General features: G+C 44.4%; 1 protein-coding gene across 1 annotated transcript; it reads left to right on the top strand.

Annotated features, from left to right (window-relative positions):
• Positions 1-22,011: 22,011 nt before the first annotated feature.
• LOC107324095 (uncharacterized) lies at positions 22,012-66,201 on the top strand. The gene is made up of 76 exons (XM_032449129.2): positions 22,012-22,180; positions 22,883-23,000; positions 23,283-23,370; positions 23,623-23,811; positions 24,170-24,278; positions 25,947-26,054; positions 28,971-29,163; positions 29,476-29,612; positions 30,159-30,383; positions 30,662-30,803; positions 30,902-31,025; positions 32,114-32,305; positions 32,447-32,584; positions 32,822-33,004; positions 33,109-33,303; positions 33,753-33,901; positions 34,807-34,975; positions 35,137-35,271; positions 35,357-35,500; positions 35,590-35,791; positions 35,879-36,019; positions 36,395-36,577; positions 36,953-37,024; positions 37,320-37,446; positions 37,702-37,841; positions 38,508-38,711; positions 38,810-38,959; positions 39,278-39,457; positions 40,001-40,117; positions 40,357-40,506; positions 41,106-41,321; positions 41,807-41,911; positions 41,996-42,140; positions 42,246-42,460; positions 42,550-42,649; positions 43,314-43,480; positions 44,222-44,455; positions 44,671-44,768; positions 45,059-45,236; positions 45,673-45,900; positions 46,797-46,917; positions 47,297-47,511; positions 47,995-48,246; positions 48,340-48,531; positions 50,040-50,189; positions 50,333-50,436; positions 50,914-51,131; positions 51,890-52,110; positions 52,313-52,459; positions 52,874-53,038; positions 53,219-53,370; positions 53,558-53,726; positions 53,966-54,074; positions 54,184-54,329; positions 54,689-54,814; positions 55,150-55,329; positions 55,491-55,715; positions 56,079-56,205; positions 56,293-56,492; positions 57,213-57,425; positions 57,544-57,689; positions 58,211-58,338; positions 58,695-58,824; positions 59,145-59,277; positions 59,744-59,896; positions 60,298-60,424; positions 60,615-60,826; positions 61,556-61,718; positions 61,843-61,925; positions 62,674-62,834; positions 63,039-63,192; positions 63,380-63,552; positions 63,800-63,897; positions 63,971-64,082; positions 64,331-64,468; positions 64,688-66,201. Exons 1-76 carry the CDS (start codon positions 22,123-22,125, stop codon positions 64,847-64,849), a joined length of 11,853 nt encoding a protein of 3,950 aa, XP_032305020.2. The 5' UTR covers positions 22,012-22,122; the 3' UTR covers positions 64,850-66,201.
• Positions 66,202-70,284: the final 4,083 nt, after the last annotated feature.

Raw genomic sequence — 70,284 nt, 5'->3', positions numbered from 1 at the left:
TTCCAGCTCTGACACCCTGCCAGGTGACTTGTAGTACTGATCCTGGTGCATGTTATGATGCATGTTAATGTGCCTAGTGTGGCAAGCACTTGTCTCCATGGGAAAAGGTGAAGGGGATGTGGATGTCCTGCTGGGAAGGTGATGCTGACAACTGATGCTGAAATGAATAAAACAACCAGCATGACTAATGTTATGCAGAAAGAATTTCTTCTAGCTTGGGCTGCAATATATATATGGAGTGGCAGTGTAGGTTAAAGTAGCCCTGTTCCATCATCTGCATTGTACAGTTGTGAATACATATGGATGTAAATCTTAAGATGGGTCAGAACTGATTCAGCTGCTGACACTGTGACACTGGACTTGCAAATGAAAACGGTGATAAGATTTATCCAGGATCCAAGTAGTCTGTGCCAGGAGGTGCTGGTTAATCTTTGTTTGCTGGCAGCTGGGGAGAATGCTACATGAGATAAGTTCAGCTTGCTGGCATGTTAGGTATTCGTGCATTGTCTTCCTTGTCTCCATGCATGAAATACTTTGTGCTGCTATCAAAGCCATTCTGAAGCAATAGATGCATTTGAGTCTTTGTGGTATCTGTTAACTTGGATGCCATTTTGCTAGGAGGACTTGTAGCTCACTGCACACTCCAGCCAATACTTGAGTTATTCTTGCTGGCTTCAAGTTTCAGTCCACTTAAAACAAGTTGCTGGTGAGGTGTTCTGTTGGGTGCTTTCTGTAAGCGTTGTATGGCCTTCAGGACTCTGTTTTGAGTTGCTTATTTTCTGGAGCAGACCTGACTTAAGCCGATATTCTTTGTTGAAGCCTTATATGTGCTCATCTAGAAGAGTTAATGAGCTCTTTCTTAGAGGATGAGGAGTGGCCTTGCAAAAGTAGGTAGTGTTGCCTGTTGAAAGGCTCTCAATGTTGCAAGATCAGAAAAGCCATTCTCCTTGTTAGCTAGGTCAAGTGGTTGCAAGCATTTTCCCACACGTAAATGAAAAACTGCAGAAGCTACACCTCCATTATAATTCACCCAAACCTGTCCTTCCTTCTGCTCAACACTTAATGGTCTGGTAAGCAGGACAGCAGCATCCTAGAAAGAAGGCAGAGTCATCCCAGCCCTCTATTCTTTATGCTCTGCTGAAGTTTCTATTAATAGATGGGATGGTGGCTCCTGTTCTCTTGCTCTCTTATTAGTGTCTTTTTAGTTTTCAGCAGAGCTGGCTGATGTGCTCGTTGGACCTTGAAGGATTTGCTCCATGACAGTTGCAAGATATGAGTACAAATGCAAGATGTGCTTTGAATTCATAGAGGAATTCTCATGGGGATGATGGTGAAAAACAGCTCAAGGTACATTGGTGTCCCTGACTCACATATCAGAGGGACAGCCTTTCTCATAGTGTTCTTACTAGGATGCAGTAGTTATCTAGTGCTTCAGGCTGAGTGGATGGTCCTGTCCTCATTCTTCCAGTGCCAATGGCAGCCTGCTGTTTGAGACCAGAGCATCAGAAATGCTGAAGCCCTGTTCCAAAAACCAAGGCTAAAGAATAAGGATGACTTGTGGTTTGTTTCCTTTTTATGGAGGGGGAAGAGTTGATGAATATAAATAGAAATTAATGCGAGCCCTTAAAAGCACTGAGCTTCATCCAAGTATCATAAAACATTATCTGAAAGTGAATTAGTAATACTGGTTTAGAGCTAGTTTAGGAGCCAGATGTAACATACTATCTCTATGGGGGAAAAATACTGATAATAGCATTAGGTGTGGAGTGAGGTTAAGGACTGGCATGTTTGTGTCAGAACACTTAAGCCCTGTGTACTACTTTCCATGTGCCCACTTCTGCTCAAAGCAGTTAAAGGATTAGAGTTGTGGTTTAGGTGAGAACTGGCATAACCTCCCTCCACTTGAAAGATTCTGTTTAGGAATCTAAGATCTAAATTGCCCGTCTCTTATTTTCATTCCTCCTCAAACGATTCACATCTTATTCCTGTCCTGATCTGTATTGACTTGTGTGTTTTAGTAGAGAAAGGGATTAAAATACATGGGGGGCTGAAAGGAGAACTGCAGCAGGGTGAGTTTGGTTTTATTTGGATTATGTGAAGAAACAGTTTAGAGACAAATGAGTCGGTTGCTGTGTGGATGGTTCTGTTAGTTCTGCTGTCAGCAGGTTGGAAGGGATTTGCTGGCCCACAGATGAGTAGATAAACAGCCTCTTACCAGACTGTTTTCTTCAGAGATGGACAACTTGTGGTTTTCCTCCTGTTTTGTGTTAAGATTTCATGTGAAAAGCATGGGATGTATAAACAAGTACATCTCTTGCAGAGTAAGAGGATTATAGATGAAGGAGATGCTTAGAAATCATCTTAACCCCTTTAGAGGATATCAAGTAAAAGCAGTCTCAGATTCAGCTTTGTTTTTGTACTTCTTTACCTGCCTTAGGTAGAGAGCTTTATAGACCTGGGATTTCTTGGATGCTGAGGCTCTTGAAGCTTTGTTTTGGACAATTGGTTACTGGTCAGCAAAGTTCATGTATTGAAGAGCTCTGTAGGTCTGTAGACTCTTAATGTGTTTTCTGTGGCTTAACTTAAGTGTAAGTTTTCCTTCTGCTCTGATTTGAGTTCTGAGTTAACCTCAGTAAAAATTACTTGGGGGGGGAAGGAAGCCAAACCTGACACTTATTTAGTTCTCATTCCCTCTAAATCTATGGGAAGCTGTGGATTAATAGTTCAGACTACTGGCAGAGGTTTATCTCAGTATCTCTTTTGAGAAATAATAGGGCAGGAAAAATATGGCCATCCAGAAAGTACTGAAGTATTAACTCCACCTGTGATGTGTCTGCTTAGGTTGTTTCCTTTCTTCCTTTTGGCTTAAGATAGAAATCAATGCATGTGTTGCCAGCACTGCCTAGCCTTCAGGTATGGCACAAATTAAGGAATACTTCTGCAGAGGCGGATGGAGAACAGAGTGCTTTATAAATGTTTTAAACTGTATTTTGAGCTATCCAAATGATCATTACAATGCATTATTCAGTCAGGAAGAAGTGCTTCGCAAGATGGGTGAAATACATCTTCATTGTAAGTGCATCTGTTGTTCCCTTGCAAATGATTAGCTGTTGCTGAGTTGTAAATTTTGCTCTTTTGTCTATGGCTAAGATGATTTTTTTCCTAATTAAGGACTGACAATAAGAAGATAGCTGCACCTAATATAGGTCTCTTAGTCACTTGTGTTTACTGGGTCATAAATGCAGCTGACAGCTTAAAACAGCACTGTTTTGTTATGGCAGAGCCTGCAGTCCTACACGTGTGCTTGAGTATCATCCATTTGTAGGCTGAGATGATGGGGAATGGCATCTGTTGGTGGGCATTTGGCATTGGGATTGGACAGAGGGAGCACGAGAGAGTCTGGGGGAGTAAAACTTTCAACTCTGAGGGTGAAATATACTTTAGGTTTGAGCATATATTGTGTAACAGGCATGAAGTGGGGTGGCTGTTGGAGTCTTAGTGCTTGTTTGGTGGCTCATGTGGTTATTCATATATACATCCATCAGCATGAAGCCTATTGGAGAACTCATGTGAAGTGAGGAGTGGAAGTTGGAAGCTGTTTGTCTCTGAGATGAGACAGGGGTGCATTTATTTGGTGTATTCTGTACTGAGTAATCATTCACTGATAGCTCAATATTGAGTTAGAAGGGACTTTATTCCATGTGACCACAGGTCTACGTTGTATAGGTATCTTTTCTGCTGTCAGGCTCATTTTGCTGCTTAGGGCATCACTCAAAGCCTGTCTGTGCAGAGGAGGAAGACTGAGTTTTAAGTATCTCAGCTGGAATGACAACTAGAGTGTTTATATAGGTGTTTGTGCTGTGCAGCTACTATGAGCACTAGGAGATCTCTATAGGACTAATTTATTTCCGAGCTGGTGAAAAGGCTTTTAAAGGTAGTAGCTGTCAACAAATAAGCAGATATAACAAAATAGGCTGCTGTAGGAGGTAACTCTGTTGCTTACTCCCTAAGGCTAACCTTTAAGGAATGTGAAAATCTGTTTTGCACTCCAGGACAATAAGCAGCAAGGCCAGCTGTTGCATTTAAGAGTTGCCATTTTTGCTTATAGCTGGGCCTTTTTGTTTGCACTTGGATGTGGAACAGCTGGGAGGAAGCTTACTGTAAGCTCCTCCATATAGTTTCTATGGAAACTGTCAGCTCTCCAGTAGGTTCTCCAGTGGGTGCCTCTGAGTAATTGTTGCATTAGATACTTCTGAACCTTATCCCTGGACACCAGTAGATCTCCAAAATGGTTTCCTAGGTGATGGCATTTTCCATGCTGGGGACAGGAATAGGTGTGTTGGCAATGCTTAAGCAGTGCTTTCTATATCTTGTTGCTGATGATGAAGTGCCAGCTTAAATCTTTGAACCTGAGGTGCCTGCCTGGGATTTTGTTACAAATGGGGATGTGTTGGTCTGAAGCTGATAAATCCTAAGTAGATGAATGGGCAGTGTGGGATAAGAGAGAAGCAGTGTTGAAGGCCATGTGTCCTCTTGCTTCACAGAAGACTGGCACTTGCCTGGGGGACTTCATCAACTGTTGTGAGCATATCTTTTAATCTAGTTGAAGTGCCTGAGGGCAGCTTGAGCAGGGCAGTGTTCTTCTGGGGGAAGTACCAGAAGGTTCTGTGCTGTCACTCTGCCTGCAAGGAGATGCTGAAATGCAGCACGTGCCGCTGATCGAGAACTGAGGCTTTCCTGGTGTGATATGAACCTAGCAATAAAAATAAGGAGTGACTGTAACACGATGCTAGATTACCCAGTGTCTTGGAGCAGTCTGTGTCAGCAATGCATGCTGCAATGCTTAGCTTTGATGCCAGGATGAAATGTGGAAAGTAGCTCGAAGGAAGATGGTGCACCAGCTCCTGATAAAAGAGACGCCTGCTAAAAGCAATAGATAAAACTGATGTTCTAGGTATGTTCAGTGGTACGTTCTTAAGTTATTGCAGAGATAAGGAGCTGGAATGAGAGTTGCAGGAGATTAGAGTATCCTTTGGAGAGGGAAGAAGGAAGATATTTATAGAGGATAAGCAATTTACTTTTAGTAACAGTTTACAGAATTGAGTGGGAGTGCAAGTGTCTTAAATTCTGTGAATGCACTTTAAAATGCATAGAAAGAATCACAAAGTGCAAAAGAATCAGTTTCCATTAAAAGATATTGCTTTAATCACAGTGCAATCCTATTGAATTCCATATTGGCTTATTTTCTTGGGGTCTAGGAGCCTTCTATAACTGTGTCACCCTATAGCCTTTTAAATCCTGTAGCTGTTGTGTGGGATTTCAGTCAAGAGAGTTTTTGGTCAAGTGTTTAAATGCTGGGAGCTGGGGTTATCCAGCAGAACATGCTGAGTGCTCAGCCCAGGTCCGTTCTATTGCCTGTAAAGATCTTGCACGAGTTGCAGGCTTGATACTATTAACAGACAAGGCTTGCCCCCTGCATCCCCTGACTTCATTGTGCAGTGATGTCGATCCTTCATGGCTATAAATGAATGTGCTGCAGTGGCTATTAAACCTGGGTCAGGGAAGGGTATATTTGCTGCCTTTACATAACTTGGGTTTTTGCGTGGAGGTGAGGACTCTTTTCTCTTCCTATGGGCTCTGAGAAAGCCCAGTACTGGCAGGGCCCATTAATTTTTAATTTAGTCTTCTCCACACTGCACTGCCATTTTGTTTTATGAGGACATTATGCTGAAATGAAGGCTTGTAAAACAGAACTTTAAAGTTTGAGGAAGGTACGGTCATTATAATAATACGCATGCCAAGCTGGAAATGAGTGGGTATTTACAGCGTGTTTAATATTAATTATATTTTATTGTGATGTCATCCCTTGCAGGGCAACTGAATGGTGAGGTGTAATGGAGACTGAATGTCCCTGGGTAGAGAACTGACTTGAGGGCATCACAAGGAGCAGGGTGAGCTTTGCAGAGGCTGGGGAGGAAACAGCTCTTGTCTTTTATTGTACATGGTTGGGTAATAGAGGTAGGGAGCTCTGGTTGCAGGAGGGCAGGATAGCTTTGCTATCTTTGCTCCAGGTGCTTCAGCTGGAGCTGTGTTTGAGCTGCTGGTGTGAGAAATGAGTCTCAGACTCTTCTCAGCAATTGGGTAGTGCTTTTGCTTTGACCTGCAGAGCACAATTAACTATAGATGAAGAGAAATATTTTTAGACCCTTAATCTATGGATTTGCAAGGTGAAGCGTGGATTGGAATTGGTGACAGCTTACAGGACTTCAGCAACCTGTGTGGAATAGTGTGAAATAATGAATAATGGAGAGAGCTGGTACAGAAATTACATCAAGCAAATCCATTCTTCTGATCCAAAGATCTCCAATTTGGGTCAGATGAAGAACAAGGTGGGTTGTTTTTTTTTTTCCCTGTGCCTCAAGACAAATCTGCAGCTAATGAGCACAGGAAACAAAGCTTTAGGGGTTGGGTTGTGTAGTTGCTGGCAAACTGTGGAGCAGTTAAGTGAAATAATCTGTGACAGGACTTGCTCTGTCCTGTGTGCTACCTGAGGGGTTAAACATAAGAGCCAGCTCCAGCCAATTTTCTCTCTTGAAAAGGTGGCAGCCAGAGGGTGATGGGGTGGGAAGGCTTCCCTTGTCTGAAAATTGAGGCATTCTAAATCCCTGAAGCTCCCATCCACCCTTAAAAAGGCAGAAAAAGATAAAGAAAAGCTGAAGCACAGGAGGAAGCTTCTAGTCAGCAGACTGCAGTGGTGGTGAATAGGATTTTCACAGCTCACTAACCTCTTGAGTGTTTAATAAATCCCAGAGATCCATTCCAAGGATAAGGTGGCCCTGGTATCTAAGCAGACAGCCATTGCCTGCTGTCATCTTGGTGATGAGTGACCCTGCACAGCAGGACCAATTACCCAGCTAACAAACTGGAGACAAGTGTCTCCTTCCCTGCTCTGCTGTCAGCTGGGCTGAAGGTGCCATGGTTGCCATGGCAGTGATGCTTCAGGTGCTGACAGTGTGAGTGCTTGTGATGAAGTGACTGAGGATTGAGTGTGTAGGCTTTTTTCTCACTTTTTTTCCCCCCCCTATTGATTTCTTTGGTTCATCACATGCCCTTTTGTTGGCAGATTGAGGAATACTCCTTGAGCAATCTGATGCTGACTCCTTGTAAGGCAAATTGGTGAATTCAAGGTGTAGTAGATCCTGAAGCCACTGGTAAATGAGTTCCTGTGCTGGATAAGATAGCTGTGTAGAGGCATATATAAAGCAAAACAAGGCCTTTTTGCAGGCTGCAGTGCTTGGGGGACAGGCTGGGATTTCCTATGAGCTTGTCTTTTCAATGTTGGCATACCATCTCCATGCAGCTGAGATGATTTTTGTTTCAGCCTTTGAGAAGTGAGACTGGCTCCCCCCTTAAGCAATCGCTACTGGTCACCAAGCTGTAGATCTTAGCAAATGAAGAGTTACAAAGCTGAGGATGCTGCCAGGAAGGGTAACTGGGGAGCCAGTCTAACCAGACAATTGATGTTCTAATCAGCCTGCTGGTGGCATAAGGCCCAGCTGATGTCTCAGAAGTGATCTTGAGCTGCTGCTTCTCCAGCTAGGAGACTCCACATGGAGCCTGAATGCTTTTCTTTCATAGGAATTGGCTGCTTGGACCTTTGGCTTGTGACCCAGTGTTTAAGTTGAGACCTTTTAGCTTGGAAAATCAAACTGTTGGACTAAAAGACATGTCTGAAGTTACTGTTTTGCATCCTTGTTATATATATATATATATGACAAGTCAATGGACTTACCTCCTGTCAATTGGTATGCCATCAGGAACCCTGAAATATGGTTCCCACTTGGTTTGGACATAACTGAGTGAAATTCCATTATGAAACAGTTGCACTTTGAAAGTGAAAGCTGTATCTGTTATGTGTACAAGGGGATAATTAGAGTGGCTAGAAACATTTGCAAATGTCAACTGGCATGGCATAAATCCATGTAAGTAGCTAGGTAGCCTGGGTTTTTCTTATTCCTAGATTAGTTTTGGTTATTAATGAGGTTGCTTACTGTCTTAAGAAATAGAACTTGTTTCGGGAAGTGGCTGCGTTTTACAGTATTGAGTTGCAAACAGTTTGCATGCAGAAAACGAGCTGGAGTCTGCATGCTGGGGGGTGTATTTTGGGGGATGGGAATAGTGAGAGGGAAGGAGGTAAATGTGTTGTTCCAGCAGAGCAGGTGAAGTTTTAACACTGCTTTTTTGCAGCTGAGATGCAGTAGAAAAAGAGGTTGGTAATGGCAAAAGATGACGTTGTAGATAAGGATATAATGTTAGTGCTGGCTTTCAGTAGCTGTTATGCAGCTGCTTTTAGTGTTGTGTTCTGCAGTGGCTGTATCTCTGGGAAGGTCCTTCTTTATTCTGGGTTCCTCATTGATTTGGACATGGAAACTGTTCGGTGAAATATTAAACAGAACTGAAGCAAGCCTGAGGTGCAGGAGTTTAAGGAAGTGCCAACAGCCCTGTAGTATTAGAACCAAAGTGATTATTAATTTCTCTTGCAGGAAAGACCATTTGTGCTCTTCAGTGATGTGGAACGTAGCTGTGTTAGGGCACACACCTTGAGAGCCAGCAGGCAAGGTAGGGATTTGCATACAGAAGGCAAAAGCCTTTACACAGTGCAGATAATGCACATTGTAAAACAGTTACAATAACATTCACTGCAGCCATGAAAACAATTTTACAGCAGATTAAACACACTTAGAAAAGGGGAGAAGATGAGAGAGAATGCGATACCGACACTAAATTAGGGTTCAGTCAGCAGCAGAAAAGAGCACAAGAGAATGAGAGCGTTCCAACTGTTCTCTGCTGCATAGTTCCCTTTTAACCAGGCAGACTATTCTGCTGTAATCTGTTTTGTTGGTCAGTATTTGAATTATATAATATCTGGGATAATGCCTGTTAGTGGAAAAATAGCAGATCTGAGATGAGCATTAACTAAAATAGAGCTTGCAAAAGTGATGACTCTCGGTTATTGCTGCATTACAAGTAACAGAAATGAAGTTACATGAGTAAGAAGTGTGTGGAATGAGCTGGACCATGCTGGTGGCTTGTTCTGGTGTGGGAATGGGGGGAGAACGTGACTCTGTCCTCATGGGGTGAAGAGCAGCTTTTTTGTATATAGCTTTGTTACAGTTCTTGGCCCTGAGATCTCAGGAGGAACTGAGAAGGGTTTACTTGTGTGTGATTTTATTTTCAGGCTTCATTATTTTGACACCTCTTGGCAATTCTCCTAAGTGCTTAAACTGCACATTACTGCAGAGAATGTTTTTGGGCAGCTACGTGCTCAAATTGGGCGAAGTTTATTTACTGTTTGACTTCTGGCTCTGACATCTTATTTCTCCAAACAATTTCCACTAAATGAATTATTTTTTCAGTTAAATTGAGCAGGTTGCCACATTGCTTTTTTCCTTTTTCGTTTGCACTTTCTTTCCTTTGGTGCCAGTCACACCATTTCCTAAGTAAAGGATGCTTTTAAGGGGTCGTGCATTGCTTGGCGCTGTGGTTAAAGGAGGAACCATAGAAGACCTAAGAAAACCTCACAGCTTTTAGCTGTTGAATGACTTATTTATTCACTGAGAGTAAGGGCTGTTATGCTTCATTCTCTTGTCTTTAAGGAGTGAGTATTTATTGATGAGGCCAGAGGAGTCTGGGTTGGAACCATGCAGTTATACCACTGTTATAGTGAGACTGAGGTTTGGCTTGCTATTCAGTGTAGGCAGGATTGTAAGCTTAGTAAGTTGTACTTTAAAGTGAATGCAATAAATCTAGCTTCAGTTCTGAGTTCTGTATGTGAGATTCAGTTAGTAAATTGATCGCTTTGGTTTAGTTGCCAATTAATTTTAAAGGCTAAGTGAAAATTACTGCGTCTCCCTCATTTCAGTGTAAGGGGGATGTGAGTAGCTGCTGTTGAAGGCTTGACTGTCTTGCATTCTCCAGTGATAACCTCCTGCACAAACTTCCTCTTACATGAGTCCTGTCCCTGTTTGCATTCACTGTACTCTCAAACACTTAGAAAGCCATTATCAGGCTCAGAAACTCCTTGAGATAAGACTGGGCCACTCAGACAAGCAGACAGATAACATCCATCTGCCTCACAATGAAATCCAGCTGACATCAATACTGACCCTGCGTCCCCTTTGGGGATATTATTGTCTGGCAGTAGCAAGGCACACTCTTTAGAATTGTAATTCTGATGAACCCTGTTTTGTGTTGTTGGCCTGAACATTCTTACATCCCAGACATGGCTGTGTTGCTTAGCAATGCATTTCTGCTGGAGCATTGTACAGACCTGAGGTCTTTTTAAAGTTTTCTAGGCCACTTTCTTGCTGCTACAATTGAAACTTGAGCAAAGAAAACAAGATGGCTATCAAGAATCTCTCCAAATCCAAATATCTGACTTTTTCCCTGAGGTTTATAGAAAGAGAACACAAAGGTAGTTAGGAAGGTTTCCAGACAGGGGATGGGAATGATAGGAATGAGTGCTTTGTGCTGTGATTTAGAGCTTGCAAGCTGAGTGGCTCTGACCCCTGAGTGCTGTTAGACATGACCCTGTGGTCTGTGAGCTGAAGGTTATCTCAAGGGTGTGTAACTGAAGTTCAGCTTCCAGGATTGCTTTGGTGTGTAATAACACCTTGCATTTTGATAGCATCAGGCTCCTGGAATGCATTGCTACTGAATGTGACCCTTGTTTTCACCTATTCTTGTGGCTCTTTGGTTTTTGTGATGTTCTTAAATGTTTCTCTCCTTTTTTTTTTTGGCTCTGATGTAATGCTACTTCCCTGCCTAGTGTTCCTTTAGGGATCTTACATTAGTCTCATGATAGAGCAAAATGAAATGCAGTGCTGAAATCAGACATGCCTGCTCTTAGGAAGCAATTTTTAGCGTCTTGCTCTCTTGGTTCTGGTGATTGTTGAACAGAAAATTGCTTGAGCCCTGTAGCTTTGTCTCATTAAGAGTTATGCAAGTTTGATGGTTTGCTCCCAGTTCTGAGTTACATTTGGTAGAGCCACAATGCAGCGTGATAGAGGCATAGGGTGGGATCCTCTTGCTGTGTTAGGAACCTGAGCCTGCTTTACCAACTTATGGTTTGTTTATATGTGTCAGTTGAGATACGCAGTTGCTAAGGGGGCATTTATGGGCTGTTGTAACCATTCGGGCTTCAGTTGGGACTCTAAAGGGATGCAGCTTTAAGATGACCTTACTTAGCAGAAAAACACTCAAACTACAGTTTGGAGCTGCTGTACTAATAGGAAGTTTGCTTCCCAACAATCAGTAACTGTCATAGAGTACCAATCTATTCAAAGAGTTAATTGGAGATGCTTAGGAGAAATTAATAATGGATGTTTAAGTGTTAGTTCCTTTTAACTTTGCAAGAATATTAAGACAAAGTAAACATCAGAGGGATTGCGGTAAAGCAGGCAAACTGGGGAAAATTAGGTATGCAAAACAGAGCTGAATAAATCTGCATGTAATTAACTGGGGGAGAGTTCCTGAAATTATCATACAGTCTGAATAGTTGGTATAAGCACTGAAATGAAGAGATGCTGTGCTGGGAAGAAAGATGGTACAGTATACGGGAGGAACTACTGTAGTCATCCTTCAAAGGATGATTGAATCAAGACAGTTCCTAAGTAAAACATAAAATATTCACTGTTAGGTGTTATAATTGAGTACATAACTTCAAGTTGTTTGACAGCTCTGATCTTCATCAACCCAGCTGAAGAGGCTTTTATTTTTCATACAGCAGCGCCAGTGGCAGCTCAGGAGCTTCCTGTGTCGTCTGTTCATATATTGCTTTCCTTCCTTTCTTCTCAAGGCACAAAGGTGTTTACTGAAATGCTCAAGGACTTGGATTTATTTCCAAGCCATCATTGTTGTGATAAACCTGCATTATTCATAAGGCAGCATTTTCCTATTTATCACTCACAAATGGCGTGCTCCTCCAACAGATGCGTGTTGCGAGATATCCAGTAATGAAGCTATCATGCTAGGAATTACTTCCAGCTCGCTATTGTTAGTCTGCATGAAATTGATCCTGTTGCAATTTTGGTATGATGAAGTTGGGTGAGGGTGCAGTCTGACCCCCCCAGAGAGCCAGCAAAGTGTTCTGTGTCACTGCTGGGAATAGCTGGGCGGCTCCAGGCTCAGCAGGCTGAATTTCAGCCTGTTTGCAACAAGCACGTTTCCACTTTTGTACATACACGTACGTACTCTATCAAGCATAGAACTGCATCTGCACAAAGCAGGTGATGTAGTAGCAATGCAGGGTGTCCTGCATGACTGTTTCAGATATTGCTGTAACCCAGATCCCTTTTAAATGTCAGTGTTGCTGGCCTGTGTAATCCATCTGTGGGCCCTTTGCTAGAGTTGGAACAAGGAAACAAAAGGCTTTTACAGTTTGGCGTGCTGTCGCTGTTTCCCTTGTGACCTTACTGTAGCACCTAATGTGTTTGAAAAGAGAGCACTGACCTGGGGCTTGTTAATTAGTGTCCCTGCTTGATCAGAGTAGCTGGCCTTCAGCTTGTCAGGTCAGGTAGGCTGTAAAATCAAGCAGTAAATGCTGCCGTCCTAATGAACTGCTTGAAATAAGTACCAATTAAAGCATTAAATAAGCTCTGCTCCTGAACCAGCCATTTTTATTGGTGGTTATTAAATTACAGATTGCAACAAAAGAAAGACATTAGCAGGGGCCATTCGTAGCATTGCTCTTGTTTGTTCTTGCCAGAGTGGACAAGAGATGATGGTTTGTTTGGGATGTGGGCTAGAGGGTAGCTCAAGAACAGCTGTGAAGCTGCACAGTTCTGGTGCTGTGTGGAGCCACGTGGAAACGGCGTTATTTCATGCTTCATTGTAAGGCTTAATATTACCAGAGTTTCTTATTTCCTCTTAGAAGGAAGCAGGCTCAGATGGAGGCTTTGCCCTGGTTTTTGAGTTCTTGGGGGTGAGAAAAAGGCTGAGAGTGGATGGTGGCACACAGATGTCTCTTAAACTGAGTTAAAGCAGTTACCTTGTGAGCTGAGCTTGCCTGGGATGATAACAAAACGCTGTCTGTTGATGTCTAGATTAACTCAGTGGGTAAGGATTAGCTGAGCATTCTGTAGTGTTGATTTTCCAGCTTAGTGTGCTGTGTTATCTCATCTTGTAGGGAGCTGGCACTGTACTGCATTCCTGTGCTATAGAGGAATAAATCCAGAGGTGAGAGCAGCTGGGGAGCCTTTATCCCCAGCCACAGAGACCTCTGCACAGGAGCCACTTCTGGCAAAGCTGTTTGGTTGTTTGTTGCTCTCACAGCAAGTTGTTAACAAATGTTGTCGTTGTCTTTAGGCTGTATTAATATAACAAAAATGTTTCTCTAAGGCCATTGGTTGTTTAGACACAGAGTTGCTTTGATTTTTGTATTGTCAGTTGCCTTAAGAGGGAGAGCTTCTGACAGCTGTAGGTGAATAACAAAAGTAAGGCCTCCTTATTATGGGCAGAGTTGAATGGTACTGGAGCAGAATGCTTAGCTCAGGCTTTTAGTACTACAGGAATCGATTATTGTAATGTTTTGTTCTCAGAATTGCCCTAATTTGCTAATGCTGTTCCAGATTCAGTGCTGTATCTGACTGCAAAGGGAAAATCACATTATTCAACTTCATTTAGTTGCCTCTTCACTGGTTGCCTGCTTATTTGTAGTTGACTTTGCTAGTTCTTGCATTCTATTCTTTGCATTCTTCCTTGACTGCCTGTTTTCTCCTATCTGTTTGTGTATTACTGTGAAAGAAAACTTTATAGTAGTTTACAAGTGATTACAGTAGTTTACATGTGACTTAATATCAAACTAGTTGATAAAACTAGTAGTTGAATAGTTGTTGCTGTGGAGATCCTTGAATAAATTATACTACTTAATTTACTGTTGTGCCCCTTAGTGTTTTTTTTCTCCTCCAACTCCTCTGTTTTTGATTTAATAACTGTCTATTGCATTAAAAAGTGCTTCCACATGTGCTACTGCAGTCAGAAAATGGAGCATCTTCTGAAGTTCTATCCCTCTTACTTAGTTTAGGAAGTTTGGAATGTAATTTTCTCCTCCCAGTGACTGATATCAACAGGGTCTTTGTGCCGATAATGCATCTCAGTGCTCAGAAGTAGACTGAAGAAAATAACCCCCCTGCTTTATAGATGAGTCTCTTGTACTTCTCATTGAATATATATCTCTCTGGGTCCTTCCCTTGCTAAGATTGCATAGGCTTTACTTTCAAACCTATTTCTGCTGTTTGTCTCAATGTAGAACTTTTTGTGCCATCAATTTGCCTGCAGTTCAATTTTGTGAAGGGTCACTCGTCCCAACCTTCTGATGATTGCAGTGTCAAGAGGAAATCAGAGTATGAAAACAAGCCATTGAGAGCAAAGATTGCCATGGCAGCCCTGGCCATCTAGCTTTGAGGTTTTGCAAACTGAGAAAGGAATGGTATTTCCATTTGTTTCAATGTCTTCTCTTAACATTTAGTCCTAATTTCACAGGTGTCTGTAGTGTTTCTAATGGCACAGCAATATATTTTTAGAGAGAAGCAAGTGCCTGCATGAATTGGCTTTTTGTCAGTTGGGTAACTCACACTCTGCCCTTATTTTTCTAATCTGCCAACAAACTGATTTTTCCCCCAGTTTCCTATCCATAAAGAGGGGAAGGGAGATGACTTCCACCATTGCCTGTAAGTCTGAAAATCAATTTCCTTCCTGCATTGCAGATACTGTGTATGGTTTTTGGCTGAGCAGTGTAATTACTTGTGCCTGCTTCCAGGATGGAAAAAGGGGGTGATGGTGATAATGGGTTTTCTAACTTAGAGGGATGTAATAACTTATTAATATCATATGCTCTGGTGCTGTGACATGAGAGTAACGTATATCATGTTAGCTATAAAGTTGTCTTCTTAATTACCTCTGTTCTTATGTAGCCTCTTCAGAGAGCGTTTCACATATATGGATTCTTATTCTTTTAAACGAGCAATGACTTCTTGCTCCCAAAGTATCACCTTGAGCTTTTGTGGATCTATCAACAGCAACTTGGAAATCAAGCTCTTGTTGTGCTTTCTTGTGTATGGTGTATAGCAAAGCTTTAAGTATATTTGGGGTAGGGTTATTTTGGGGACACAGAATTTAATTTAAAATCCAGTTTTCCTTGTGCTTTTGACAGTGAAATGTTTGAAAGCCTTTAGGAGTATCTAATACAGCTAATCCATATCTATTGCAAATGGTGAAGGCCTAAATTGGAGTTTGTTAGGACTAAATAGCAAATGAGTCCTGTTGATGAGTATCATGTTATATTGTGTGCTTGTGGTGTTGTCCTGTTGAATGAGAAGGGAACCTGAAGCTGGGGTGTGTGGTGGCAGGGTTTTGCTGGCACTGTTGCTATTGCATAGAGCAATGTATGCAAAGAACTTCAGCTGCTGCTGTATGAGCTAGCTGGTGTTATTCAGGTCAGCTAGATGAAATATCCACATTGTTGTTCTGCTTCTGAGACTTGGTCTGTATCTGCACAATGTCATGCCCCTTGCATATCTGCTAGCTTACTCTGAGCTTCTAAGGACTGTCAGAACTCTTTATGGTGTGGGGTAGACGTGTCCATCACATCCTAGGTGGTAGCCTCAGGCCTGGATTTCAGGTTCTGCTTGAGCATCAGGTGGGACCTCATACTGAGGAAGAAGGAAAGAACCCATGAGCCATCTCTCAGCCAGCTGCTCAGCTGGCAAGCTGCAGATGTCCCCTAAGAGGGCTGCTCTTGGAAATTTCATGTACAAACAATAATTAAAGCAATAACTATTCTGAATACAAATGGGTCAGAGCTGGCTTTGGAATGATATTTTTCTGCTGAACGGGGGGGATGGAGAAAGGAGAAAATGAAAATGAAAGCCATCTTTATACAGAATGTTTTGTAAATACTGTGGGTTTCTAAAGGAAACCCCTCCATCCAAAACATGGGGTGGTTTAGGTGGAATTTCAATACCCATTTCTCAAATGTAAATGATATAAAAATCCAGAGGAAAACAGGGAGTTTGGTTCTGCAGTTTTTTCTCCCTACCAGTCACTTCTGATCCAGTTAGATTTTAATCCCTGTAGGTATAAAACAAGCTTTTGCAATAGAATGTTTTCTTCCTAATGGTGAGCCAGCAATCACTCTGTCATGGTCTGCCCATCTTGTTTGGGATAAGCTAACTGACCTCAAAACCACACAGGAACTAATAAGAGGTGCTATAACGGATGGGAGATGCTCAAGGGCTTGTGTCTGACACAACTAATGACACCCCTGATAATAGGGCAGCTGTGGTTTAGCATGGGCTTCCCAAAGAGCACGTTGCCCAATGAGGGGGAAGTGTTGCAGCAGAATTAATCACTACCTGGGAAACAATTTCATGCTAGGCTAAACAGGAATTTAAACAGGGCTAGTTCACAACCCAGGCTTTGATTTTTGGGAACAGCAAGTAAGAAGAAAAGATGGTTAACTCAAGGTATGACTATGCGTCATAAATAAGGCATGTGTTGGGGGTGAGTCTGAGCTGGGTAAATATCAGTGAGACAGTTGCCTGCTAATCATAATTTCATGGAGTAGTTTGCTGTGGAAGTGTGCAACTGGAGCTGAGGGAAAGGAGAGGTAATCAGGTATCAAGAGGGAGTGAATTAGAGAGTATATTAGCACCTTGCAGATTTAGGATGCAGCACAAAGCCTGAATGTATATCCGAAATACTTAAAATCAGTTTATCTGCTTGTCTCTCAAGGGCTGTGTGGAGCACTTCAGTCTGTGACAGATGTTCTTGATAATATACTCAGTTATTTGGAGGAGCACAGATGGAAGAAACTTCTTAAAATACAGCAGTTATGTGGATCAGAAGTTCATGGATAGCACTAAAAAAGGTCTATGGCAGTGGTATAGGACACAGTGCTACAGCTGCTTCTTGTAGAGGGTTTATGGCCATGTTGTGAAGCAGGAGCTGTGTAACACCAGGCTCTTTCTGCACTTTGAGGCAGGTCCTTTACCCAAGTTGGGAGTCTCTGTATTGGGGAGGGAACTATCAGGCTGTAATAGCATGCTTTAAATGGATGAATGGTCAGATGCACATCTTGGCTGGCACAACAGAAGTTCCTCTGGGTGTTTGAGTCCCTCAGCATCCCAAAAACATTTGCTGTCCTGCCCTTGTGTCATTAATATGGGAGAATATACCTGGCAACCAGTTCCTGTATTAAATGTGCCTTCACTTAAAGCTGTGTTCCATGTTTAGATTTCCTTTTGAAACACTAGATCTTTCAGGGGGGAATAAAGAGTAGATGCACTTAACAGTGCTATCTCCTGAATGAGGCAGAACAGAAGAGATGCTATTATGTGCCATGTAGCTGTAGTTGAAAAGAATAGGTTATTTTAACAATAACTTTAGAGCTAAGGCAAGTGAAGTTTAATCTCTTCTGTTCATTATAGCCAGATGGGATATAGCGCCGGATACTGCTACATTCTCCTTAGTAATGTGGTTGAGGTTCAGAAAGGCAATAGTAAAAGCTGGTCGATGTCATTGCAAGGGAGAGGAGGGCTGATTTTTTTTCAACACTTGGAAGAAAGGAAGTCTGCACAACTGCATGGATCTTAAGATATTCAAGCACTTTTTTCTTTATAGGTAAAGTTGTGGCACCTCTATGGGAAGTAACAGCAGAAAAAGATGAAGTAGTTATTGAGGCATTTAAGCCTATAAGAAATAATGATTCTGAACTATTTCCGAGTCATTATTCTGGAGGGTACATTGGTATTGTATGTAGAACTAGCATTATTTTCCTGCTCTTAGAGAACGCTTCTGCTGCAGGGCATCTCTTCAGCTCCAACTGTAGTTGCACAATACAGGCTGTATATAACTTCCAGGGATAAATAGGCCCCCAACCATCTCTGAGTGGCAAAATAAGACTGAAAGGACCCTGAAACCAAGATCCTGTTGTTGCTTTGACTTGTTTAAAGAGGCTAATGGCAGCATTTCTGGAGATGGATATAATGAGGCATAAATACGTTTCTCCTGGTCTGAGGCAAGTAGTACAATAGGACATGAATACAGGGAGAAGTTGCTAGAGCTTCAGCTCTGCCTTGGTAACTGCTTTTGCTGTAAGGACCTTTGGTAGGAGACTAATATCTTTCCAATAGTCTGATATGGACCAGCTTATTTGCATGGTACTCCATGTTGAATCACATCCACCTGTCAATGTGTGTCCTGGAAGGCCAGGCTCTCTTCTCAACACTGAAAGAATATGTTCAATATGCAATACTTAAAACTGCTGGATTTTGTGTGTAAAGGAACTGCTGGGCATACAGGTGCATTGTGGTGGTACTGTGACCATCCTCAGCCAACTCAGTGCTGCCTGCAGGGCTGTAGCACGTTCTGTCTCTGCACTCAGGTAACTGCACTGTCTATTTAATATTTAATGTTTTTCCCTTTCAGTTGAATTCCTGGTCGAGTATCACTAGTGTGAAGTTTCTGCTCCTGGCTGAACAGACACAGTGGTTTTGTCTGTCCTGCTAGAAGCCATTCATCACTTTAATATCTGAATCTGAGGATTCCATTAGAAGCATCAGATTTTTTCCAGTACTTCACAATGAAGAGACTGCAAACTTGCCGAGTGCCTCTGATGGGTCATATGAGGTCCCTTAATATAACACTTTGCAGCCTTTGATAGATTACCAGCCTGATGGTTTTGAAAGGCTGGGTTTTTTTTCTCCTTCCAAATGTCTTTTCATTCTCTATTCTGCTGCTGGCACTCACTGCAGTACTTTTTTCCTAGGCTTTGACACTTGTGCTGTTACTTTGGCCTTGGAGACTTCTGACACAGGTCTCTCATACATCTTGGTGTATGTCTTTGACCACCTTTGCTGCTCCTAACACTGCTTTTTGTATAGAAATGCTGTGAGGTTTTGTTGATGCAGCAAGTTTTTGTTATTTACTGTTGGCCGTAATTCACTCTCTCGAAACTGTGTTTAACAGAAGCGGTTTTGATACAAGATGTGTGCACTGTTGCATGAAGTCTTAACCCTGTAGAAATCCAGAAGTGTTTTGCTACTGATTCCTCTAGAGCTGGGATTCCTCCCTTGCTTTCTGCCCCTCTGCCTTTCCTTGCTCTGCTTTTATGCTGCCCATTGGTTGCCTTCATTGGGGCCATTGGAGGTGATATGGGGAAGAAGTACTTCATCTTAATCTGAATTTGCCTGGTGATCTTCCTGTTATTTTATGTTATAACCATGTAATTTCTCTTTCTCTCTCAGAATTTTATTGCCTTGGTAAATTCACCATTTAATTTTGTTAGTTTGGTAGGGATAGAGCTTAGCGTGCAAAAGAGCATGCAAGGTAAAGCAATGGTGTGATATTATGCAGCAGGAAAACAGTCTGTGTCACTGCAGCACCTCTGAGTGCATCTTTAGGACTGTCCTCAGAAGCATTAATGCCTTGTGATGTTGTGCCCTGTGTTAGCAGGTGTTTGGGATGCAGGTATGGTGGGATGTTACAACCACCCATAAGCTGATGTGAATTATGCATGGTGTTTACAGGGATCATTAGAAGGGATTTATAGACGTTGGGTTTTTGTTTTAAGAGTGTGTGTATAAATACATGCATGCATTCATGTAAGGAAGCTGTGGCCCAGGGGGGAATATTAATATATTAATCCTCAGGCATTTTAAGTAGAACTACCTGTATAATACTAAGAAGAGAAGGTAGTGGATGTGAGGGAGCTGCACCCTGAGCTATGTGGTTTCTACTTCTTGCCTCTCCCTGCAGTTCTGAGCCCTTTGTGCCCACCCCAGAAGATGTGGTATGAAATGAGATTTGCAAATGTGGGTATTTGCATATTTTTCATTTAGAAAATGGACATTTTATGGGGTTTGATGACTGGGGGAGATTGCCTGTGTGAAATGCTAACTAACTTCACTGTAAGAGATGGCAACTTTCTGCAAGGTGAGGTGTCTTCCCTGGTACTTTGGGTGAAGAACAGGTAGGCACACACACCCTTCCTGCTCTAAGGCAGGTAGTAATGCTTCTTACACACCCAGCAGTTAATTACTATTGGCAGTGAGCTGGGCAGAACTGATTTTTGGTGCTCCAGTCAAGAAAATCGGAGCCTTTCTGCTTTGTAACCAGCCCTCTAATACTGCATGGCCGAGTGGTTCCTTTAGGATTGACCACACAGCTCAAGAAAGTTTGGAACTTGTTCAAAATGCAGTCATGTCTGCTGAAGCAATAGGAAGTTGGTGGTGGGGAGAGGATGAGTACATCAGTGCTGGGAGCTGCATTAGTTTGTATCCCAAAGGAATGGCTGTGCCAGTGCTTGCTAGTCCCGAGTGCATGCAGCTGAGAAAAGGGCACACCTGTTTATTTCCTTGTTGGAGTCTCCTTCAGGTATTTACACATTGCTTCCAACAGCTCGGGTTTATAATTCAATCTGCATCTATTTGCTTCTTGACAGAAGAAGATAAAATAATAGCACAGCTCTGTTTTCTTTCTAGCTAGGAGCAGATAGCTGCAGTTTACCCTCTGGTGGAAGCCGTGCCAGTTTTCATGGTGTTTCAGATGAATGATGCTGCTGCTCTATGAAAGTAAATCCTGGTGTCCTGGAGTGAGTCTCAGGTTGTTCTGCTGTTTGTTTCTGTAGCAGCCCAGGAAAGAAAAGCATCAAGCCAGATTTGTCTTCTTCCTAAAGCCAGAAGTGGTTGTGGCAGAGGCAGATGAAATGGGCTGATTCAAAACTGATGCAGACCCAGCAGATATCAGAATGTGAGTTGAGAGCTGGGGAGCTTTGATGTCAACGTAGGACTTTGTGCTGTACCAATGGGTGACACATGGGAGGCACTGATCCCTGTGAGCTCTGGTTCAGCAGATCAGAAGGAGCACTGACCAAACCTGAGTGCTCCATCCCCCAGGTGAGCCATCAGCCATGCAGCAGATCCATTCTTTGCCTTTTGTCTTGCAGTGGTTGTGACCTATGAGTCACCTGTGCATAAATCGAAGAATTCCAGTTAATTAGGGAAGTGGAATTGAAGCTTTTCTCTCCTTCTCTGCCTTCTATTGCATCTTCTGTCTTCTCTGAACTTTCCGAAGTACAAAGGGCAAGCAGGTCGAAAATGGGAAGAAAATTAGAAGCACTTGGCCTGGTGCCTGCCTTTACACTGTGTTGATTAGGTTTTAATTGGCAATTCTTGTCTGTAATATAAGATAATTGCAGAGATTTCCAGGAGTTGTTTGTAGAATAGGAAGAAACAGACAGATCCGAGTTCTACTGAAGGAGTTTAATTAAAGACTTTATAAAGTGCAACAGATGGTGCTTTGCTAGTTCGGAAGGCAGGCTTGAGTCCTGTTTGTGGATGTTCTGCCACCATGGTTAGGACTTCTGCTCCCTGCTGTCTAGAAATGCAGTGACATAATCCTCCATGAGATCACTTGAGTGATTCAAGGGTAACATGTGCTGTGTGTTCTGGTCTGAATTGGATGATTCTGGTCCGAAAAGGATGTTTTCTGGAGAGTAAAGCTAAATAAAAGCAGTTTCTCCCTGCAGCTTTGTATGGTAGGACTGTGCTTTCCAAAAGGAGTGGTGGGCTTCCAGGAGGTTCTAGAAGTAAGGAGAGGATATTGTGATTTACAGGGGGGATAAAGGATCCCTTTGCAGTTTTCAATCGAGCAGGTGCTGAATCTTGAATTTTTTATGTTCCTTCTAAAAGTAGGAGAACGCTTTTTAAAAACAAGGCTGCTCTGAAGTAGGATGTGCATGAAATTGCTTCGGGATACGTTCTGCTTGCTTTGCTATTGCTGTAGACCTACAAGTTCTCTTTGCTCCTCAGCACTGCCAGTGCTTTCACAAAGTTTAGTCTTGTATCATCAAAGGGTATTTCTTGGAACAGGGAAAACTTAGCTAGAAGACAGTGTACGTTACAGGGGAGAATAGAGTTTCAGGAAGAATTCACCTGGTGTTTTAACTTCCAGGAAGAACCTGACACTGCAGAACAAACAGTTTGCAAGAAGGAAATATTTCATGTAGACATTGAAGAATAACTTTGTGACCCTACGGTGTTATCTTTCTGAGCAGCCAGACAGATGTGCAAGATGAGGACAAAGAGCCTTTCAATCTCCTTGCCCACAGGATGCTCAGAAGGTATATATTATCTTGTTTAAACAAGTTTTCTCTCCTTTTTAGCACTAGCACTATGGGGTATTTTTCTGCTCTTTTACCTCTTGTGCCATCTTGCTGCTGCACGGTGTTCATTTCACTCTGGGCTCTATTAGAAAGTGATTACGTGAGTGGGATTTGGTTACATTAGACTTCAATAGAGGCAACACCAGATGTTCAAGAAATGTTTTCAGCATAACATCTGAGCATTTCTTTAGCAATTGTTTACCAGCCCCCATGGCTAATGCTTTGAGTTTGCTGATCTTATTCTGTAGCCTTAGGATCTTCCTGACAGGTGAGTGGATAACTTCCTTATTCAGACAGACTTGCTGTTGTGTTAGTGCTGACACTGTTACCTTCTGAAGGCTGTAAGGCATTAGAGATGACAGTTGTTTAGCTTGCTCTGGTTATAAACTCCTGGGTCTGGCTGCTGTTCTTTCAATACTATGAGTGTTTTTTTGGGTTTTTTGTTTTTAATTAATTCATGGGAGAAAATAGGCAGGGAAGGGGGAATGCTTTCACCGAGAAGAGCTAATTTTTTAAGAGGCAGGAAGGAATCAAATGTGACAGGGTTTTCAGTTAACAGCACAGAGATGCTCATTTGAGTGCAGAACAGCTTGCTCTGAGAAATAAATGAATGAATAAAAATAGAATAAATGAGGTATATTGTCTTCTGCTGTCTTCTAGGGACCTCTTCACTCTCACCAGAGAGCGATGTAGACTGCCAGACCCAATGTCTCATAGACTGCAGGCAGGGACATTACTACACAGCTGGCAACTGCTTGGAATGTCCAACTGGCTTTTAGTAAGTCTCCTTCCTTCCTCCTCTCTCAGTACTTCTACAGTAAGCAAGTTAAACTTTTGGGTATTTGCAGCATCCTGTTAGGTTGAAAACATTCAGAGAGCTGTCTCCTGAAAGACTAAGTATGTAGAAGCTCCCTTTGAGGTTCTGGAGTGATCTGGTTTGGGTTCATAATTCTGTATTTGAGTAGATGGGGGATGGTCATGTAGCTGCACAACACTGTACTGGCTTTTAGGAGATGGAAGTGGAAGAGATTGGTTTTAAAACTCATTGTTTTTGTTCCAGTTGCCCTGGGGGTCAAAAAGCTCCAAGGAAATGCCCATTGGGAACAGCTAATGAGCTTACAGCTCAAGTGGACATCATAGCCTGCCGGGTAAGCAGATGAGCAGGGAAGAAGGACAGACAGGTGGAAGGAGTATTTTCCACATCTCTACATTTGCTGCCACATATTTAGAATCATCTCATTTCATTTTGTGTCCATCCATTCTGTGCTTCTCTGAACTCTTCCTGGTGTTGAAGCTGGAATTTGAACACAATCCAAGATCCTTTCTACCATTTGAGCTTCACGTATTCATGAAAAGAATATGTTTCTCTGGATCTGATGCTGCTTGTGATAACACTGCAGGTCTGTCCTGAAGGCTATCTCAGCATGGAGAATGGAGCTGGATGTCGTGCGTGCCCAGATGGCTATTCATGTGATCCACGTAGTGGTGTGCAGAGGAGCTGCAGTCCTGGCCAGTATTCTCCAGAGGGAGAGTTGGAGTGCCTGGGGTGCCCAGAGAACCATGTCTGCCCAGATGGAAGGAGCAGGCAGGTACAAAAACAAGCACGTTATTTATCAAGGTCAGCTTTTCTGACAGGTGGGACCTGAATGTGAATGTATTGTCTGGATGCACGTTTCTTATCTAAAATTTGAGGTTATCAGTGCTCAGATCTTCTGCTTTCCATTAAAGCTCTTGTCTGAGGACCCAAAGGAGCTTGGAGTAAGTTTGTTGCTAGAAATTAACACTGGAGAATAGATTTGAGAGAGTGCTGGCACAGAGGAGAGGGAAGAGAAGGAGGAAGCACAAGAAAGAACGCAGCACTGGTTCATGTCCTGACTCAGGTCTCCTCTGGATGCAGTTGTGGGCATCAGAGGCCCATTGGTATGAGCTTCTGTTTCTTCCCCTTAGCCCTGTTTGGCTGGGCAGGAGCCAGATCCAAGCCACACTCATTGTGTTACTTATGCCCGTGGTTCTGTCTCTGCTGAAGATGTGCTGATATGCCAGCCCTGTCCAGCAGGTGAGTGCATCTCATGAGTATCTTCTTTAGTCATTAAGACAAAAATTGAAGGAAACTACCTGTTACCAGAAAGTTTTCTTCAACATTAAAATCTGTCATGTCCTCTATACGTTCTAGAGAGTGAATAGAAGCCTGCTGAGGATTTGGTAGCCTAAGGTTGACTTTCTGTTGGGATCTTTTCCTGTGATAAGTGTGGGGCTTTGGTACACCCTCAAGGCCCCTCCACACAAGTTCTGTTCCTTTCTTTTTTGCAGTACTTGGTAATAGGAAATATTCATTGCTGCAGGTAGTTGTGCTATTACTGATAATTCCCTGCACGTATAATCAGGTTTTAATTCACATTTTCTACCCAGCAGAACCCAAGAAATATGGGCTGACAGGGAGAGCGTGGTGTAGCTGTGATTTTGCAAAGGAATATTTAATGTCACTACAGGGATGCCGTTCACAATCTGCTGTCCTACCAAGCCATCCCCTTCCCTCTAAGCCTTGTCTTGCATGTGAAGATGAAGTGTTTAATGAGCAGCTCCAGGTGCCTCCTGCAGAGTCACTGAACCCAGTAACTTGATTCTTACATCTGTAATTAGAATCCTTTTTATTAAATAATGAAGAGTTCCTGTACTTTTGGATACCTCGCCTCCTAATAGATGGAGAAATAGAATAGCTACAGAGATTGTGCTAGGCCAGAACCTCAGTGATTTATTAGATCCAGCTATAATAAGAGATGACAAAATAGAGGAGTTTGCTGTATTTGCAGTGCCTGAGATTGTGTATGAAAGCATAGCAGTTAAGTAAACTGTTGTACATAAGCTGTACAGGGAAGCAATGACGTCTTTGTGAGTGTGTATCGTGTTATACTTAACTATTTATTGATGTCCCATAGAGGCTTGTTTAAAAATAATAACCCAGGAAATGCTGTGTCCTTTGGACTTAAGGACCCATTTGTACACCATACTTAGCAGAAGTTTGAGTAAGTGCTGTGGGCACATCCGTGCATGGATTTCAGTGACAGATTTGCTACTGCATTATTGTTTACGACACAAGATCAACCAAAGGCTGAGGTCACATTTCAGCTGAAGTGTATTGATAGCAGAACCTGGGGAGAGCAAGGGAAAATCTCTCAATAGATGATCAATGAGGTTACATGTTGAGTATCCAATGCTGTAATTCAATGCTTTGGTGTTTAAAATTAGTCCTGTGTGTTCCATTGGGCATGTTCTCCATCAGCTCTTGTAAATCAGAGTAAATGATCCAGACTACTTGCGAAGATGGTAAGGAGCTTCAATACCATCATAAGCCAGAGAGGCTTGAGGATTCTCAATGTTCTTTTGCAGAGTTTGACTGACTTTAATTATATATAATCTGTGTACTTAAGTGCTGCGTGCGTGTGAATGAAGTGTCATTGCTATGCTGATACATAGCAATATATTTCAACATAGCAGTGGCAGTTTTATTGCACAGTTAAATCCATTTTTCTTTTTTCACTCTCTTCAGATAATCCATCTGGAGTGTAGTAAAGCATTTGATATCAAGTATTACAAAAATCTTACTTAGAAAAAGTAATTCATTCCAGCTGGGCATGAGCATCACTGAGTATACAACTAATAGAAGGGTCTTAAGTGTTGTTAAAGAACATTGCTTCTAAACTATGAGTTGTGTTCTTTTCTACAGGTCACTTCTGTGCAGACAGCCTTACAGATACTCCTCCATGCCCAGCAGGGAGCTTCAAGCCCAAAGAGGGGATCCTCGTGCCCAGCAGCAGCTCTTCGTTCTTACCCAGTATGTGTTATTTTGCAGTAGGAGTGATAATTCTTGCTCTAAATCACAGTGTGAAGTACATGTTTAAAAGGGGGTGATGGTTACAATACTTATTTAAGTTCTATTTAAGGCTATATTAGGGCTGGATGAAAGGAACATGAAATCTCCTACAAATCACCAGCCTGGCAGCGTAGCATCCATTAGTTGCTAGTGTTTTACTAAATACATTGTCCTTGGGTTATAATTTCTTGGGAAGAGATTAACAATGAGAAACAAAAGTCTGTTGAGAGAGGCTGCAAATAAACTGCGTCCTGCATGTGGGAGAGCTTTATTTATTGTCAGTCGTGCTGTCTTTTATTGCTCCGCTGGCACTGTGCAGCCACTGCCCTCATCTACTCAGTAGGGTGAGTGAATCCCTGGGGCTACTGCATTTATCAAAGCCAAAGACAGTTCATCTGGAGGTATCCAAGCTGTAAAGTTAACCTTTCACATGTAGAACAGTGACAGCCAGGTTTGCAGCAGACTTTGTAGCTTAGAGACTGGGAGGTTTTCAGAGTCTGCCTGTTTTGAAGAGGTTTTGGAGAGAAATATGCCACTGAAGGAATTGAGGTGAGGCAAGGTGGACAATTGGAGCAGGGAAGGGTAGGATAAAGTGTCATAGTGAATACAACCCTCCCTTCTCTCTGTGCACTCAGGTTGTAGTTGGGCCGCTATGGAATAATTTGTGCTGATGCAGGGGGGGGTGTTACAAAAAAGTGTTTGGCATAGAGCCCCTTTTAGTTCACGTTCTGTAAAAGACACAGCTGGCAGAATCAGCAACCAGATGGACTTGTCTTAAATAAAAATCCATCCTGTATTAAAACTTGACCTTCAAGAGTCCTGTTATTAGCAGAACTATAGCTCAGTGTAGAACTGCTGCATCCACAGGCATTTACTGTCTACTTCATTGGAGCTCCCTGTGTGGATGTGGATCTCAGCACTTACATATCCACCCTGTGCAGAGATTTCTAAGAAGTTTCAGTAAAGAAAAAGGGTGATAATTGTACTTCCATTGGAAATAATTAAGAAGCAATCTGAAATGATGTGCTCAGTGTCATCCAGCAGGTCTGTTAGGGAGTGATGTGGTAAAGCTGATGGAACACCTTGCATTTGGGACAGCAGTGCTCCATTTACATGCATATGAATCAATCAAAACAGGCTCATTTTTGCAGCAAGGTGAAATTGCACTACAGATCAGTCTGAACTTTTTATTATAACAATAAACAAGCACTGCAGTTTGTGCTTTCAGAAGCTGTAGAAGCCACAGGTGATGTTCTGATGTATTTGCAAGGGTGTAGGCACAAGGCTTCCCCTGTAACATGTTTCTTACACTAACTCTGGTTTTGAACATTTCAGAATACCTCAGGTTCTCTTTCAGCAGTATAAAAATGCTGCTCTGTTCTTAATGCTGCTATATAAATGGGAAAATAGCATCAGAGATGTTCAGGGGGTGAACTCCATTATAAAAGCAAGCTTTGGTCCAAGTCCAGAATGTTTTGTCCAGGGGCACAAATCACCAGGTGCACTGCCAGGAGTGGAATCCTAGAGTGTGGCTGCTCCATCTCCCTTCATATTTACTATGCCCCGTGCCTCAGAGAGGTACGTGTGCTGAGGAACTAATTATCTCTTTCAATTCAAGCCCCATATTTTTCTATTTGATCATTTCTTTTCTAGCAAATGACTCAGCTGCTAAAGCATCTTGACTGTTGAATGAGTTTTTTTGCTCACCAGCTAAGACTAGGAAATTGCTGCTATCCACCCACTTCTGAAATTAAAAGCAGAATTGCATTTATGTTGTGCAGTGAGGAGCAAAGCTGGCATCTTGTCAAGGCAGACAGGGCCAATGGCACCTGAGCAAACACTGTAGAAGATGCAAAGGAGATAAAACTTCCAAACACTTCCAGTTTAATCATGTAAGCTGATATCCTATGCCTGTAGTACATTCTGTAATGTAGTCTCATAAGGAAAGCTTGGCAAAGATAGTACAATGCTGTCTACGCAACAGGCAAGGGGCATAAGAATGAACTCTGACATGCTGGAAAGTATTTCGAGCCATATGGTGGTCTTAGCTTGTGTTCCCCACCTGCATTAGAGCACAGTCAGTGTGATGTACTTACCCCGCTCCATTGAGGTTCAACCTGGAAGTGTTGTTGGGAGCCACAATAACCCTGCATCACTGCATTCCCTTCACAGCCAGTATCGCTGTATTCGCTTTGTACACTTGGCAGCTTTGACTCAGTGGATAGTAGATATTCCTGTGCTAAATGCGTGTTTCCTTTTCACTAAGTGAGGCATCTGGGGACATCCCATAATGAAATGCACTTTGTGAATGTGACAAAACCAGTAAGGAAGCATTGTTTCACTTCTTATTGATCTTGCCTGTGTTCCCTTTAAGCTGAAGTTCAGGCATGTCTTAGGTTTTAGAGGCACAGCTCAGGTTGCTGCCATTCCATTCATTATTATTGAGTCCATCTCCAGTCTGCGAAACTCATTCAATTCTCTCAGTATTCAGAGTACAAATATGGAAACAGCCCAGCTTTCGTGGAAACCCCAGGCTCCTGTACGATGAGGTGCTGAGGTTATTAAATCTACCTCCATTGGAGTGTGTTTTCAGGCTGATGTGTTTGCTTTTCAATGCGTCTTACTCCTCTTATTACCAACATAGTCCAGATGGTTCTACTGCTTCCAGGAGCCACTCAGTCACAGTAATAATCAGCTAATCCAATACCACCACCTTCTGGCTTACCACTAACTTCATTGCTGTTATGAATAAACTTCCATTATGCTTTCTTGCTGTAGGTTGAAAGTAAAGGGATTGCATTTTGCAAGGCTGTTTTATCAGCAAGTCGTGCTCCATTTGGGACTCTGAATACCTTCTTTTACCTTCTTTGTCTTTAGGAAATGGGTTGTGTTTGAAGTGTCCTGCTGGGTATTTCTGTCCTGCTGGAGGAAGTCACCCCACACCATGCCAGCCAGGTACATACAATCCTCTCCAAGGACAGGATGAAGCCACTGACTGCAGAGCCTGCCCAGCAGGAAGAGCTTGCACCCAGGCTGGATTAACCCAGCCTGACTCTGAGTGCTTACCAGGGTAAGCCTTGGTTGTTTTCTATGCTTTCTTATATGTCTGTACATATAGTTCATCCCTGTTGTGCTACTGGCTTTTTTTGGTGTTGTTTTTTCTTTGCATAGAGGTATCCTCTGAAATGTTGAGGTTTTATTACAGTTTCTGGTAAATCTCTGATGTGGGCTGTGTTGATGGAAGGACTTTCTGAAGCACAGCAGATGTGGCTGCTTTTTTTTTCCAGCTGCACCATTTATCACATCACATTGGCTGGGCTCAGAGTTTGCCTCCCTCTTGCATTGAACCATTGACCCTGACCAACCTGCTGTGTTATTTTAGGTACGTGTGCCCAGCGGGGTCATCCAGCCCACATCTTCCCAGCAATGCCTGTCCTCCAGGAACAGTTGGTGACAGCTTTGACCTCTTTGATAAGTCCCAGTGTGAGACATGTCCTGCTGGATATTTCTGTGTTAGAGGTATGTGGTTCTTTGATAAAGTGAATGGTGTTCTTTGGTACCTTGTACCGTGTATCCCCCCTAGTGATGATAAGAGCAGATCACTGAGTTATCAGTGATGTAAATAGGGAGAAAGGTATCAGTGTAGGGTTTGATATTACTGCAGAGGCTGCTGTACCTTCTGGACAGGTTGAGTTTAGTTCTAATCTGAGTCTTTCCCTTGATACTCATGGTTGTTGTTTTAACTTAGTGACATAGAAACAGCCATTTATTTCTTACAGTATCCAAATATTTTGCATGCTGATGGCCTCTTCAATTTAATGTCTGTCAGGTTTGGACAGAGGTACCCTGCAGGGTTCTCAAGGCTGGAAATAATTGCTTTAGTAGCCAGTTCTGTGACAGCCTCTTGTCAATGGAGGAAGTAATTATGATCTCATTTTGAATGGAAGAAAGGTGCGAAAGGAGAAGACTTGATGCAGCTGAAAACAGACCAAAGGAATTGGATTGTCTGAAGCCAGTTTGCTGCACAATAGGCTACATTTCATCTCTTTAAATTAATGTTTGCAGGAACAGGGGGAAAACAGAAGCCTCCTGCACCATGTCCAGTTGGTCACTACTGCCCACCAGGCACGAAGCACGCAGCACAGTACAAGTGTGCCCCGGGCACATGGAGCAATAGGACAAGGCTGAAATCAGCAGAGGAGTGTTTGCTGTGCCCTGCAGGCTGGTTTTGTGTGGGAGGATCTCATGCACCTTCTGGCATGTGCAGCTCAGGGCACTACTGCCCTCAAGGTAGGCAGTTTTAGCCCGAAATGAAAGAAATTTTACATCAGTGTGTGTATGTATGTGTGTGTATATATATATATATATATATATATATGCATGTGTGTATATATATATATATATATATATATATATATATACACATGCATGCTAATGTATACTAAGTATACAGTTACACATAACCTATGTAAGCACTTAGCAGCAAGTAAGAACTAAAGGTGTTATTGCTTTCAGTTTTGAAAGCTTTAATAGGAATTGAGACATTTCTTTGCTCTTTTATTGGGAAGGTACATGGAGAGGCACACAGCACCCCTGCCCTGCAGGAACATATGGCACCAGGCTGGGAAACAGCAAAGTAGAGGACTGCACTGCCTGCCCTGCTGGGGCGTTTTGCCCCATTGGGACCTCCAAGCCAGTTCTTTGCCCCATGTAAGTACACTGCATGCAAACCAGAAACACGCTGTCCTTTTTCTTTGTCACTTTGTTTTCATTAGTGACTTTTTCTACTGCTGTCTTTTCTCCCTTAGAGGAACTTACCGTGCAGAACATGGTGCAGGGGTGGCTGCAGACTGTGTCCCTTGCCCTGGAGGGTACTACTGCCCTGACCTTGGCACTGTTACACCTCGAACATGTGGTGCTGGCAACTTCTCAGTAAGCAGCAATAATTTTATCTTGGCATCTGTTCAACATAAAGAGTGGATAATTTTGGTAGAAAGAGGAGCTTTAGGATATACCCCTCAAAGGAGGTGTTGGAACGAGGCAATCTGCTTGCATTACGAGTTTGGGTATTTGAGGAGATTGCATGCAGTGCTTTAAACAATATTGCCCACCTGTGCTGACCCTTTACATAATGAAAGTGCTAGTCTAGAAAATGCACTGGGAATGTTCCTTGTTTCTGAATGATCAGGCCTGGCGCTGCTCCAGACGTGATGCTGGAAGTGCATCACATTCAATACTCTTCTTGCAGTCACTCCCACTCCTGAGGCTTTGCAGTAGCAATCTCACCCCTTCATCCATCACTCACTTGGCAGCGTGCTGTTGGATGGATGCTTTGGATTTGGGTGATTTGTTTTAGCTTTCATTGTTGGTGTAAGTATTGCATGGGAATGGCAGAGCAAACATCTGTATTTAGATCATGCTTTGAAGGAAGTATTAGATTGCAGTGCAGTTAAGCAAATTGTTTGGCTGTGGAAGGTAAAACAATGTAATGGAGCCCCAGAAGGGAATGGTGGATGGCACAACTGCATCTCACAAGGTGGTTCTGAGGCTCATTTCTCTGCCTCCAAACTGTAATGAGTAATGATAATTGTTAGATTTCACTATTGAGGGGGAGATGATGCGTCAGTCTTCTGTCCAGCCTATTTTTCTATCACTGCACAACTTTTGTGGTTACCACTAGAACCATTCATTAAGATTGGAGACGAGATAAATGATGAATGGATATTTATTTACCTATGACAAATGGACCTTGATTATCTCTAATTTGCACTTTGCAGTTCAGTGTGACAAGGAAAGATGAGGGAATGTGTTTATTTTTCTCTGTTACTGCTGGCAAAAGGTGTTGGATCGACTGTTTTGAGGCTCAGAGCCCTTCACATGGATTAATCCCCAGGAAGGACAGGGTTCATGTTGCCAAGCACTATTGCCGGCAGTGTGAATACACTGAATTCCCTGCTGATTGTTGTTTATAGGTTAGATTAGATGGAAGGCTTTTAAAAGGGTGTCATTCCATGTTGTAGGACCGAGGTTCTGCCTCCTGCTTGCCATGCTCTGTTGGACATTACTGTGCTAGTGAGCACACCAGCCGGGAGGTGATGCTGCTGGCCATGGTTTGCCCAGCAGGTCTCCGATGCCCAGAAGGACAGGCTGTCGCTCCAGAGGCCAATGCAAACTCCTGCCCGAGGGGCTTCTACTGTCCCCAAGGAGATGCTGTGAGTGCTCCTGCTTTGGGCTGCTTTTCTATGTTCATTCCCACTAATCGGAAAAGAATATTCTTGTAGCTTCATCTGCTGCATATGGGCCTTATGGGATGTGGCAGACGTGTTAGACCTGTTTTTCTATTTCATTTCAAGGGCTCAGATGCGAAGCCTTGCCCCAATGGGACCTATGGCAGACAGAAGGGACTCAGCAGTGCTGAGGAATGCTCACTGTGCCCTGCAGGGAAGTACTGCTACAGAGCTGGGACTGAGCCTTCAGGAATTCCCTACCCTGTAAGCATAGCCCAACTTCTTCCAATGCACGAAGCCTACTTTAATGCATACTTTCTGTCTTTCCTTTGCCTTTTTGTCTGTCAGTGCCTTCTGTCTATGTTTTACAGTTTCCTGTAGTTAAAATTTCAGGCTGTTGTTGATGAAGTTTGGGTCTTTCTGTGCTGAATCTCAGTATATCTTGCTTCCCTACCAGAGAATAATGACAAAACCACACTCACTGTCATCTTTGCTTTGTAGACTGGAGATTGTCCACTTGGCTACAACTGCCCTCCAGGAACTGGATTCCCTTTCTCCTTCCCCTGCACCCCTGGATTCTTCTGGGATAATTCCAGTGCAGAGGATGAAGACAGGTGCAAACCGTGTCCAGCTGGGAGCTACTGTGACTCTATTGCCTTGACAGAGCCCAAAGCTTGCCCCATAGTGAGTTGTTTTTCAGTGGTTATCTAATAGAAGAAGCTGCATGTGGGGGATCTATTAAATAGAACAGTCCTGAATGCTGTATTAAGCTGATTTTTGTCTTGCAGGGCTTTTACTGTGGTGAAGGCAGCTCTAAACCCGAGCCCTGCCCAGAGGGAACCTACAGTAACAAAAAGGGACTGTCTGGACCATCAGAGTGCAGCCCATGTGGCCGTGGTTTCTACTGTGCTACTCCAGGGCAGACTGGGCCAAGTGGTCCCTGCAAGGCTGGGTTCTACTGCCAGGGCAGGGCTTTTACTGCAGTAAGTCAAGCTTTTCTCCTTACCTATTTGTGTTATGTTGTGGTCAGGTGTTTTTGACCCAGTGTCTTCAAGAGCCACAGCTTTGCACTGCACTCATCCGAGTTAACAGCAGGAGGGCTGCTCTGCTGCCCTCCAAGGGAGCATAACCATTCCATAGCTTTCCCTCTAAACACTGCCATCACCTTAACTAAAAGTGTAGCTAGGTTGAATATCCAGGTGAGAAGTTCAGTGGGAGTGAATTGCAGTGGGATTGCCGGTGTGAAAAAGGTCATTCTTATTTCTTCTTTGTGTGTGTTTACTACATTCCCCTTAAAGAGGCATCATCTGTTCACTGTACAGCAGTGAAAGTCTCTTTTTCTCCATGGTGTTGCCCTGAGCCCAAATTAGTATGATGCCTTTATATTAGCCCAGTTTTCTCCTTTCTTACATGTTGCCTTTGTCAATTGCAGTTGCCTACAGATGGTGTGACAGGAGATGTGTGTCCTGCAGGGGCATATTGCCCACCTGGCTCCCCTTTACCCATCCCCTGTCCTCCAGGAACCTACAGCAATGTGAGTGGGCTCAGAAGCCTTGGTCAGTGCTTGGACTGCCCGCCTGGGTGAGTACAATGTTTGCTGATTATAACTCAGTTCTGTCTCACTGCAAAAGGACTGTTTAAACCTTGCATTTATTGCCCAAGCAGCACAGCCTTACCTCCAGCCCTTTTGCAGTGTTCCCTATGTTCCCAACAAATGTGCTGCCAGCTCTCTCCATTGCTGTAAGCCTGTATTAGATGATTTGCTATAAAGAACTTGAACTGAGTTGCCCCCCAGCATTTGCTGTTCGTTAGCATCTAGCAAGACTCATTATATCTGTAGTGCTGGATGGCCTGACCTAGCAACTCCTGCTTAAACATTCTCATTAGTACTGTTTGGATAGTCCTTTATGTATTACCAGATTATATAACTCACCGCTGTGTTACATTCCTCTTAATGATGCCAGGATTACGCATCTGATTCTGAAAGAGGAGGTGTGGATTTAGCATTGGCTTTCACCTCTCCATCAAATGCATGCAGGTTGTTAGCGATGAGCAGTGTGCCCTTCAGGTGGCTGTATCTTAATGCTGCTCTGATAGCATGCAAGATCATCTCTGGGGCTTAGTGGCACATGAACTGTCATTGTGCTTTCCTGGGATGGAGCTGTAGGTCTCCACGGGATGGAATCCAATGAGCTGAGAGAATCCAAATTTCTTTATTCGGACCACACAAATATGCAGGTGTAGCTTTGTGATTGTATGGGGGGGATTCTTCCCAGGTTAAAGCTATAGTACCTGGTCTCTAAATAGGATGTGATAAGGAATGGTGTGTATGCTCTGTAACTTCCTTTCAAGGCCTGTAAGTGATCAGGAATGAGGTATCTGAGATTGCAGGTAGACTGAGGGGGATTTTTTTCTATGGGCACTGTGCTACCCACTGACAAACTCTTGCCACCCAAGATCTTTATTTTTCTCCCCACCATGCAAAGCCTTTATTGTGATGGGACAAATACCCAAGCTCCCTCAGGACCTTGTGAGCCTGGATACTACTGTACAGGTGGTGCCAAAAGTGCTCTTCAGCATGTGGTCATGGAAGGGCATTATTCCTCAGCAGGAGCTTTCAAGCCAGAGCTGTGTCCTCTTGGCAGCTTCCAGCCTGTGAGTATTAGAGGAGTTTGCACTCTAAGATGCTTGTGGGGTATTCAGAGCCGTTGTACAAGGGTGTGAATAGACATCTGTGAAGTGTTCATAAGTGGAGAAAAATAAATAAGCAATATTGCTGTGCATCCACCGAGTTCTATCTCATGTTCCCTTTTTAGGACCGTGGTCAGTCTCATTGCAGGGACTGTCCAGAGGGAACGTTCTGCAATGAGATGGGCCTGGCTGAAGCCCAGCCTTGTCCTAAAGGGCATTTTTGCTTGGGTAGAAGTTCTCTGCCTCTCCCTTGTCCGGTGGTAAGAATCCAACATGTTTTTTAAACAGTAGTTTTCAGGAGGTTTCCAGTCCCTTGGAATTCATTCATTTTCTGTTTATGTGCAGGGAATGTATACAGATGTGCTTGGGGCAGGTACTTGCAAGCCCTGCCCAGCAGGCATGTACTGCAGCATGGCAGGTCTGACTGAGCCAGAAGGACCTTGCCAGCCTGGCTATTACTGCAGCCAAGGGTCCAGCAGCTCCTCACCTGTGAGTACTCAATATCTTGTGTTGCTGCAGACCATTTGGCACTGCAAAAGCTTTTGTGAACTACATTAATCTCATTTCCTTTGCTTCAGGTGGGTCTTTCATTTGGAGATCTTTGTCCACCGGGATATTATTGCCCTGCTGGCACAGCACACCCAAAAGAGATGGCCTGCCCTGCTGGCACCTGGAATGACCAGAGGGGAGCCCAGGATGTCACTTGGTGTCTTCCTTGTGCCCCTGGCTTCTTCTGCAGTATGTCTGGCCAAGATGCTCCCGTAGGACTTTGTGCACAAGGTGAGACAAAACCAGAACCTTTTTTAGCTACTCAAATTCAGGGAGGATTTGCATGACAGAGAAGACTTACATGTTTTCTTCTTTAAGGCTACTACTGCACAGGAGGGGCAAAGACTGCAAAGCCGGAGGATGGTGTCACTGGGGATATCTGTCCTCGAGGACATTTCTGCCCTGCAGGCTCAGCAGCACCTTCTCCCTGCCCCAATGGTGAATACAGCAATGTAACAGGTCAGGAACTGGATTATTGCATCCTCAGTGTGGATTGGGACAGAGGAGGGGGTTCTTTTTTTCATCTGATGTCACATGGAGAGTACAATTCACCCCTGCAGAACGCAGGTCAGAAGGGGTTGTAGCAGTTGATACTAAGTGAGCTATTAACCCAGTTTCCTCACTGTTCTGCCTGCCACCTGCTGGTGTGATGTGAGGTTACTGGGACTCAGGCTGGAGTGGATTTGAGACACTTGCTGGATGGATCTCACCAGTCATTCCCAAAGAGCTTGCAGGATAACTGAAGCATCTGCTGATTCTTTAAGTGCATGACTTGGTAGGAGAAAGTTGTCTGTGTGGCATCTTCTTCCAGTTAATCACTTATTCCCTCTGTAGGTCAAGACAAATGTTTTCCATGTCCTGCTGGGTTTCACTGTCCTAAAGGACTGCGACGCCGCTGCCCTCCTGGCTTCTATTGCCCTCAGAGAACAGGAATCAGTTTTTATCCTTGTCCCCCTGGGACTTTCAACCCTTCCTATGGACTCAGCCAGGTTGAGAGGTGCCAGAAGTGCCCTGCAGGTGAGGAGATGACTGAGTACTCTCATTGTCCACATGGAGGAGCATCAGAGGGTGATCTCTTCATCTCTCTTCTCCTAATCCACTGAGATTTTCCCACTTGGAAAGGCAAGCATAACAATACCCAGAGTAGATTCCTTGTCCCACTGGTGTTGTTGCCCAGTAAGCCAAATTTGGTGGCTTTTTTTATCCTTTGTAGGTAGGAGAACAGATTGGTTTTACACTCGAGGTTTCCCAGTGGAGTGTGATTTGAACTGGAATGCTGATGTTGAGGGATCATCTCTATCAGAGCCTCCCTCTTTGTCTTCCACTCAGTACATGCAGCACACCAGCTCTCCTGTTTTGTACTGATACTCTTTTCTCTTTGTGGTCTTACAGGAATGTTCTGTGGAGACTGGGGTCTCTCCTCTCCAAGTGGTCCCTGTTGGCCAGGGTTCTTCTGCACAGCAGGTATGAAATGTAACGCTCACAAGGGCAATGGAGAAGTGTAAATGTAGAAAGCTGTGGTCTTTAGGAACAGTTTTACAGTTCCTTTGTGCAATCTCTCCCTGGCTTTTCCTGCAGAGTGTGCCAGGATAGCCCCAAGGAATGTCTAGTAAAAAACCTGCTTTCTGAGGCCAGCAGAAGGACCTGGGAAAAGAAGCAGTTATTCTCTTCTCTTATTCTTTAGGCATATGGGGTAGACTGGTCTTCAAATAGCAGCCCATATCAATCAGGAAACCTTTGGTCTGTCTTCCTGATGTAGGAGCAAGTGTCTCAAACCCTGACGGAACCACAAACACCAGCACTGGTGGCCCATGCCCAGCTGGACACTTCTGCCCAGCTGGCACAAGTACCCCACATCAGTGCCCTGTGGGCACTTACTCAGACAGGTGAGCTTCTTTATTTGCCTTTCCTTTTTGTTTATCCCTCTGTCCATACTGCTGACTATCCAGTGCCCTCCTTGCATTCCTATGGAGTCCTTTACCCCCTTAAGGCACAGCTCAGTAATGCTCATTAAACACATCCTTGCACTGATTATAAAAGCCTCATGGTTGCTTTCACTTGGCCAGGGGTCTAAGCATTGAGGGTCTTCCTGTTGAACTTGCAGCCTTGCCAACAAAAAGCCTGCTTATGTCTCCCTATAGGCCATACATGTGGCAGGAATCCAGCTGCATGCTGTGTCCATCTGGCCATTACTGCAGCTCTGCTGCCCTCACAGCACCCTCAGGGCGCTGCTCAGCTGGGTACTACTGCCTGGCTGGAGCTTCCACTCCATCACCACCTGGTGAGTTGTACTGTGTGAGCATCAGCATCTTCTCCTGCTTGTGTCCAATAATTAATGGTCTTGGAAATAGGCTTTATATAAAATAGGCAGCTTTAAAGATGCCCCCTTTTCCCCCAGTATTCCTTCTTCTGTTTCTTCTTTAAGCTTCAGGTCATTTAAGCACTTGAATTAATTTTATTGGTGCGTTTTATACCAGTGCATACACTCCAAGGATGAAAAAGTGGTCAGTCCACCAATCTCTGTTACTGAATGAGGTACTTGCAACACTGGGAGAGCTCTGGCTGCCAGCATAGAATGCAAGTGGCCTCATTTCCATTCACCACTTCATTGTAAGTAATGATTTCCAGGGATGAGTTCCAGGTCCTTAGTGGACAGCTATATATTGTCCAGAATTCTTAGTGTGTGTGCAACCAAGTTCTTAGAAATCTGAAGTGCAGAAATACAATTCACTGTGGCTTTTCCTTTGAAGCAAGGAGGAAAAAAGCACAAGGTGACGCAGCACTGAGTAACTCTAAAGCTTTAGATTTATCCTCTTTCTTCTTCTAAAGCTTTGGATTTATCTTCTCAGATCCCAGAAGTCAAAACTGAGTGGAGATCCTCATCAGTTGGCTCCCTCTATTGGCATCGTCTCTTTATTTTACTTTGTCTTGTACTTTTGTGTTCTAGATGCATGGGAGACAGGAGGCCCTTGTCCTGTGAGCCATTTCTGCCCTGAAGGAGCCAGCTTTCCCTTAGCTTGCCATGCAGGGACTTACAACAACCTCACCAGACAAGCTGCGTGCTTCCCTTGTGCTGCAGGGTACTACTGCCCAGAAAATACTACCAGCTACAGTGTGAATCCTTGTCCTGCTGGCTTTTACTGCCCTAAAGGTGAGATGGGCACATGGGGGACAAGGCTGACATGAGGTGATGCTGTGGGATTAATGACCAAGCTATTATAATCTGAAAGAATCTCTCTTATTTCAAAGGAACCAGGTTTGCTACTGAGTTCCCCTGTCCCCGTGGCTACTTTAACCCTGATCCCATGACACAGAGCTTGGACAGCTGCTTGCCCTGCCCACCTGGGCACTACTGTGGGAAAGAGAACTTGACAGCTCCATCAGGCGAGTGTGATGCAGGTGAGTCTGGATCGATTTGGCTGCTATAATGCACAGCACATAAGGGCAGTGTCTTAGGATGCATCCATCCATCAGCCTCTCTGAGTCACTTGCATGTCTGTAGTGTGCAGTACCACTGAAGGCAGCCTGGGCATCTGCTTGGCTTTCAAATGGGCGCAGACTTCATGTAGGATGGATCTGGTAGCCATGAACAGTAATCTCTGTCTGCAATTCACAGCCTGCTTTGGCAGAATTGAGCCCTGTTGCTGTTTAGCAGAAGTACTGAACTCAGGGTTGAGACCATCTTAGCTGATAATGGTGCTTTGCAATTGTTTTCAGGTTGGTTTTGCATCTCTGCTGCTTGGACGTCGCAGCCTTTTGACCTGGATAACTACACCAGTGCCAACTGCCTCTGCCCAGCTACTGCTACTGGAGGGAAGTGCACAGCTGGTTTCTATTGCCCCAAGGGAAGCCCAGAGCCTCTTCCCTGTCATCCGGGGTTTTACTGCAATGCCTCAGGTTGGTGTCTGCTTTTGAAAAGCAAGGGTGATCCTTTTCAAAGGGAGCTAAAATACAGACATATTAGTTAGCTTTAGGCCTTCTACTGAGCTCTTAAGTTCTGATTCCAGGTGATAAACTCAGCTTTACCCAGCAATTTCAGTGTGTCCTTAAGCTTCCATGGCCATGTTCCCATCCTCAGAGTAGCAGTGTGAACCCTTTATAGGTTTGTAGATACAGGGGGTCGGGGTCCTCTGTCAGATTCCTCTATCCTCTCTGAATCTGCAGAGCCTGCAGGTGCTGGGATACAGGCTGCTGATTCATTTTTCTCCTGTTTCTTTGCTGTCCCTTCAGTATTTGGTGTGTTAAATGTGATCTGTTTTTATCCTGAGACATTCATAGAGTTGCAGTGGTGCTTGCAAGCTGCCTTTGCTGTCCGTGGGCTGGCATAGAATGGTGTTAGCTTGTCATGTTCACCCTGAGGGAAGCTCCAAGTTGGTTTTTCTCCTGCTTTTCTTCCTTTGTGTTCATGCTTGGGTTGCCATTACCCTCTCTGTCTTTCAGGCCTGTCTATGCCTAGTGGGGAATGTACTGCTGGCTTTTACTGTAAAGGTGGAGCAGTCCTCCCTAATCCAACTGATGATGTGACTGGGAATATCTGCCCTGCGGGATCTTACTGCAGTAAGTATCCAGCATCAGCCAAGGGCACCAGTTCCTTGGCATTTAATATCTGGGATCCTGATGGGTGATTCTGAGGTTGTGATGTCCAACTTGCTGGGCTCTGATCCGAGTCCCAGTGAAAATAAGATTCCACTGCTGCCCTTTCTATGCTGCTCTGCACTTATCTAGCCCCCAAATGCAATAATCCTTATTTGTTTTTTCACCATTGATTTCTCTCTGCCTTGTTTCTCTTCTCACAGCTGCAGGGTCAGCAGAACCCAAGCTGTGCCCAGCTGGCACTTTCTCCAGCCTGCCAGGAAGAAGAACACTTTCTGAATGCCAACCTTGTCCCTCTGGCTTCTACTGTGAGGGTCCTGGTCTCAGTGCCCCCACTGGAGAGTGCTGGGAAGGTGAGGGAATTCACTGTCTGCTCTGTACCCTTTGTACAAGAGCTGCCTGCTTGTTTCTGGCTTTTGAGCTTTCTCGAGGGTGAAAGCTTGGAAACTCACTGCCTGGTTTTCTTCTCTCGACCAGAGAAAAGGCTGTTAAAGGTTCAGGCAACTCTGACATAAAAGCAGCAGCGGTGACCTCTGTATTTCTTCTGAACAACTGAAATACCATCAAGGGAAAACTTTCATAGCCAGTAGGAAAGTTCTCCTTGACAAGTTTCAGTAACTGGAAGGAAGCAAAGATCAATGCTGCATCCCTGTGTGTTTCCCCATACCACCCATAGCTTTTGTCCTGTGTTTTGGGGATCGTTAGGTGTTAAATTTCCTTCTTACAAGCATCACAACTGGGAATGCTTTGATGTGGATTTGTCCCAGCAGAGTTGTGGTTCTGATCAGTAATAAGTTAAGGTCAGTGATGGATTTATTTCTTGAGTGGCCAGTGAGGTTCTTAGTGGGCCTGGAAGAACCTGTTATGAGCCTTTTCTTCCAAGGAGTAGCAGCTCATACCTAGTCCATCTCAGTGACTAATATAGGTCTTTTCCCCTCTGTCTTCTCTGCAGGCTATTACTGTGACAACCAGCAGGGGCCAGTTACTGATTTCACCCTTTACCCGTGCCCACAAGGCTTTTACTGCCCACCAGGGACAAGCAGGAGCACTCAGTACAGCTGTCCAGCAGGAACGTTTGGCCCAAGGCAAAAACTGAAAGCTGTCAAAGAATGTCAGAGCTGCCCACCAGGAAAATACTGTGAATTCTCTGGACTTGCTGCCCCTACAGGTATAGTTCTGTTCTGGGTATGTTCACAACTTCTGGAGTCCTGCTGTTGGCTACTGCTAGAGGTTGAAGTAAGGACAGTAGGTTTCTTTCCTCTGCTGAAATTATCTATCCAGTTTTACTTGTTGAGAACTTTCTGAGTAGCAGAAATACCTCTTTTTCTGTATAGGAATGGAGAGCAGTGCTGCAGGAGCTCAAAGTGTGTGCTGAAGTACTTGCCCAAACACAGACAGTGCTTGGTCTGAGCTCAGTGCTCTGTTTAGGAGCTGTCAGTCTGTCATCTCTTACCAGTCCTGCACTCCATCCAGTTAGAAGCAGCTTCTCCCCTCAATGGCTATTTCATCATTAATTTGTGTAGTATGCAGTGATGAAGCCCCTTGTCATGGCCTGTGACTACAGTTCAAGCTATATTTAGAAATTCATATGTATTATATGCATATGTATAATACACCTATTATGTGCTTTATGTGCATTATTCTGTCTTCTAGGAGACTGTGCTGAGGGATTTTGGTGCAGAATTGGTGCCCGTGTTAGAAATCCTCAAGATGGAGAATCAGGATTTCCTTGTCCTCCTGGTCATTACTGTCCAGAAGGTAATGTACTTCCCTGAAGCATAGCTTCTAATTTCCTATATATGAGGTGATGTTTCCTCACTCTGGTACAACTTATTTTGCCAGGAGCACCACATCCTTTAAAGTGTCCTCCTGGTACCTGGTCTGGCAATGAAGGCAGGAGGAGTTTGCAGGATTGCCAGCCTTGTCCTGGAGGGCACTATTGCAACAGCTCTGGGCAGAGGGCCCCCACAGGACACTGCAGCCCAGGGTGAGTAGGTTAATGAACATCTTTATGTACTCTGGAAGTAGGGATGTTCTACAAGAGGTCTTTACTCTCTTGAAACAATGTGTGTTCCTGTATTTGCTGCTGCAGGTATTACTGTATCAGTAGGGCCCAGACCCCAACACCCACTGATGGACTCTCAGGGGCTCCGTGTCCCCTTGGTCACTTCTGTCCTCTTGGATCCAGGAGTCCAGAACCATGTCCATCAGGCTCCTATATGCCACAGACCCATGGAGAGAAGTGCCATGCATGCCCTGAGGGTGAATACTGTGTCCCTGGTGAGCAACCAGAGCCATGTCCCCAGGGTAAGTTAGGATTTCCCTCTTGGGCCTGATTTTCTGTATATTCTTCAGAGGATGCTAATTCTGATCAATTCTTGTTTTATTTTTTCCAGGATATTTCTGTCCCAAGGGCACAGCTCTTCCAATGGCTTGTCCAGCAGGGTCATATAACCCATCACAAAGGCAAGCCAGCTGCCTCCCCTGTCCCCAAGGGTAAGAATGAGAATGTGATGTTAGTGTTGTATGGAGGAATATATGACTATTGGAAGTGGTGGTTTATCTAGTCACCTTGGCAGTGGGCATATGACAGTAAGCAGGGCAAGTATTGAACTCTGGCTAGACTGCGCAGTTGATCATGGGGCCAAGCAAAGTCCTAAATCCACATACAACTGCTCTGGAAGGGAATTTAGATGAGAGATCTGATTAAAGCAAGGATACCATTGGAATTAATTTCTTTCATGTCTGCAGTAATAAATGGCAACTGTTCCCTTGGCAACAGGCTGGTGTAGTCCTGATGTAGGGAAAGAGGGTCTTTGTGTATCACCTGCTGCTGAGTCTGGCATGTCCTTAGGGGATTCATCTCCAATTACTAACTGGATTTGACCTTGATTAACTGTTACAAGCTGATGATTCACAGCCTGGATGTGTTATGACTCAAGTTAAGAAAATTATGTCTCTGTGGCTTTTGCAATTAGGTGTATTTGAGGAAACAAGTAAGAACATATTACTGTGTGTGAGTTTTCTGTGGTCAGTACAGCACAGCAGCCACATTAGATTGGTTATTACCACCACTAAGTCACTATTCAGGTATTTGAGGATAGAATATTGCTGGATTTCTTCCCTCCCACTGTCCATTTTTCTTCCGTCTTTCAACCAGATTCTTCTGCCCCAAAAATTCCTCTTCATTTTTGGAGAATGAATGTTCAGCTGGCCACTACTGCCCTGCTGGCACTGCTTCTGCCACTCAGTTTCCATGCCCTGAGGGGACTTACAACCCACAAAATGGGAGCAGCCTGCTGTCTCACTGTCTCCCCTGTGAACGAGGTAAATGGCAAATAAGGAGTATCTCACAATGGTGTCTGGGCAGTCTGAAAATACATTTTGAATGTACTTGAGGTTCAGCAATAGCATTTGCATGTTTCAGTGGATGAATAACAGGCTATGGTGTCTCATGCCCAGTGTGTCATATGGAAATGAAGGCAGTCAGCTATTCAATGTTATTGTTGATCTAAGGGCTTCTAAAGCTATATTCTGAACAGCACTTGGCAAGGCTCTTTGATTGGAGTCAGACACTTCAGACAAAGTGTTACATCTTGGCTCTAAAATGTACCTTAAAGAGATGTGATATGGAAAAATGTGGGAGAAGATATTAGTCTGGGAGATTGTCATCTCCGTGCTGTCACACATCTGTCACAGATACCTTATGGAGTGCTTCATAAACCTGAAAAATAAAGTGATCTTTATGAAAGGAACTCGGCAACATTTCACATTGAACAGAGGTACTCGACTGAGATGAGAATCAGAAGCACTATAGCTGTGGCATCATGTCCTACTGAGAATTAGCTTAGATTAAAGATCATTTTAATTGACTGTACTGTCTCTAGATTAATAATTTAGTTTCATAGTAGATTAGTAGATATCTTCTGGTTATTGTTTGCCCAAACCATGGAAAATCTTTCTTGCAATTCATTGCATCTATTTACGTGTTTAAGTGTGCAGCTTGTCTTCTGATGTATCTTGACATTGTTTTCTCTCAGTACTAATAGCAGTGCTTTGCTTTCTCAGGGCACTACTGTGCACTCGCAGGGCAGGCACATGTTACAGGGCCCTGTCTTGCTGGGTTCTACTGCAGTGGAGGCTCTTCTAGTCCAACACCCACAGATGGTCTTCTGGGGGATGTGTGCCCAAAGGGAACTTATTGCCCTATGGGCACTGCCCTCCCACAGCCGTGTCCTCCTGGTTATTACAGCAACTCGACTGGGAGTACTGGGATTGAGGACTGCCTTCTGTGTGATGCAGGTACAGTACTGAGAGAATTAAGGAGATTCCAGCTAAAAACCAGCATTTCTAAGGCTCCTGAGAGACTTTGATTCTGGAGCGGGTGATCACACACATATTGTCTTAGGGAGGGATATGAATTAAAACATAGATGAAATCTGCCGCTTACCCCTTTGTTTTCCTGTCTGTTTTGTCTTCCCAATGTCATTATGGTTCTTTTATGGTCCCTCCTTCAGGTTATTTCTGCAGTGGGACTGGACTTTTATCTCCAACTGGATTATGTGAAGGTGGATTCTACTGCAGTGGAGGAGCCATTTCTCCTAAACCTCCCAGGGTAAGTTGTTCTTGTGATGCAAACATGGCATCTGAACTGAACACCATTAGATCACTGTATTTCTTTTGCCCCAGCGCAAACTGTAAGTTACTGTGTTATCTGCTGTATTAGGTGCATCTGGCTTATTGATATTGAGAGGGGTTAGCAGTGGCAAAATACACCTGACCAAAAACATCTCTATCTTTGCATATTGATGCTGCAAAGCAGGGTAGAATGGCATATTGTATAAAGCCCTCTATGTTCATGAACTGTATAGAAAGATTTACTGTAACAGTTGTTGTTCTTCAAAGATAACAGAGAGTGGAGGACCGTGTCCACCTGGACATTACTGTGTAGCAGGGAGCAGCAGAGCCCAGCCTTGCCCTGCAGGGAGTTACAGCCCATCCTGGAGTATGGTGCAGTGTTTGGAGTGCCCAGAAGGGTTTTATTGTGAAACTGCTTCCACAAACTACACGGATTGCCCTACAGGTGGGTCTGATGGTACCTACTTAGACATTATGGGAACTTACAGGGATTAGCAGATGCTTTTAGAGCAGTTTGGAGTAGATTCAACATTAGACTGCGTTACAGATCTCTTCTGCTGGACCTTGGTCAAAGCACTTAACCTCTTTGTGATTCAGTTCCCTTGTCTGAGTAGACAGAGACTACGGAGACTTTTATAACAGACTTAAAGGTAATAATAAAAAAGCAGCTGCTGTTAAAAGCATTACTAATCCTTAACTCTCATCAGCTTCATTTCATGCTGCTGATGTGACAAATTGCAGGACATGCCCACTGCCATAGCTTGGCTCCAGCCTTTCTTAGAAACAGATGAAGAGAATTCCTTGTGCACAGGCTGGGAGGTTCTTCTCAGGCTGTTATCAGCATGCACTGACATTTCTAAGATCCGTCTCTTCTCTCCTAGGTCACTACTGCCCCAGGAGTACCAAATTTGCCACTCAGTATCCTTGTCCTCCTGGAACGTACAGTGATGCTTTAAATATCAGGGATGCTTCCAAGTGCCAGCTGTGTCCTCCTGGAAGGGTTTGTTCCAAGCCAGGCCTAACAAGACCAGATGGTCTGTGCATGCCTGGATGGTTTTGTCCACCTGGATCCATGTCAAGCAAGCCAGTGTTTCTTGGAAACCACTCAGGTATGATAAAGTGTAATAATCATTATTACTGTAGCAGTGGTAGCGTGGAGTCACCTAGAGGACTTAAATGGCTTGATTCCCTTGCTGCTTTCTTTGAGTGCTCTAGTTCTATTCTTATTTCTTTAGGTAAGATAGATCCCTTGCAATTCTTCTGCTTCTGCTCAACCTCTATTCTTTCCATCAGTGGGCATGGCAGCTCCAGCTGCTGGATCATCTGGGCAGTGCCAAGCAGGAACCTTTTGCCCTGTTGGTTCATTTCTTCTCCATCTCCCTGTCCCTGTGGTAGACTTGACAGCAGCTGCTGCATGCCATCATTTCTCTTACCAGCACTGAGTGAGTTGCTGAGCTCATCTGAGTCTGTGCCATTGTTTTGCAGCCCCTTGTTATTTTGCACTGAAGCGTGCCTTTATGTTCCCCAAGGGGCAGCTGCTGTCAGCATGAAATCTTAGCTGCTAATCTACTGTTGTTGTATTGGAAGCATCAGTCCTAAATTCAGACAGTAATTGCACAACTGCCTCTGGAGCCTCAGTCTGTGGCATACATGCTGCTGTGCAGCTGTTGGGAGGATGCTCTTTGAGCATTCCTGAAGGAAAGGTTGTACAGCAGTAGTGAGCTGAGCACGTGTAAGAGTCTCTGCTGCAGTCAGAGCCGTCCTTTAACATCACTGCTAATGAGACTACCAATTAAGTTGAATGAGAGATTTCCAGATGATGACTTCCTTCCTGCGTAGAATCTACAGATATGTTAAGCATGTGATTGTACTGCTCAGTCTAGACCAGGAATAAGAATTCACCTCATCTTAAATCTTCCTGTTTTAGATTTGTGGTGATGGTGCTTCCAGTGACACTGGTCACATGCAGAGCAATTATAAGTATTCCTTCTTTATTTCCCTCTAGATTATTTATGTCCCCTGGGTCACTACTGCCCTGCTGGCAGCCCTGAGCCCATACCCTGCCCCTCCGGAAAATACCAGGACCAGGCTGGTAAAAGCCAGTGTGAAATGTGCCCAGCAGGAATGTAAGTGAAATGGATTTGCTGCTTCATTTTGATTCTTTGCTTGCCTATTCACGTGTGTATTTCCATCTGCCTTAGGCAGCTGCACTGTGTGTTGTTTCCTTTGATACACATGGCTGGGTTTTTTCTTCCTGTTTTTGTATTACTTTTCCCTTTATTATGGTATTTTCTGTATTGCAACCTGCAATCCTAGTAGGTGAATCTGCTGGGAAAGACGGAATGTTCCTGACAGGCTCCATCTCAGCTCTCTGTATCACTTCAAGTAATTTACTTTCCTTTTCTTGTCATCTCAGACTGTCGCTGTTGTGCAGAAAGTGTTTCTTAGTCCCTTAGAACAAAGGGAGAGCGTGGACTGAGGCAGTACTTGGATTTCATTTTCTAGGTTCTGTGCCCAAGAAGACCATCCATCCAGTCTCCATAACAACTCACGTGGAGTGATCAAACCAATGGTCTGTCCAGCAGGATATTACTGCCCACCAGGCACAATAGCTGGTAATCAGTACCCATGTCCAGCAGGGACTTATAGTAACAAAACTGGACTGAGAAACCCTAGAGAGTGCTTGCCTTGTCCTGGGGGCACATTTTGTGCCAGTGCAGGTAAGGACCACGTGTGGGTTAAACACAATTCCCAGCCTGTGTTATATCTGGATTAAAGTTCCACTGATACGTCAAGTTTTCTGTATGCAGTTCATATGGAGTGTCTGCAGTCATATCTGGGACCTGTTGAGTAGTAATTGTTGATGGCCATTACATCTCTGCAAATCTATCTTTTGCAAGTTTCGAGAGGTGGGTTAAGGTGGATATTTTGGATAAGATTATTGAACCAAAAGCCAAGTTGCTTAGGCTCTAGGAGTTGTTTCTTTAAGTTGATCTAGAATGTTTAGGCCTTTAGCTATCTGTTAGTCAGCTATGTGAGAAAGTGGTGGAGCCTGCAGATGTAGCTTTTAGATAACGAATGTAACCACAAGTCAGAAGATGCTGAATTCATTGTGCTGACAAGGCTTGTCTGCCTTGTTTAGTCCAGAAGCTGTGAATTATGTAACACACCAGCTTACTTGACTTTGTATTCCTTCTCTTTAGGACTCGTTTCCCCAAGTGGTCCTTGTTTGCCCGGGTATTACTGCACTTTAAAGGCACATGTACCCAATCCTGCCAATGATGCCACTGGTGGACTCTGCCCAGCAGGCCATTACTGCCCAGCAGGCAGCGACAAGCCACAGCCATGTCCCAATGGCATGTTTTTGCCTCAGTCTGGGATGGCTTACCACAATGCCTGTCTGCCCTGCCCAGGAGGGAAGTTCTGCCAAGGAGAGGGCTCGATGAGTGTTTCTGGTGTGTATTGACTGAACCAAACATCCTTTATTTGGGTAATTTTAATGTTTGCTGGGTGCTTAACCCTAATGCAGAAGCTTTTCTTTCTTGCAGGATCTTGCACTGCTGGCTATTTTTGTGATGGTGAATCCACACGGCCGGACCATAAGCAGTGTCCCCCTGGTTTTTACTGTCCCGAAGGCTCTGAATCCCCTGTTCCTTGCAGCCCCGGTCACTTCAATTCTGAGAGAGGAAAGTGGCAGCCAGCAGACTGTCAGCTCTGCCCAGCTGGATATTTCTGCAGTGGTGAGTGCTGACATTTGAGAACTGGGGTTTGCACAATATAAAGTAGGGCGAGGTAGGTACATTTTACAGCTTTATTCCTTTCAGCTTGTCCTTATGCAGAGGAGGAACCAACTCCTGATATGCCACACTTTTTCTTTGGTAGAACACTTACCAAGCATAAACACCCCCATGTTATTTCAGTTCCTGTGGGGTTTTCTATAGCACTCAAAACACCACTTGCTATTCGATATCATCTCAGTTCCTTGGCTCTGACACCCTTTCTAGGTGTCTTACAAGTATTCAGCCTCTCTGGGAAAACAAAACAGCCTGGCAGACAGGTACTTGGTGCTGGCTCTCAGCCTGGGTCTCTGCTTTAGAGCTGCTCAGAGCTTCTCACAATCTGCCTGCATAGTGTGCATGTTAACTACCTCCATGACTCTGAAGTATTTGAGGTCATACTGGTGGTAGCAGATTCACCTGCCCCTTCCATAAGACAAAGCAGCTTATCCTTTTTCAGGTAGGAAACTGGAGTAGGAGAGAGGGAAAGACTTAAATCACGTTGGTAGCAAAGCTTGGAACCACAAGCAAGACTTCCAAAAGTACAATTGCACATGGAAGTCCACATTTCCCACATGCATACAACTCAGAATCGCTTTTCCTTTGTGCTAAGATGTTCTATGTCTGAGGCTGAACTTTAGAGAACACGTTCTTTCTGATATTGGTGACAGGTGAATGATGAAGGGGGTTGTGCTTTCAGAAGATAAGGGTTTTCTTTTGTCTTTGATCTGAGAAAGGAAAGGGAAAGGCTTTTGCTTTCGTTGTTGCAGGACTGGGCAAAATCACATCCAGGGGAGCATGTTCTGCAGGGTACTGCTGCCTGTCTGGCCAGGCTTCAGCTATTCCCATTCCCTTTCATTGCCTATGAGGCTGCTACTGCCCCACAGGATCGAGAATGGGACCTATCGGTCATGGGAGGGACTTAGGGAGTCTGCCCAAGCTAACAATAGCAGGGCTGTGTATTGTGATAAAAATGGATTTTGTGTCACTGAGAGCTGAGTCTCACTGAGATTTAGCAGGACAAAAAGGATTTTGAATGCCATAACTTCCTTATTTTAGTTAAGGTTCTACTAAGCGTTGGATAGGACTAGACAAACAGGGGCATCAGTATCTGCCAAGAGTGGAAGCCAAAACGGGGTTTTAAGGCTACGAAGTTGTTGAAAAAGTAAGCAGAAGTTAAATCTTTCTCCTTTTTGTGGCAAAGAAACTTAATGCCCAGGACATTAAGGGTGCAATTTATCTCATTTTTAGTTGTCTGCCTTAGGATGAGATGAATTGCACTTGAAGCGCAGCTCTTCTGGAAGTCCTGTTTCTATCCAGTTACTGCAGCATGAATCTGAACAACTGCATCAGAAGTACACACAATGAATCCCACATCCTGGGTTTAACTTGAATATGTTGATGGAGAATGACACTGCTTGTCGTGTCTTGTAATGTTTCCTGATCAAGATGCTACTTTTTGTGTCCTACAGGTTCTGGAGCACATACTCCTGAGCTGTGCCCTGCTGGGTACTTCTGTCTGCCAGGTACCAACTTCAGTACAGAGCATCCATGTCCAAAGGGCACCTTTGGCCCCAGGGCTGGTGCCACCAGTGACTCTGACTGTGATCCCTGCCCAGCAGGTAAGTAGGGACTTGGAACAAAAAAACCTGAGGGTGTACATGGCAAGGTTTAGGAAAACATGACTTCTCCTTCAGCTTATTGATTCCTTCAGCAATCTTCTGTGCCAGCCATTTCAGTAAGATCACTTTTATGTTTGTTTTAGGTATGTATTGCTCAGCACCAGGTCTTTCACAGCCCTCTGGATTTTGCTATTCAGGTTATCATTGTGCCAAGGGAGCCATCAGCCCAACCCCTTTCAAACACAGGGTGAGTGAGCACTGGCAAACAGCGCAGTAAACCTTGCATCCTGAGGACAAGGACTGGGACTCTCACAATGTCATGGATTTTAGTGTCGTGTTTAAGTCTCACTGCTTTGCACAGCATTGCTCTTTCCCACTGCTGTTGCCCTTGGTAGCTGCTCAGATGGACTGATATGCTGCTCTTAATGTCTGAACTGCTAACAAGTGATGGCCAGACATCCATTTCTGGAGATATCACTGGAGTGTGCCTGTCTCAGCTCTCTTCCATACAATGAGTGCAGTGACTGGGTAGCTGTGGTTCAGCAACCAGCACTTCCAGTGCCCTTTTTGTGCCAGCTGTGGTTTACATTTAGTTTCAGTAGCAGAAAACTTGAAGAATTCAACCTATATGTACCCTTTCCAGAACATCTTTGTAGTATTTTGGGCCAAATCTTGTTTTGATAACATTTTTTTCCTCTTCTTTTGTTTCTTTTTTCTCACACAGGTAGAATTTGCTGGCCCTGTGTTGCCTGGTAATGACATCTGTCCTGCAGGACACTACTGCCCCAATGGAACTGAGAATCCCATGCCCTGCCCTCCTGGCTCCTTCTCTGCTGTCAGGGGCCTGCAGGCAGAAGAGCAGTGCCAGCCCTGCCCCGCTGGCCGATATTGCAGCAGGGCAGGATTGTTTGATCTGGCTCAGACATCGCTGTGTAATGCAGGGTGCGGTGAGACCGTCACTTGTTAGTGGGAAAATACAGCTGGCAGGATTGCTGTGTAGGCTGGAGCAGAGGGGCGTCCAAACTAAACACTGGACCTGAATCTATCTTGCCCAATCCCTTGTGTGCAAATATTTACAGTCAAAAATAACTAAACTGCAGAGTTTGCTCTGAGCCCTCTAGGTTACATACTGCTGTACAGCATCTGCTTGGTGGTCCTGGCATGTGTTTCAGAGCCATACGTTTGCCTCACATTCTGCATCAGCCTTCTACATAGTCTTTTACTGTAGGCTTAATTAATTACAAACACTTTATTTACCATAAACACGCTTGCTGCAAATTTGCATCCTTTTTCCCCCTCTGTTTTCTCTCTGCTCCCACCAGGTGGTGCAATAAGCAGCGACAAGGAAGCAATGCTGGCCTGCATCAGCCAAACAGCAAAGTGCTGTCAGCAGTATTTTCCCATCTCATGAGTGTGCCTTGTAACAAGAGGCCATGGGAGCTCAGTTCCTTTAATCTGTGAAAGGAAAAGCTTAGAAGTGATCTCACTACGGTGCATGTAACCGGGTTTAGTAGGAAAAGATTTCTGATAGCTAACAGTTCTTGAACATGCTGGACCAAATCACAACTGCTGCTTGGTATAGCAGGCCTTGCTTCTGAGTAAGCAAATGCTGACAGGCAGCTTTGCTGTCCTTTTGCCTGATGCTGCTCCTTTAGCAGCTGTGGGCCTATGGTTCCAGCACAGAATTCTCTTCTTTATAGGTATGTTTGTTTGGAAGGAAGCTCTGCTCCCTGCCCTTCTGATGGGGTTTATGGATACAGATGTCCTAATGGCTTCTACTGTCCTGCTGGCACTGGGCTAGAACTGCCCTGTGAGCCTGGCACCTTCAGCCCTATGCCTGGAGCGAGTACTTGCCTCCCTTGCCCAGCTGGTATGGCCTGCAGCCATGCAGCCACTGCAGAGCCACTCAGCTGTCCCAGAGGTAAGCAATAATATATGCCACAAAACCCCTGGCATGCAATCAGAAGTGTGTTGTGTTGTGTGCCTGCACACCTCTTTCTATCTGACCATAGCAGTATGGAGTTGGGAATGGGATATTTGCAGTTGGATAGAGAAAGATAAGCAGGAATGCTGATTCCTCCCTTCTTTTCTGAGCAATGCCTCATTCACCTCTCACTATACAGGTTACTATTGTCCAGCTAGGACTGCTGTTCCCCTGCCATGCCCTGAGGGGACACTGAATGTCATGGAGGGGGCATTGGCTCCCAGTGCTTGCAAGCTGTGTCCAGTGGGGAGGTACTGCAGAGGAGATGCTAATTGGGAACCTGATGGTGAGTTGAAGAGCTCTTCTTTCTGTCCACTTAAATGCTTCCCCAACCCCATTTTTTATTTGTGCAGAGTAGCTGTTGCTCAGCTAAAATGCAAAGGTTAGGCATATGAGCAGAAGAAAGGCAGAAGTCTTCCCTTGGAAAGAAGTTTATCCACAGAACGTGTGAACAAGTTAGAGACTTAAGAATAGTCTAAAAAAATAGATAAATACCAGATGAGGTCAGTGCATGTAAGGAATGGAGGCAATGGAGGCCTCTGGAGGAGGAGGGTAAGGAAACCAAAAGTAAAACTCTGCAGGACATCAGTAGAGCTATGAAATGGGCCCAGGATGGGATTCAGCTTCTTGCCTACTTCTGAGGCATTCAGGAGATGCTTCCATCCTTTTCAATGACCATTTCTCTGCTCTCCCATGGCAGGTCTGTGTTCAGCTGGGTACTATTGTGAAGGAGGAGCCACTGATGCAGTTCCACATGGGACACCAGCATTCCCACTCAATGGGCCCTGCCCACTTGGACATTATTGTCCAGAGGGCACTCCTTTCCCAGTTGCCTGCCCAGTTGGGACCCTGAACAACAACACAGGTGAGTGTGAGTTCACACTCAGCATGTTTCTCTTGTAGCCCACAGCATTGGGGGTCTTGGCTACTCATGGCCAAGGTGATAGGTTTTCCTTTGCAAGTAGATGCTTACAGCACTGTGACTGATCTAGGGGATGCTTCCATGTTCTCTGTCACTGACTTTGGGTTCTGTTTTTGTTTTCAGGTGGTACCTCTCCAGAGAGCTGTGTGCCGTGCTATCCTGGGTGTTTCTGTGCTAGCATTGGTTTGAGTTCTCCAACAGGACCTTGTACTGAGGGATTTTACTGCCCAGCAAACTTCAGCTCCTTCAGCCCCACAGCATTTCTCTGCCCTAAGGTACTGCTCAGTGACATCAGGGCAGTGAAAGAGGTGGGCGTCTGGGCAGGTGTTTTCCTCTGATAAAGCCTCCTATAGGCCTGTTTGAAATGGTGATGATATCCACAGGGAATGTTGGTTTGGTAATGCTGGTGTTCAACTTACACAGACCTGAAGTATGCATGGAATCCTCCTTTCTCATTGCCAGGGTCACTTCTGCCGGTCAGGAGCAGCCCACCCAACACCATGCCCTGCTGGGGAATACCAGCCAGCCAGGGGCTCTGCATCCTGTATCCCATGCCAGAGAGGGTTCTACTGCCAGGAGATGGTGGCTGGAGACCCCAAGAGCTGCCCACCACATACATACTGTCCTACAGGTATGCTGAAACTGGCACACCAGCTATGCCAAGGGCTCAAACCTTGCATGCCTTATTGTTGTGCCAGAGTCGTACAGACCCAATGTCAGCCCTGTAGGCCAGGGAATGAGGAACTGACAAACCTTGCATTGTGCTGCCTTGCTTCTTGGGAGGTGATTGTTACTCTGATATGGTTGTAGGGTCATGTCAGACCATAAGGTCTTCCTAGGATGCTTTATTTTCTATCTTTTCCCTGTCAGGCACACAGTTTCCTCAGACATGTCCTGAAGGCACCTTTACTCTTCCAAATATGACTGGCCTCTGGAATGAGAAACAATGCCTGCCTTGCTTACCTGGTCACTACTGCAGGTAATGACCATTTGTTTCTGATGTTTTTTTCCTCAGCTTCCTAAGCAGCTCAACATCCTTGTTTTGTGCTGATCAGTCAACACTAAATTTCTTTCTCTCTCTGCTCCAGGCATGGACAACTAGTGGGGAAATGTGCTGCTGGATACTTCTGTCTTGCTGGGAGCTCCCAGCCTACTCCACAGGGCCCTGGCTTTTCCTGGCGCTTTCTGTCTGGATGCCAATGGGGTCAGGCATGTGCTGGGCTGTGTCCTGCAGGTGAGAATGTTTGGAGGTGTCATCACAGCATGTAGAGAGTTGATTCTAACCAAGTAGAGAACATCTGTGATCTTACATAATATATTACGATACCCACTTAGAGGTTGTCATGCTCATTGGCGTTGTCTTCTTTAGTCAAAAGATGTAAAAGAAGCTTGCTCAATGAAATATGCCACCTTAAATTTGTGGTGCCAGGCTGCTGGTCCAGAAATGTCTGAAGGCTGTTGATTTGGTTGTTGAATCCCAGCAGCTGTGTAGATGTTAATCCTATGACAGGAGATGCTTCTTGAATCATTTTTTTCCCCCCTCTAGAAGGCTTCTCTGTTTTACTTTCATCCCTTCCCTATCTATTTCTGCAGGTTTCTACTGCCTGGAGGGCTCTGAGTTACCTATACCATGTCCTGCCAATACTATTAGGGATGTTCCAGGGGCTGGGAAGAAGGAAGACTGCCTGCCCTGTCCACCAGGCCACTGGTGCAAAGCAGGTTGGAGTCTGGGATAATAGTGAGGGGAAGCAATGAGGGTTTCTTTGTGTGTATCCCTGACTCTGTTCAGACTAACTTTGGTATCAGACGCTGCACTGTGGATCAGTCCTTGCTGTGGGATGTGCTGTGATTCTGGAGTCAAAGCAAGTCTCCAGACAGCTCTGTGTTCCACCTGCCAGAAGAGGGGTTTGAACTGTCTTTGTTTCTTGAATTGTGGGTGTAGATCATACTCCTAGATACAATGGGTTAGGAGGGACCCAGGTAGGGTGCAGAAAAAAGGGGTTGCAATCACAGTGAAGAGGTGGCTCCTTAAATCTGGCTTTTCTGTTTGGTAGGAGACTCAGAGGCCACTCCGTGTCCCTCAGGGCACTATTGCTTTGGAAGTAATGGCAGTGACCAAGACGGTCTGTTGGCACCTCAGAAATGCCCTCCCCATACTTACCGCAAGCTCCCAGGAGCTCAGAGCCTGACGGATTGCCAGCCATGTCCTCCAGGCTATCACTGTCCTCTATCAGGTGAGCACCTGGTGAAATCAAATGCTTTCCCACCGCTGGAGCTGATTACAAAACTCCCTGAGATGATGTAGGAAGGGAGGGGTAACATTCATAGTGTGCTTAGCGCTCTTCTCTAAAACCCCTTCTGGCCTTTCAGCCTCCCTTTCTTCTCTTCCTAACAGGTCTAACCAGTTTTGAGGATTATCCATGCCCATTGGGATACTGGTGTCCTGGTACAGGGGATGCTTTCTTTTGTCCACCTGGCACTTCCAGGGTCCAGCCTGGTGCAAAATCATTGGAAGAGTGTGATCCCTGCTCAGCTGGCTACTATTGCCCAGACCCAGCACAGACAGGGCTACCTAACACCCAAGGAGTACCTTGTGAGCCTGGCTATGAGTGCCCAGCAGGTGATAAAATCATGCTCTTTTATTTTATTTCCAGCTGTTTAAGCCCAGACAAGTGAAGAGTGCAGAGCCATGGCATATAGCAGTGATTGGAGCCCAATTCTTGCTGCTGCCCTTGGTGGAGTGGCTTTAGAAGTAGATTTAGTAACCTGAAGCTTTCTCCTGGCTTTTGGCCTTTGAATTCCTGCCTCCCTTCTTGTTCTCAGTTAGTTGGGATTCCTAAAGGAGATATCCTTTATCATGCAGGGCTTAGATATTCAGGTGTGTTAGCATTTCTTGCTTAACAGTAAATTGGTTCTCTATGTCCTTTTATGAGCAATAGGAAAAGTGGACTTTTTATGGACAGTAACCTTGTTTTTCCACCAGGTTCAGTCAATCCAAAGCCTTGCAGGCCTGGCTCATACTGCAGTGCTCTCACAGCTGTGCCCACAGTGTGCCCTGCTGGGTATTACTGTCCTGAAGGCTCATCAACATACAATAGCCCTGAGCAGCTGTGAGTACTTAGCATGGCTGGTGGAGCCAGTTGATTCCAGAAGTCAGAACATTTTCAGAGGTGGTTCTTCCCTGTTTTGCCTTCCAGATGTGTGTTCCCCTATTACTGTCCCCTGGGCAGTGCCCACCCGCTGCCCTGTGAAGGAGGATACATGGCCCTCAGCTCATCTGGGCTAAGAGATTCCTTTGAGAAGTTCTGCAGGATCTGTGATGCAGGCAGTTATCATAACGACTCTTTCATCTCTGCTCCCTGTCAGCCCTGCCCAGCAGGCTTCATCTGCCCACAAGGTAAACGTGGCTGCTGTGTTGTGCAAGAAATAGCTTCAGCGGTAACCAGAAAGTTCTGTGTGGGCAAAGCTCTCAATCCTCTATGGTATTAAAGCCCTGATGTGGGCTGTCGTGTTGGTTGGTGGAGCATTTCTTCTGGTAGGTTGTTAGAAATGAGAGAAATACGTCAAAGATGGTTTGGATCTTGTTGTCCTTTCTCTCAAGGGATGACTTTGGAGGCCCCCGCAAGCACTGTTTCCTCTGATTTTGTGACTCAGCTGTAAGGCCATGAGTTAATGTGTTGGAGTGTGAATGTAGGTGTTCAAACCTTGCTGTGTGACAGCCAGTGTTGCATGGATCCTGCTGGGTTAGGAGGTAGGAGGAATCTGTTTACAAGCATTTGAAGGTCTCCACTCATCGACCTCCTCTGTAAATTGCAGTTATGTGTGATCTGGTGCTGTAAAGCACAGTGGAGAGATCATGACTATCCACTTGATCCACTGGATTTGTCCAATCAAATACTGGGAGGAATGGATTTAGATGTTTATATATGAATAGGTTAATTTGGAACACGTTGAATGTTAGTTAATTTTACATATCCATATGTATCTGTTTATATTTATTTGCATGTACATCTATAAAGGTATGTGTATGATTGGAACAAATAAGTGATTTCTGCCTGTCAGAACGCTTGCTCTGATCCATAAGCAGTGTCTGAGACAGCCCCACCACCTTCTCTAGGCAGTGAGACTTACCACAAGAAGCCTTGTCCCATTGGCTATTACTGCCCTCCCCTGGCATCTGCCCCTGTTCCCTGTCCCCCGGGGACCCATGGGAGCAATAGCTTGGCCAAGCATATAGAGGATTGTCAGGCCTGTCCTGCTGGCACCTTCAATCACCTTCCTGCTCAGGTTGCCTGCTTTCCCTGTGGCAGCTCCTCTTCATCACAGCCAGGTGAGTTGCTGTTTTTAAGTGAGCACCCAACATTGGAACTGCTCCTTTATTGTGAGCACAGGTTTTGCCAGCTATATTCCCTACCTTAATTTCTCCTCCAAATCCATCCTTCTCTCAGGTGCTACCAGCTGTACCTGCCATGGGCTGAACCGGGCTTTCCAGCACTCAGATGCCTCCTGTATCTGCCAGGCAGGTTACGTTTACTATGATGAGCGAGGCAAGGAAAACTCTGACAGCAACAGTGACCAGGACTGCCGACCTCAGGTAAGCCTTGGCTTCACAATGAAGTTGTTGCATGACATGGATAAGAGAGTAGATCAGCGCTTTGGGCACTGCTTCAGCATCCATGAGCAATCGCAGCTCAGATCACTGAACTGCTACAGACACAAGGAAGTGCTCTGGCTGCTTTGTTTGATAGCCATGACCATTCCTTGGGGTATAATGTCACTTGGCTTCTTTCATGGAATATTACAAGGCTAAATTCAGTGAGGGCCAGAGGCAAAAAGATATTTCTATGCAAAGACAATGGGAAGCAGCTAAAGCATCTTAGATGACTGATGCAGGAATTTAAACCTCCATATTTTCAATGTGGGATTCTTCACTGGGGGCTGGTTGAGGAGTTTGGATGGGAAATGAACTTCAGTGCTTTTCAGGTTGTCGCTTAATGGCATTAAGTTGTTGCATTACCATTCTGTTGTGTGTCAGTGACAAATGGGGAATTTCAGGGGCGCTGCTTCTCTGCTGAAACACTTGTATGACATGGATTGGATGTGCTGGTTTTCCAGGTGGATGAGCTCTGTGCTCCTGGAGAGGTCCGTTTAGCATCGACACGCCGGTGTGTTTTTCCTGAGCAATATGACTGCTCTCCATCTTGTGGGCCTGCGGGTGGAGAGGTTAATGCAGAGCTGGGCATGTAAGTCTCAGCAGCCTCTCATTAAGGAACGCTTCACAATTAGTTCTGACTGGCTAAGTTGCTGATGCCACGAGGTCATTTCAGGGTAGGACTTTGGGAGGTGCTTTTGAGAAACTTTCCATTGCTGGAGCTGCTCTGTGTGGAAATACTGTAATGTGGTCCTTAGGTTAAGGAAGAAGCATTAAAAACCAGTACTGGATGAGCTGGACTGTGAGTTTGGTCCACCCTATTTACTATGAATATAGAGTAGCCCATTCATTGTATGGATTGTAAATAAGATTGAGGCTTGCTTGACCCTCAGCATATTGTAGCTGTTTATTCATGTAAGTAATCAGAAGCTTCTGTTTGCTGTACAGATGTCACTGCAAGCAGTACGTCTCTGCTGAGGAGCTCTGTGACCAAATGTGTTTGCTGAGAGCCCCACGGATCTCTTTGGGATTTGGCATCAAGAGAGAGCTGCTGCTGAGGATGGACGAGGGAGTCAGGGTATGTGTGGATGAGGGCACTGCTCTCTCACTATGTGAGCCTGCATAGAATCCCTATAGATTACAACGAGATTTTGTAGCTGATGTTACAGAAGCATACAAAGCTATGAGCAGAGAGAAAGAAGGGAGTCTTAGCACATCTCATAACCCAGAGTGCTGACCAGGCAGGAGATGGGCACATTAATGGGAAGTGATGGTTCCTGAGTTGTGGCAAAAAGCCTCACTAGTGTTGTACAGCTGATGATAAGGTTGGTTACAAAGCAGGGTTTGAGTCCAGGGTTGTTTGTATGAGTGACTGGTGTTCCCTTTTGCTTGTAATAGGAAGTGACAAATGTTCTGGGCCCGGATGAACACGTACAGAAGAGCCAGAGGGTGCATTTGGCTCTGTTTAATCCCAGTGGAGTGTTAGGTTTTGTCGTCTCCAGCATGGATGTCTTGGATGCATTTCTCTTAGGTAAGACTTGACAGCACCTTGGGATGAGCTTAATTCCCAGCCAGGCTAAGCTGTCAACTTCAGGTCATCACAACAAGCGGGCAGCAGGTTGGCACAAAGGGAATTCAGTGTCAGACAACCCAAACTATTTCCAAAGTGCAGAGGGATCTCTTTCTTTCTGGGTGTAATCAGCAGGGACCTTCACTGCTGCACAGTTTGCTCCCTGGGAAGAAGGTCAAATTAAGATGATTTTGGCCTTCCAAAGAGCTAAAAGAAAACTCCCTTCAGCGGTGAATCTGTCAGTTTGCGTGCACTAGCTCTTGATTCCAATTGTTCCCAATGCATGGGAATGTCATTTAGAATAAAACTTGGCCTTGTGAGCTCAAATCACTTAGAGATACAAAATAAAACATTCTGCATTGCCAATGGTTAGGCGTTTTCACATGCTGTTCCTTTACTTGCTATGTTTTTCTGTTGCCTGTGGCAGGAGATTTTTCATCAGATCAGTTGGTGCAGAAAAGTCATCGAGTCCAGAGGGCTTCCTTGAAAGATATGCCCACCTTGCCCCTCGTCCCTAACCCAGTGGTATGTTTGGAAGCAGGAGACACGATCCTTTTCCAGCTTAGCATCAATTCTCACAGTGAGTGTCGTGTGGGTAAATAGATAAAAATTTAAAATGCTTTTTGCTGATATGTATATGTGTCCAGACGCGTTTGGAGCAATGACTGTGCATTTGATAGTACTGCATGTACGAGCACATTCCTTCACCTCCCAGTCACCCTTGCCTTCAAGGGATTCATGATCTTTAATCTGGCTCTGTCGGTGACTCATCAGATGTTCTTTACATTTTGGCTGGATTTCTATAGACTACAGATAGAGTTCCTCTGTTAGAAGAGCTGTGTGTTTGTTGGGGAGTAATGCACCCTTCAAGTAAATGAGTTGACACTGCAGGGATCTGTAAAATAAATGCAATCTGAAGGCTATCAACTATCCTAACTGAAATGGGTCAGAGTGGCTGACGTTGTGCCAAACTGTTCCCAGATCGTGCATCCAGCCACTATCCTGTTTATCAGAAGCAACATCTTTATAACAGCAACCCTAGCTGGGATTATGGACCCTTCCGAAGGCTGGACCACCTCATCCAGGAGACTCAGCTCAACATCTCCTGGTAATATTTGGTGTGACTGATTGTGTGTGTACTAGGTGCAGAACTTGAGAGCAAGTCTTCCATGGAATCACTAGGTCCTTGGCAGTGAATAGCATGTGAAAATGCAGAAGTATGGTGTGTTCAGCTGTCATCCCCGCTGTAAGATGAAGGGCACTTAGACCAATTGTGGTGCTTTCCTTCTCCCTTTTAGGTTTGCCCATGTTTTCCTGCAGTCTGGGACATATGTATTCAGGGATAGGACTATTCAGGAGCACTTTCTGATTGTGACTGTGAATGAAGCAAATGTGGGCTGTGATCCCAGAGATGTGCCCTTCCAGCCCTCTTCTCTGTTCCAGCTGGCCAGACATGGGATTTTGAAGCAACAGGAACTGAACTTAGCTCCTAATTGGGCTTCCATCATAGGTACAGCCAAAATACTGTGATATCTTGAACTCTGTTGCTTAGCCATAGCCTTTGTTGTACCTTCTTGGGTTTGTTTTAAGCAGCATTTATTTAGAAATACCATCAAACCACTGTCTTTGTCATTTTGAATCCATTACCCCTGTGGTGTTTCCCTTCCCAAAGGTCACTGCTCTCTAGCCAAGAACCTGCTTGTGTAGGAGCCAAAGCGGGGGAGAAGGAGCAGTTACATTTCTACCCACACCCTGCTTGAAGAATTCAAGTAATTGAGAGCCTTGTTTCCCTTGGCATGAATGCAGAAAGTGTATGTTTCCATGATAAACCAAACTGGAATTAAATGCATCATTTAAAAGTTCACTAAAGGCTAACCACAAGGGCAGTTAAGGTCTTATCCCAAAGCCCTATCTCTCTGTAAGTGCTCTGCCCCTGCCAGTCTCTTGTCCTTCACTCAGAGGGCAGCAAAACAGTAGAACTGATGTAATGATTTGCAGGAATGAGCTTTGGTTCTATCACATTCAGATGCATGCACTGAAACTGCTTTGTCTCCTTGCTCACATGCAGCAGATCAAGGAGGGGAGGAGCAGAAGCCCCTGTTATGAAGATGGAAGTTGTTAAATGTCTGGTCTGTGTGGGAAGGAGAGCACTGAGTAACAGTGTAAGGGGAAACCGTGCTGTTGATGCACACTGCTTCCTGTGTTTCTCATGTCTTGCCATCCCTCTTGGCTTTCCTAGCGGTGCTCTTCATTCTGGGCTTCCTAATTGTGATGCTGACAACCCTGGCTATTGTGCTTCAGCCCACTGTCCCTGTCCTTAGTCCCCTGAGGAGCTGGAAGCCACGATGGAGGAGCCTGGGTGAGCCACACATCCCACCAGAGTATGTCCTTCTTAAGGAAAGGTGAGCTGCCTTTGGTACTTCTGCTTGAACTGGGATAGCAGTCCTGCAGTGTCTGGTTTTAGTGGGGTGAATCTGTATGTCAAACACAGAGATGCTCTTCACCAACTTCTTCCATTGCTTCCAGCCTTCTCTACTACCAGATGCTTGGTCCTCGTGGTTCTGGAGGAGATGCAGCCTTTGGAGAAAAAGGAGCTGTGCATAATGAAGGTGAGGTGTTGTACCAACTCCAGCCTTCTCCTTTTGGCTTTTGTTACACTGGTATAATAACTTTAAGACAAGCTTACCAGAAACATGAGCGCATATGTGGTCACTTTAACTGCTTTACACTAGCACGCAGACATCTACATACACAAATGTGCATGTATTTCTTTTGTAGATTCATTTAATCTCTTCATCTGAGGTCTGTAACCTCCTGTCATGGGGATGGATCAGAGTTTTCTTCCCCAGATGGTAGAAGAGCAAGTAACCAGTGTGTTCACATGACTAGTGAATAAAATTAAGATCCTTAAAGTAATTCCTTGGGTTATTCTGTTGCTAATTCTACTTAATTCTATTCTCTGAATGCATGTGACTCATGGGCCTTTTTAGCCTTCAAGGCATGACCTCATCTTGTGGATTTCTGGATGTTCACAGAGCAGAGCGCATCCACAGCCCAGCAGATGGCACTATCTATTGGTGCTGAGAGCAGCTGGTGGATAAAGTACCACTCAAAGCTATAAATACAGTACAGAAGTAGCACCCTGACAGCTTACATGGGCAAGTTAGAGGCTGATAGTAACGCTGTGTCATCCTCTCTTTACTAAGGAATCAGACCTTCCCTTACACATCATTCCTCAACCCATTGTGGTTCTTCACAGTACACAAAAAGCTGTTGCCTCCTCTGGGACAGTCGGTGCCCCTTGGGAAGTAACTTAAAATGGATCCGTGGTCAGTAAGGACTTACCTTGTGTTTCAGAAGGGTGCTGTGCAGTGAGAGACCTGGAGGATTTCAGTGTTCGCACCCTGTACGATAAGTTGGAAGATCAGAATTTGCACCTGGCATCGCAGCTGGCAAAGCACAGGAGGGATGTGTTGGTGTTTTACAGTGGAATCAGCCAGCAGATTCAAGGTCTCACGGTCAGTGTGAAGAAAGAATTGTGGGAAAAGGGGTCTTGAAACTGAAGCTTGCAAGTGGCAGCTTATTGAATGATAGGTCTTGCTCCCTGCTGTGCTCTGTTTTGGCATAAGTTTATGCTAATCTCTGGTCTGGCATGAGAGGCAGAAAGTGAAATAGATGGATTTTGAGGATTCTAAAGTACAATACTGCTTTGTTATAAACAGGACATGGTGCGAGCACTGGATGCTGAAGGCCTGAAAGTCTTTGCCAGGCAAAGGATTTGTGGGCATAGATCTGCAGACAGCAGCCAGGCAGCAGTGAGCATTGAACAGTGTGATAAACACTGCAGCAGCAGCTTCCATGAAGCAGGGCAGGCAGGTAAGAGGAGCACTGTGCAGAGCATAATGAATGCAGTGCTATCTGGTCACCTTCCCAGGAGGTGTTCTGGGGAGCCTTCTTATGGGATTTCCAAAGAAAGATGCCTGATTTTAGGTTTGCTGTGGTGATTATAACAATTGTGTGCTCCTGTAGCAGCCCATTTGAATCACTTGATGGGTTCCATTAGATGCAATGCAGCAAGAGGCAATGGAGTTGATGAAAGCTCTGGAAATCCTGCTTGGGAAAGCTCAGCATAAGAGCATGAAACAAGAGGTGGAGCAGCAGGTCCATGGACAGAACATGGTGGCAGTTTTACCCTCACTGCACAGTGAAAGTAAAGCAAAAGTAGTGGAAGGGCAGGTGAGTTGCAGATGTCTGCTGTCAGGCCATGCCTCACCTTTTTGCTGTTGGTTTTTTCTACCTGCTTACTTATTTAACTCTTAAGCCTTCTTTATTTAGGATCATAAGCTGCCTGAGCAAGAGTTTTACTTGTTAATTTACCTGCAAAATTTAGATGATGGCTGGGGAGAATCATCAATGGGGTTGTGATGCTCTGTGTATTGCTTGAATGTGTTGGGTTTTGTGTGTTTTCTGTCTCCAACTTCAGGACCCCTCAGGCTCATCTGATTGCTTTGATGTTCAGGCAGCGCCCAAAGAACTTCTGAGCAGCAGAGCAGCACCACATCTCGGTGTCAAGGGACACTGGTAAGTCTTCCCATCTTCCCTTCCTTCCAAAAATTCCATCCTGTAATTCCTTTTGTGTTTCTCTCCCTATTAGGGCATCTAGACTGCAAAAGTACCAATACCTTCATCTGCGAGAGGGGATTTTGGACAGGGTGGGAAATACACAGGAAAGTAACTTCAGCAGAAATTCAGAGTCCCCTGTTAAGGTCAGTCATTTAATTTTGCTATTTCTTCTCTGACAATTGTCCATTGACAGCTTTAGAACATTCCCAGATGTTTAAAACCCTCTTTTAAAGGATGCTCATTTAGTGAGGTATCTCCATGACTTGCTGTTGTGACATGACCTGTCTCCTTGGAGCTGACATGCTTATCTGCCTACCCTGAAGAGTGACCCCTACTAAAAGATGCTGCTGTCATAGAATATGTTTGTTTTCCTATGTTATGTTCTCTCCAGCTGACAGTTACACAACTGGAGGAGAGGCTGGATGAACTAAATGAGGCGTTTGTTGAGTTGACAGTCCAGGCCATGAGTCTGCAAGAAGATGGGGATCTATTGGAAAAGGAGCTGAGAAAACAGGAGGAATCACTTGTGGTACGAATTGTCTTCTGTTGTGTAGTCTTCCACCAGCACCTAAGGATGCTGTCAGCATGTGAGGTGCAGCCTGTCTCATGCTCTTGTATAGGCAGTGCATGGTGTTGGCAGCAGTTGATCCTGGCTCAGGTTTTTGCCCACTGGACTCAGTGTTGTAAATACAGCTTGATGCTGTCAATTGAGCTTACACTCTGCTTTTGTTTTTACTTTCTGTGATAGGCTGCAAGCAACAAAGAAGTGTGGGGAGCTCAGCGGTGTTCAGAACTGTTACATTCTTGGACCATAAAGAGGGATGAAGCCTTGCTGCTGGAAATAGAGAAGAACTGTATTGCCCAGAGGATTGAAGAGATAGAAGCACAACTATTGGGTGCATCTAAGTAAAGCAGCCAGCAGTTCGGATGTGTATGTAGTTAGAGATGCATGTGATCAGTTGTGTTGTGGATAACTCATATTTGTTGGGTTTTTTTAGTTGGTTGAAGCGCATTCATGCTCAGCTATCAATAATGTGTAGGCCTGAGAGATAAGCTGAGGTTCTTAACATTCTTCACTAATTTTAGAGTTTCTGTTGGTAAGTCAGTAAAGCAGAAATGATGTGAGGCCACTAATGGCCCACACTTAACGATATATTCTGTATGGCTTCTTTGACATCTGATACAACGATATTTGTGAGGATCTTCTAGGTATAGTTTAGAGCCTTACGTCTAAGCCTTACCAGACAACTCCACAATGCCATGCATGTTTTCAGTGTAATCTTCATGACCTTAATGAGGTTTGCTGGCCTTATGAGACCTTATGAGTCTTTAGAGATGTGATTTGGGGGCAAAGAGTGCACTTAAATTATTCCCTGTAGTGATGACTGCAGCAATTGGTGTAGCTTCTGGTGTCCAGTGCTCTGAGAGCCTTAAATGGAATATACCCCTTCTATCATTGCTGTTTTTATGCCAAGAGGGCCTGGCTGTGAAGTGGGCTTTGCTTCAGAGGGATGAGGATCAGCTCCTGCTCCATCTCTTTCTGCACAGCATTCCTTAGCTTCAGGTGAAGTAGAACAACATGAAATTGCTTGACTGTGAGCCAATACAATGCCTGGGCAAACCATGCAGGTAGGCTTCAGCCAGCTGTTTCCAACAACAAAGCCAGTTCTCTTTTCATTCTGCAATACTTACTGAATTGCTTATGCGTGAAGAAGTTTGTGAACCTGCTCCTTCCTGGTTCCTAAACACAAATCTGTCCTTACTCATTTTGCCTTAGCAGAGCATATTAATTAGAGGGTGAGACTTCAGTGCCAAGGAGCTCAGACAGAAGCCCTCAACTCTGGTTCATTTGCCCTCACCTTATTAGTTTGCTGATTACACGTTTTCTGAGCTCGCTCCCAGAAGCAAAAGGTTTGTTTTGATACCTTTGCAACCCCACCTTGGGAAAAATTCAGTTATTTTGAAGGGACTTTGAGAAAATGAGATGCCGTCTCCATAATATCCACAGGAAAATATCTAGAGAGGTGGTAAAGTTACCTCTGTGTGCTCTGTGTGTTACAGTTTTAAAAGGCAGACTGGGAGGCATTAGCAAATAAAATGTGACTATTTTTCATTGCAGCAGTTTTCTAATGGAAGTAATTTTCTGCTTTGGATTGAAACAAATATACATGTGCAGAATTCTACTAGAAGTTTTCTCTTTTCCACCACTGTGGTTTTCGTAACAAGTGTGTTTCAGCTATAAGTAAACTGCTTTGGGCTTCAGAATGTGTTGGTTTTTTTCCCCCCCATGAAATGAAAGAGTGTTAATGAAAAGTCGAGTTTCACACCGTGTTGCCTTTCATGTTCTGTTGGGTAATTACAAGGGGAAAGGAAGGAACAAATGAAGTCAAAGGAGGCTGAGTGAGAGATGCTGCACTTGGGTCAAGTTAATCCCAGGTAGGAGTATGGACTTGGAGATCTCCTTGAGAGCAGCCCTGCAGAGAAGGAGCTTTGGGTTCTGATGGATGTAAGTGGGACATGGGGCAGCAGTGTGTGCTTGCAGCCCAGTAGGGGTGCTCTTGCACCCACAGAGGGTTGTACCCATCTGCAGTGCTGTGTTCAGGCTTGTGGCCCCTGGTATAGGAGGGATGTGGCTACAAAGAGGGGGGTGGCGTGATCATGTATTTAATTCTTTCTTTGAAGTATTCACTGCTAATAGCTCTTTCTCCAGCCCTCTCTGAAATCTGGAAGTCAAGCACCTTCTGGAGTAGCTGTGAAGTCCCCTCTGGTCTGGAAGACTGTTCTTTCCCTGAGACTGCTGATAAGACTGACCGAGTCCAGGGTCACTTACCTTGGAAGAAAAGGTATGATGAGATCCTTACAAAGATCTCTTCAGTTGATGGCTTTGTGTGGCTCCGTGTTCTGAAATAAGGCCTTCTCAAGCTGGGTAGTATTTGCTTCTTTTCCAATGTGAAGCTGTTAGCTAGTCTCCCAGTTAGCAGAAGCAGACAATATTAATGGTGATGTTTGTTGCAGTTACTGAGGCCCTGCTTGGATATGTGTTCATGTAGTTAACCCTTGCTTCTCATTCAGAAAGCCATAAACTTTGAAACACTGTTTTTATTGGACCTTTTGTTCCATCAAACAAAAATGTCCATTGAGAATTTCATTGAGCACCTGAAATTCAAGTTGCATTTGGAAATAAGTCAAACTGAAGCTAGGATTCCCTCTGTATGTTTCCTAACCATCTCAGTTCCAACCCCCCCAAAAAAGCTCCTTTCAAAAGTTGATGCCAAGTTCTGTCTCTTACAGGACTTGATGGTCCCAACAGGGTTGTTCTTGTGCCACTGCTGCAAGACTATTGCCACTCCTGGGCTGGTATGTGAGGTGAGTGTTAGACAGATTAGATGGAGTGTACCCTGGAAGCACCAGAATATCACTTGATCTTTTCTCATCAGCTTCTTTTTCACTTGATCTTTTCTTATCAGCTTCTTTTTTGTTTCTCTCTACAGCTAAGTTGGGTATGTGGGAAGATTGAAAAGTGTCACCAAATAAAGCAGGCAAGCAACTGTGCTTTTGGAGGTTCCATCCACAGAAGGTGAGCCTCTGGCATGAATAAGGTCTAATACTTAACTTTGGCTGTGCCTCCACTTCTGTCCATGAGCATGTTGTGTTTCTACTGCATGTAAAAGGAGCCATTAGCTACAAGGCAACAGGAATAGAGCTGTGGGTTCCCCTTCCAAGCAAACCAGGAAACTCTATTATAGAGTCAAACTGAAGCTGTTGCTTGGCACTGAGTTTTTGGAGGGCATCTGTATATTTGTTGGCTTATTTCTTGATGAATTGTCTAATTTGTGGGGATGTTCCCAGAAGCCTGAAATAGTAAATATCTCATTTTTGTGAGGAAAAGAAACGGTCTCACTGAGCTGGCTCATCAGTGAGTCCATTGGAAGCTGGATACATGCTTAATAGCTTTGCCTAGTGAAGCCTTGGTCTTTGCCATGGCTGTATGCTGAATTACAGAAACTTTTAGGACCAGGCTTGTAATGGATTCATCTTTAAGTTAGCTGTTCTCTGTTGAAGTTAACGTGTCCTTAACTCAACTTTTACCTGACCTTCCTGGTAAATAACCTTATCACTTGTCTGTGGGTCAGAGCTGCGTGGGATGGACCTTGTCCCATCTTTAAGTTCCTAGTAATCCTGCTGATGTGCTGAGTACTTGTTTATAAAACGCAAATTTAGAAACATATTAAAACTGCGTATCATACTGAAGATAAACTTGCAAAAGTAACAGATGAACCTTTCTACTTCAAGTTTCCTCTTAAAAAGGCTGTAAAAGCTAATCAGCAAGAACCTAACTTCCTTCTGTAAAACACCCAGTGATACACTGATCTCACAATAAGTTCACGAACAATTTCAAAGCTGCAGCACTTGCTTTTGTGTTATTTTGTTGCTGAAAATATTTCAGATGAAGTGATCTCCAAAATGTATGTTTGTAATGGTGGCCCCCACATGGGATGGACCAGTGAGATTCCTTACGTGCTGATGACTGTATGCTGGAAATGACTGGTGTTCATGTGAGCTGTGTGTGATGGACTTGGATATATTTAATAGTTGGTGTCTTGGAATCCATATCTGAAGAGTAGATCTGGTGGTTAACCTAGATGTGGTTATGGTCATGCAGTGCTTCATCTGCTTTCAGTCCCCCCATGTGTTAGTTGGTCTGACGTTAATGCATGCTATGTGCCCAGTGGGTAGCATTTCTTTTCTATTAGATGTGCAGAAGTTCCAAGGTGTGTTATGATGTTACAGGAAGGATCACTGCAGATCACATTGCTGACTTGCTGTGGTGTTGTTAGCAGTTGCCAAAGTTATGAAGGATGGAGCTGCAAAAGTGTATTCTGCTGGTACTAGGAAGGTACTAGAAGAGCTGCAAGAAGCTTGAACTGGGGAAGGAGAAGCTTGGTTTTCCTTTTGTCTGTTCCTTATTGGCAGTATGAGAAAAGAAACCATATAAAATACACTTCTATCTACCAAAAGCAACATGCATTAAATTCCCATCTTCCTCCTCACCCATCTGTCAGTCAGTTCTGAGAAATGAAAGCCTCAAAATAGCAGAGAGGATATGCTGTTCTCTATGAGAAACCTGCTGCAGCCTGTCACTCTTGCACCCATGCAAACAACTTCATGCTCTGTAGTTCTAAAGCTGTACCAGGTGCACACCTGTAGTGCTCTTGGAAAAATACCATAAGATTAGGAGAAAAGGTGCTAATAGGCCCATTTCTTGGAGGAAAAAGTGCCAAACCAAACACAGATAAAACGAAGACTGTGGCATTTTAAAAGCTCCAGCTCTTACGAAGTCGCACTGAAGGGCCATTGCGTGTAGGGCTGATAGGTTGCCCTTTGTGAGTAGTGCCAGGGGAGATGCCAGCTGATCCCTGGGTTGTGCTGACAAAAGCCTGAATCTGTGTGCTGTCCAAATCAGGCCTCTTGTAATGCTGGATATTGAGGTCATGCACTTTTTGGTGGGTGTAAGAAATAGCATTTGCCAAAGCAGCTTGTCTGAAGTGCCCGGCTCATTGGGATCCGCAGGCTGAGCTTTACTGCAATGTCAGAAGGCAAGAATTAGCAGAGCCCTGAGTGCAGATCCCAGACTAAAGAGCTTTGTAGAAAAGTGCCAGATAACGAATGTGCTTAAGGATGATACCAGGGGGGAGATCAGAAGAAAGAGTGGGTATTTATGGGTGGGATTTTATTATGGCACTTCTCAAGTTAGAAATGGGAGCAATAAGAAGATGGGGTTCTCTCTTAGTACTCCTGTGCAATTGGATTTACTTCACCTGAAATGTCAGTGTGTTTATTTCCTGTAGATGGGGTCAGGACCTGTTTTGTTTCCTGAGAAGCGGGTTACTTTTCTCTGCAGCAGACTTTGAACTCTTTCCTAGATAAATAACTTTAAATATTAGGCGTCAATACAATTTAATCCGTATTGTCCCTCAGCAAATGCCCCCAATCAATTATTTACTGCCCCATACAGTTCTCTTGTAGCGCATTTGCCTCTGTTTTGTAGGTCAGCAGTAACTAAGAATGAGGAAGACTTTTGTGGTGTTATAAATCCTTTGCTTACCTTGGCTTCTCCACCCTCTGTTAGCAAACTGCAGTTTCAGATCTCTTAGCCAAGCTCAAAAAAGGAAGTATTCATGCAGCAGAATTACTCCTGTTGGGTTTTATTCTTTAGTGACTTCTTCTTCCGGCCACATTCACCTTCTGGACTGGGAGGGACCAGTCTTGAGACTTGGCTGTGCAGATCCTGGACTCAAGGAGAAATTCACCTTGTGGGAAAAGCTAATTTCAGCAATGAGCAAA

This window comes from Coturnix japonica, chromosome 34 (assembly GCF_054131305.1).
Source record: "Coturnix japonica strain WE chromosome 34, WE-NBRP24, whole genome shotgun sequence".
Classification (NCBI taxonomy): Eukaryota; Metazoa; Chordata; class Aves; order Galliformes; family Phasianidae; genus Coturnix; species Coturnix japonica.
This window is presented reverse-complemented; position numbering and strand designations above follow the sequence as displayed.

Bases quoted from the DNA above. Each gene is read 5' to 3' on its own strand.
- LOC107324095 (XM_032449129.2), top strand. From the start codon at position 22,123: ATGTGCAAGATGAGGACAAAGAGCCTTTCAATCTCCTTGCCCACAGGA. The intron at 63,193-63,379 runs GTAAGAGGAGCA...GGGTTCCATTAG, and splicing joins CCATGAAGCAGGGCAGGCAG to ATGCAATGCAGCAAGAGGCA. The intron at 63,898-63,970 runs GTAAGTCTTCCC...TCTCCCTATTAG, and splicing joins CTCGGTGTCAAGGGACACTG to GGCATCTAGACTGCAAAAGT.